Source organism: Xenopus tropicalis, chromosome 3 (genome assembly GCF_000004195.4).
Source record: "Xenopus tropicalis strain Nigerian chromosome 3, UCB_Xtro_10.0, whole genome shotgun sequence".
Classification (NCBI taxonomy): domain Eukaryota; kingdom Metazoa; phylum Chordata; class Amphibia; order Anura; family Pipidae; genus Xenopus; species Xenopus tropicalis.
Genome location: NC_030679.2, coordinates 53,924,439 through 53,996,527, shown reverse-complemented (window position 1 = coordinate 53,996,527; position 72,089 = coordinate 53,924,439). Strand labels below are relative to the sequence as shown.

General features: G+C 43.1%; 1 protein-coding gene and 1 pseudogene across 1 annotated transcript; both read left to right on the top strand.

Moving 5' to 3' along the window:
• Positions 1-21,577: 21,577 nt before the first annotated feature.
• LOC105945693 lies at positions 21,578-36,531 on the top strand (annotated as a pseudogene).
• A 2-nt stretch (positions 36,532-36,533) lies between these two features.
• Positions 36,534-38,764, top strand: LOC101730560 (cleavage stimulation factor subunit 3-like). Its single transcript, XM_031898204.1, has 3 exons — positions 36,534-36,578; positions 37,092-37,152; positions 37,386-38,764. Exons 1-3 carry the CDS (start codon positions 36,534-36,536, stop codon positions 37,607-37,609), a joined length of 330 nt encoding a protein of 109 aa, XP_031754064.1. The 3' UTR covers positions 37,610-38,764.
• The last annotated feature ends 33,325 nt before the right edge of the window (positions 38,765-72,089 follow it).

The window sequence follows — 72,089 nt, the reverse complement described above, 5'->3', positions numbered from 1 at the left end:
ACAGCTGGCAAAAGTCTCAAATGCTCTCCTGTAATATATCTTACAACAGATATTGTTAGGATTATTACTTGCTGTGCTTTATTACATTAAAAAAGCATCTATTGATCAGTGATCAGTTTTTGCTAAAAAATTCGGGAAACTATGGAAAAAGTCTCAACTTTTCGAGAAACTTGTTTGACACGCAACTTTTTTTTAAATAACTGCTCTATTTTTGTTACATGGCAACGCCTTTTTGGATGCGACCGCACCTATTTTGATGCAGTTGCTCCCTTGTTTGATGAGGGGAGCCTATTTTTACACAGCCATGCCCTTTTTTGGGCGACATATCACAGAAGTTTCACAAAACAATTCGCCAATGACAAAAAGAAGACATTTGCTGCAAATCAATGCCTGCTGAAACAAGTTCGCTTATCACTATTTAATAGCTATCTGCCTCAAAGCATGGGCATTTTGTGTTTGATCCCAAACAGGTACAATAGGAACTCTGGGCTGCAAGTAGAGGTTGATGTAACCTGAAACACAGATTATTAAGGGAATGGATGAGAGAGAATTTTTTTTAAGATGTAGTCAAAAATATAAACATAGTTTTAAGTGATTGGGCATCATACATTTGGGGAAAAACAAACTCTTTTTTCTCCTGTTAGTCACCTACTGTATCTTGTGTTATGATTATATCTGTGATTGAAATGAATCAGAGGAAACAGCACCCATAATTTGTCACTATGTTTCATCCTATCTCAATAAACCATTATGACCCTGCACCTTCAGTGTAACACAGTAACATATAATGGCAAGTTGCACAGAGAGAAAATGTTATTTATTGAAGTAAGAGAAGATGGATTATATTTGACTGAAATGACTGATAGAAAGAAATATGAGAAAAGTTTCATTTTTTGAATTACTGGTTTGGCTGTGAGTCAATATGTAGACTGTCATGATTTGAAGGCTAGATGATAAGATGGGATATAACATGTTCTAGGGCATTGCATCTAAGAAAATTATAAAAATTATAGAAAGCAAAATACTGACATTTAAGCTAAACGTTAAGATGCTGTTTAAATGGCTAATATTGTGATATATGAGGGGTCATTTAGGAACACAGTAAGTGCACCTTTACTAAAATGGACACAAATGTTGTGCATATTGACTCCATTTATTACAGGTCTCAAAATTCTGTATAGCTGTGACAATTTCCACTGTGTCCATTTAGTCTGATCTGATAAATGATACAAACATATGCTTACTGATGCTGGGGAACCATGGAGCCTGAAAGTTATTCTTGGTATAAAAGACCATAATAAATATGAGTAAAGTAATGTGATACAAATAAAAGTAATGTAAATAAGGAAGTCTATGGGAGAAAGCGTTCCCATAAAGCAGAGCTTTCTGCATAATAGGGATAATTCTGGATTTCTGGGTAATCACAGTCCACCACTCGCCATTTATTTCTATGGGGCTATTAAAAGTATTGTCTGTTGAAATAAAAAAAAAAAAAGATGGCTAAAAAAGTGAAGGAGACTTTCCAGCAAACTCTATGCCCCAGGTAGCCATTACTCTTAATAAAAACTACATTTCCAAGAAGAGGAAAAGCATGTTGCAAAAGACGTATTATATCTGAAAAATCAATAACCACGAGTTGTCCCTGAAAGCTATTGGATGAATAAGTCTCAAGACAGAAAATTATATGTAAAGAAAAAACCAACAATGAAATGATGCCTAAAAGAGAGCTAAATAGTGAAATCAGCTTTTCTGGCAGGCTGTGAATGCGCTGGATAGACATTAGTCTTAAAAAAACTAGATTTCCAAGAAGTGGAGAAGTAGCCTGAAAAAGATGTAACATTCCTGGAAATAGCCATGAGTTTTCCTCAATAGTAAAGTGTATAAGTAAGGCCAATGGCATATAGAGAATCAACTGGGCTATGTATTAAGGCAAAATAAAGGCAAATTTATATTAAATTAAATTTGAATTGCACTTACATTGCCCAAAAGTAATTATATCAAAAGGAATATATGCCAGTTGTTGACTTAATTGACTCGGGTCTTTTTTCAACCCTATGTAACTGTCTAGTGTGGCTGCTTTAGAAGTGAGCCCTAAGGTGCCTATATAGAGAAAAAAATAGACTTCCCAACTCCCACTGGGAAATTTCAGCTAAGTCTGGTGGAGGGTGCTGTGTGGAAGAGGGAGTACCCCTCTCTTCTGTGATTGGTGCAAGTGAGACTGTGCTGTACATGTGCCAATTGTCAAGGGGAGGGGGAAATCAGAGGTCTGGTGTCTAAGACTGCACTGGAACTAAATACAAGTGCTGCCTTCAAAAAACATTTCTTTAACGAAATTAAGAAAATAATAAGTCATAGTTCACTGCTTATGAGTCATATCATGAATGAAGGGAGACACCCATATGTTTACCATATACTGTATTGTGTTGATAATAGTTAAAGTTACAAATAGTTTCTTTTTTCATACATACACTGCACCTTGTCTCAATACATTTCATACAATTTTTTCATTATTAATTAAAAATAATTAAGTATATTTTCATTACCTACAGTACATTTGTGTATCACTTTTCATATGTACATATATACTCCACGCCTACACTTCTAGTTTTTGCTGTGTAAAACATTTAAGCAATCCTTTCATTTTTTATTATAACAGTTCAACACAGTTTGCCTTTAATTTTGCACTCCATTAAAAATTAGTGCTTATTTCTTCAAAAGGCAAATAAAGAACTTGTCATAGCAACACAATTTCCTACTTTCACCAAGCTGGCCTGATTACTTATTTAAAGTCTAATTGAGGTCTAATGACCCTGGTTCTCTTTTCTATGCCCTGTTTCTTTTTTCATTTTAGCTAGTGTCTCATAATTATTTTACTTTAATGGTGTACAAAAATGTACAATTTCACTTCTAAAGCTTAATTTGGTACCAAGAAACTATCACATTGATCATTTGCAATCGAAAAATTGGATCTACAAAGAATATAATAAAAAATTGTTTCCAAAAGTCCTGGTTGAATCTTTTTCTACAGTTGTCTTATTTTTCACTTGTGCTTATTTATTCAGAATTTTTCCATCTGAACAGAGAAAGTACCCTGTAGTTAAAAAAAGGAACTTATGGACTTTGGAGACAAAGAACTTGTTATAAGGTTGTTATAAGGTTGCTAAAGTTCAGGGATGGCACAGAAAGTTCTATATGTCGGATACTGTACATCATAATCCTTTGTCTGACTTTTTTTGTTCTGTCTGTAAGTAATGACATCAACATGCTGTTATTATCGTTGCACTAAAAGTTATGGAAGATGATTTACAGTGACATTTATTTAATTCATGCTTCACATGATTTTAGAGTTTTTGATGTCTTCTTATCTATCATGGCATATATCAAAATATATCAGCTATATATACATTTGTACAATATTAGCTATGCCATTCGTTTCTCTCTACACTATTGGTTGTAAGATAATTGATCATTAAAATTATAGCCATGCAAGAAACAAATAAGGCAATTTGAAATATGGATTCATTCTTGCATTATAGGCAGGCTTTAAGCACAATTAAATAATTGTCTATGATTTACATCAAATTTTGCCACCAAAGTGTGCCGAATCATATAGTCCTGATACACATAGAACTTTTAATGATTCACAAATGATCTTTGCAACATTTCAGAAAATTTTAGATTAAGTGGGTGCAGAAACGCTATAAAATAATGTTAATAAAGGGAAATAGAAACCAGTATTTCCAGCTTAATTATTTAGGCTTTAGCTCTCTTTAAAATAAAAAAATTAAAAAATGTTGTCAAACCTTATTTGAGGAAAATGTTTCTATAAAAATTTTTTGATTCATAGCTTCACATCTGTCTTGGAAAAAACTTATTGCTATAAAAATATATAAAAAGGCAATTTTGGCAACAAAATATGTTTTGGAAATGTTTATTGCTATATCGCTTTAAAACTTGTTTAGAAACTTTTAGCTATTTCAGATGCATTTGTGAATATGAGATCCATTTCCTGCTTTAAAAGAAAAAAATATAGGGAAAAAAATATTTATTGTGCCTCTCATTAAAATTCCAGGCTCACTCTTTTTTAGTGTGAAATAATTAAAATTATAAAGCCATAAATAAATAATAAAATGTTGGATCCAAGTGTGCAGATCCTTCACCGTGCCAAGGCAGATGGAAAGACCAACGACAAGCTGTAATATGCTTTATTTAGATAAGTCTTTTTTGGCTCATGGGAAGCCTTGTGGTGCAGCAGTCAGTTAGGAATGTGCCAAAAGCTTTGCCAGACTTCCTGAGATAATCAGCAAACATTCTCTAAATTGTGAAGTTATTTACTAGATTTCAACTTTTTAGAAAACAACAGAAAGAAAATACTTCACCGTGGAATTCTTGAGATAATTATGGGTGAAGTGGGCGATGTGTTCATAGTACAGCTGCATCCACGTCCCATCATCTTTGGCTGACAGCATTTTCTACTCTGCCCAACTATTATCTGAAAAAGCCATCGTATATGTTGGTCTCATATATGAACAATAATCTGCAAGTTCAATTAAGACAGGATGATTCAGCACTGAATGAATGGGTATATTGGGGCACTTAATTATGCTATGACTTTCACTAAATGTGAACCAGTAAATAGAGAAAGCAGCAGATCTTTATTATGCAAAAGAAGTACTGGGTATGGAATGGTCCTGAGACTTTTACCTATAAGTTCTTTAAGATGTAGAAGGACATTAAAGGAGAAGGAAAGGCTAATAAAGAGTTCATCTCAAGCTGCAGGCATACCTTCACTTCTCTCAATAGTGCCCTTAAGTCTCCCCATATTTCTCCTTTTCAGATGATCAGAAGCCTCATAGGGAAAAAAAACGCTGCGCTCTGTAAAGAAAATTCCCATAATGCCACGCTCCTGCACCAAGACCATTGTACATGCGCAGTTCGTAAGATCCACATTCCTAAAGGAGGGGAAGGGAGTTCTTAGCATTCTTGAAGGAGGGGAGATTGGAGAGAGCTTCTACTGGCACAGGAATTACAGAGACAAGGGAGGAGACAAGAAACCCTGTTTTGATAGAGAGCACACATTCTGAGTGCTTATGGCTGTATTTACATAGACTTTTCTGATAAAGTTTACTTAGCTTTTACTTTTCCTTCTCCTTTAATAGAATAAAAATCCAGACAGTTAGAGATAAGCTGAAGAGCAAACAGAAGATGTGAAGAGTGACTGCAAAGATTAATCCAGGTTATAAAAGACAATATAGAGAGATATAGAAAGTGTAAAGTTCTTCATCTGCCAGCAAACCTTGGTGAGTCCCTTTAAAGTAAATGGGAAATGATTAGAGCAAATAATGGTCCTTTATGCACCATCACAGGTAGTGATGAGCAAATTTTTTCGGCATGCACGGATTTGCAGCAAATTTCTGCATTTTGCCATTGGCGAATTGTTTTGCAAAACTTCTACAAAATTTCGCCTTAATGCAAGCGGGGGGGTGTCAAAATAGTCATGGTGGCATAAAAAAAAGGTTTCAGCACCTGCATTTCGCTAATTTTTCAGTGCACATTGTGCCTAAAGTTGCTCATAATAGCTTCTAGTGTCTGTTATATACAGTATATACTGTATATGGATGCCAAGGTCTTTCAAGGAAATTTCAACTTGTTTGGAAAAGTCACAATTACACAGAAATTCTGAAACAGAATAGTGAATTGTTGATAATAAACATAATGCACTTTGAATCGAATATATAAGCTTACATGACTAAAAGACTAAATATTATGCTCCCGCTACACATGCATACCCGTATACAGTATTACTAAGGATTACATCAATTTCAGGCACCAATGTGAGCACCTTTTTAACCTTTTTAATGTTCTAGCTACATGGAAGATCACATGAATTAATGAATGGAACGAGTAGAACGACCATTAATACAAATACAGGTATCAGACCCCTTATCCAGAAACCCGTTATCCAGAAAGCTCTGAATTACGGAAAGCATGTCTCCCATAGACTCCATTTTAATCAAATAATTCAGAATTTTAAAACTGATTTCCTTTTTCTCTGTAGTAATAAAACAGTACCTTGTAATTGATTCCAACTAAGATATAAATAATCCTTATTGGATGCAAAACAACCCTATTGGGGTAAATTAATGTTTTATTGATTTTTTAACAGACTTAAGTTATGGAGATCCAAATTACAGAAAGACCCCTTATCCGGAATACCCTTGGTCCCAAGCATTCTGGATAACGGGTCCTATACCTGTACATTTGTTTTTTTAACTTTGTAAAGAAAGAAAGAAAGAACAATTCAATTGAGGTTAAATGCTAAATAATATTTACTTTTTTCCTTTATCAAAGGATACAACAGTGGTTTCCATTTAATAGTTCTGGTACTTAAAGAAAGGGCTGAATTATTGTGGGAATGATTAAATGACTTGTTGAAATTATTTTGATTCCTGGGGTTTTTAGGCTGATCTAACAAAGCAACTGAATCAAAGATTCTGTTAGACACAAAGTTTTTCCTTGGTAAAGAATTTCAATAACAGCATTGACAGCTTGAATCTGTTGAACATAAGAATCTCTCTTGCAAAGCCACATATGGTTTATAAGAAGGAATTTCTTCCTATTTCCCTGCTCTGAAGAAGAGCAATTATAAAGATATTAACTCAGTTAAAGATTGTCCTATGTATTTCTTCACAGATCTTGTGCATGCATGTGGCTCTTTTAATTCCTCTATATCTCAGTCTCGTACTCTTCTAAATTTTGCGTATTTTATAATTCTCCTCTTTTTTTGGGGTGGAATGTAATATAGGTCGCTAACAGAAAAAATGGTTGCAATGGGACTAAAAATTTGAAGAATTTTGGCTTTGCCCAAATGTAAAATACTTTTTGCAAACACTTTGCCTTTCATGGCACAGTAGGATAAAGATTGTGATTTTTTTTAGCTTGTGCCAGTGCACAATATGCCGTATGTGAAAAACGTCTTAATGCAGTCATTATTTTCACGCTAACACTTATGCCATCTTTAAACATGTCTTAAACATTTGCAATGTAATAAATATTTATTAAATCATCAAGAGCAACACCGGGACTTGCATCTCAGCTCTGTCTTTACCACCTGCTTTAGGTCCTTCTGCTCTGAACCCTTGCACCTCTGAATAAAGCACAAGTTACAGGGCAGGAAGGAGGCCTGGGGAAGACTATATGTCTCCCACAGACAGCATTCCATTCAAGAAGCAGTCCACAGGTCATATTTGTAACCTTGTGTCTGCCACACTGATGTCTCATATTAAAGAAACATTTATCTCATGGAGTCTTAAAGGAGACATTTCATATCACCTTCATATTCAGTTATAGGATTCATCTTCATTCAATCTAAGTAATCTTGCAGAAAAAAAACAATTTGAATGCATTTTACCTGCTAAAATCGTTTTTATATCAGAGCTGCAGAGAGATCTTTACTCCTCTGAAGCTAAACTGAAATGAGAGATGGGAGTGTCTCTTCATTCTCCCACAGGAAATTGTCACAGCACTGACTGACAGGCTGAACTCTGCTGTAGCAGGGAAACCCCTCCCACCTCCCTGCCTGTGTATCTGTTACCAGTCTGCACATAGCTGTCCTGTGCTGCTGCCTGATCTTTACAAGTTGCAGGGAGTTGTTGCAGGAGAAAATACCAAAAAAAATCAGTTTAGGTGTCAAAGTACAAGTTGCAGGGAGTTGTTGCAGGAGAAAATGCAAAAAAAATCCAGTTTAGGTGTCAAAGTACAAGTTGCAGGGAGTTGTTGCAGGAGAAAATGCCAAAAAAAAGCCAGTTTAGGTGTCAAAGTACAAGTTGCAGGGAGTTGTTGCAGGAGAAAATGCCAAAAAAAAGCCAGTTGAGGTGTCAAAGTTGCAGGGAGTTGCATGTAAAAAACAAATTTCTTTTCATTAGGTACAGTCTATAGAATAAACAGATTTAACTCCTTTAGTATGAAAAACGTTTTTTTTTTTATTTGGCAAAATATTATTTTTCAATAAAGAGATTCAAGATGCTTACTTAGCAGGATCGAGTCACAGACGCTGCCAGCGAAGTGAACAGCTTTTCAGGAGGGCTGGGCGGGCCGGGAGCAGCACAAGAGAGCAGGACCCCAGCGTGACTGACGTGGGCGGGGAAATGACGCCACCAAAGTCCCCGCCAACGTCTCACGCCCACTCCTCTCTCAGTGGCTGCAGCATTTCAATGGGAAAGAAGCTAGGGCCGGCGGCCCTAGCTGAAGACAGAGACTTTCTTCTGGCCGGAAGCCCTGTGGATGGGAGGGGCTTCAGCGTTTCAGCAAGGATTTAACAGCCTTCTTGAAGAGTAGGTAGAAAATAAACTTTATTGTATTCAATTTTACTGTGTTAGCTGCTTTTTAAGATAAAGTGAAAAATTATTGTATATGTCTCCTTTAAACGGCTGGGCTTTCTGGGTATTTTTACCACTCATCCAAGAAGCTTGTGGTAAGGGTAATACTTTAAGGGTGATCCATTCACCAACCTCCAGTCACAATGGTTCCATTATTCAGATAGGTGCCTGGTTTATCCCACAGTGCAACACATATTAAAGGCTGTTTTTATCAATAGAAACTTGACTTTATGATTTTAGTGTCCGTCAAGAAGGATATTTCTGAAGATATCTGGACTCCACTTGAGGAAGGGTTACTTGACTAATTATATCTGTGACTATATGGCCTATGGACTCTTGAATACTGCTTCTGAAGACACTAGTGTTCTGTCCTCTAGGATTCCTACAATTTTCCAGTTTAAAACCAAAGACAATGGGCTCTTTATCCATTTCAAAGTTAATACAGTGAGGCGTAAAAATACAGGGAAGCTTTTCTTCACACACATACAGTTTTACTGGACCAGAATGCTCTGCTCATGTGCCTGTCACATGAACAACAGATTTTGCAGGAGAGAGATTTGTGCTGGGGATCTTTCTTTCACAGCCATTCATTAAAGGTTACATCAGCTGATCCGCTGTGTAAGTCAAAAGCAGGCCCATATGTGGTCTGTCTTGAAAGGCATTTATTCAGCTGAATTTTTTTTTTACCATATTAATCCTTATAAGAATACATTATTTATTAAAATATAACCTGTGTCTGTTATATGTTTTGTCACATATCGGTGCCTCCATAACAACTGTGCCTGATGAGTAACAAAGCTAAAAAGGCCATATAAAACTGGCCATACACTTAGAGATATATGCTCGCTGGGTAAGGTTGGAAAAATAGGGTTGTCGAATTGTTGGTAGGGGCCAATACTAGGATCTTATTTTGGGCCTGTGTTGGAGCGAAGTTTGTATCAACATGTCTATGTGGTCCTCTCCAAATAAGCCAATATTTGCTTGGGTCATCAAATTAGTAAAATCTTATTCTGACCATATTTCAGGCTTGTATAGATCCAATCTACATGCCAATGTGATCCTGACACAATGGGATTTTTAAACCTACCTGTCTGATCAGCTGCTCTCTTGAGCACTGCATCAAGGAGCCAAATGAGAAAATCATTCCTGCCCGATTTTCGACCAGATATCGATGGTTGAGTCCCGTCTGCGGCAGATAAGCAGGTGAATCATTCTAAAGGACTTATATCGACAGCTTATATCTTCCAGTGTATTAAATGCCGATTTGGCTCCTTTGGTCCAATTCAACAGCTTTTATTTGCCCATGTATGAGACACTGGCGGGCCAACCTGACCGATATCTGGCCAAAAAGCAGTGACTTCACCAAAACGAGCATATCATTCTTTGTATGGCCAGCTTTAACTTAAGGGGCTAGATGCCAACTTATATTGGCCTATGTATGATCATCTTAAGTCAGTTCTGCCACTAGATTTATTGACTTAACCCTGTATGTGCTGGGTGCCATCAAGTAATCTCAGTTTCTTTTTCTGCTGCTTGCATTCTGGTCCTTAAATTGGTAAAGGAGCTGTACTGTCCTTGATTAACATGATCATGTTCAGTAAATGGTACCTGTACTGAACATATTTTTTCGTACTTCAATAACCCTGTTTAACGTATTTCTTACGCTAAACAGGGTTATTGAAGCTAAATGTTTGATCCTTGCAAGCTAGGTAGTTTACCAGTGTACAGATATTTCCTATTGCGCAATGGATTCCTGCTTGTCTGAGCAGTGGTTACCTAGTTTTAAACCTCGCAAGGACCAAACATGGACTATCATCAATTTCCCTGTCTAGCTTTTTTTTCTTGTATAAAACAGGCAAAAGCTCTATTCATTGATTTCATGTTAAGCAAGGAGTATACTGCCCCTTTAAGGTATTTGTTCTAATAAAGGCAAGCAATTACACACATAAAGGCAATTACTCATTGCTGTGCAAGAAGATGCCACCCTAGGTTGCAAAGTATATTTTATGGAGGCAGTGTAATGTAATAAACAAGCATAACAAAACAGACACCGAATTAAGAATATACATTTCTTATAAAATAGATTTAATTGTAGGTGTGTAAAAAAAATATTTGCACATAGATCATCTTTAACACAGCACATATTAGGGTTTTCTGACCAATTGGCCCATGGGCTGTATAGCCATGTACACTTTAATCTTTGTACCTTTTGGTTTTCTTTTTCTTCCAACTACTGCTGGCACTGATAGGCAAGATTTGCTGTTTAGGCAGACTATCTGTTTTCAAAACTGCCGACTGAGGGTTCCATACATATAGCCATGATTGTAGAGTAAAGCTGGTCATACGTACATACATGATTTGTTTGGGTCTTTTTCCAGTAGGTGTATGCTAGCCCAGACATCTGACCGATATCTAAATACCAAAGATAGCGGTTGGTCCATAGGCGGAGGATGACTTTTTTGTTTGGGGAGGCTAAAGATGGCCCATACACAGACTGACCTACAGCTAATGTGACACCTAGGGGCTGATTTACTAACCCACGAATCCGACCCGAATTGGAAAAGTTCCGACTTGAAAACGAACATTTTGCGACTTTTTCGTATGTTTTGCGATTTTTTCGGCATCTTTACGAATTTTTCGTTACCAATACGATTTTTGCGTAACAACGCGAGTTTTTCGTAGCCTTTACGAAAGTTGCGTAAAATCTTGCGCTTTTTCCGTAGCGTTAAAACTTACGCGAAAAGTTGCGCCTTTTTCGTAGCGTTAAAACTTAAAAGGTGCGAAGTTTCGCGTAAGTTTTAACGCTACGAAAAAAGCGCAACTTTTTGCACAAGTTTTAACGCTACGAAAAATCGCAAGATTTTACGCAACTTTCGTAATGGCTACGAAAAACTCGCGTTTTTACGCAAAAATCGTATTGGTAACGAAAAATTCGTAAAAAATACGAAAAAATCGCAAAATACCGATCTTTACGAAAAAAACGCAATCGGACTCATTTCGACCCATTCGTGGGTTAGTAAATGTGCCCCTTAGTGGATTCACTGCTGGTGTAAAAAAATAACCTCCCAACTGACTCCCAGGGATACTGTGCAAAAGTGCGGGTGGGGGGGATTTTTTTAACCCTAAAATGCTTAGGATGTAAAAGCATTCATACGTGCACTTCTGTTAGGGGTTCTCTATACATTTGTGTTCAGTTAGGTTAAAGGGGTAGTTCACCTTTAAATTAACTTTTAATATGATGTAGACACTGATATTCTGAGACAATTTGCAATTAGTCCTCTTTTATTTTTAATGGTTTTTTGGTTATTTAGCTTTTTGTTCAGCAGCTCTCCATTTGGTATTTCAGCAGCTATCTGGTTGCTAGGGTCTTATATACCAGGTAGTGGTTTAAACAAGAGATGGGAATATGATTAGTTAGGGGGCCTGCATGGAAAAATAAAACTGTAGCTGCACAGAGCAATACTTTTTGGTCAGTGACCCTCATTTGAAAGCTGGAAAGAGGCAGAAGCAAAAGGCAAATTATTCAAAAACTATATAAAATTAACTAGGAAGACCAATTGCAAAGTTGCTAGGAATAGGCCAATCTATAACATACTACAAGTTAACTTAAAAGTTAACCTCCCCATTAGATGGGTTTAAGTTAGCTTTATAGAAAGTGAGGCAGCAGGTACTGACATCCCAGGCACATTATATACAGTGAGACACAGTCTTTATATACAAAACCAGCACATTATATGCCATGAGGAGCAGTGGGTACAGATGGCAGATATTCAGGCCCTGGCACTATAACACTGGCACTGATACACAGCATTGGCCCCACTGTAACTTACTATAAATGAAAAAAACAATGACAAAAGTAAAAAAAAAATAGAATGTGCAAAAAACCATAACAAATATATAAAAGCACAATGAGCTTTGTCAGGGGGAAAAATTAACTTACCCTCCATCTGTTAGGGTAGGGGATATTATAAATGTCAGATGACAAAAAACAATTTAATTCCAGCTAGTGGGTCAGCCTTTAGAACATATACAGTATAGTACCTGTGGGATGAAAACTGCAGCAAAGTTCAAAGCTGGTTGATGGGTAAACTTACAGTCTGCAGATTCTTCTTTTTTAAGTCTTCATTTCTGCAGTTTGCAAAATTTCCCGATCCCTGTCTGCATCTGTGTCTTGATTGGTCAATTTTACTGTCTGTCAAGAAAGCTGTGCTCTGATTGGAGAATATACAAGAAGAAAGATCCAAACAGAGGACAGCTGATTAGAGCAGAACCCGGAGCTTGCAGGGACAGGAGAAGATTTGCAGCACAGCGCAGAAACAGAGCCAGGTTTTTTATTTTATATTTTTATTTTTAGGGTGCCAGAGCAGGTTTGGGGAGGCTTAGCCTCCCCTAGCCTTATTGAAAATCCGCCTATGGGTTGGTCCCTCAATCAGGTAGATTTAAAATCATCGGACAGTGAAGTAAAGAGGAGCTTTGACAACTCTTTGCATCGCGTTGTTTTGGTCATTCGGGCCATCCATCTAAATGAGAAGTGCGATAGGCGGCTGTACTGTATGTGTGTGAGTGTGGCCCTTCATACAGTATCAGGGCATTTAGTTTGATATCTTCCAGTGTACATCCACCTTCAATCTTACACTATTTACTTTCAGCCATTCCATAGTGATTTGTGGCAGCTTCTGTATATAGTCTCATTTCCACTTTGAAGTCACACGTTTAATCAAGAAAAGCTCAAATAAGCGATTCAGATCTGGTTTTGTCAGCTGAAACCTGTTTGCATTGGTATTCTTGCTCTGTATAGGATTGTGTTCTTAGGTCCCTTTAGTGAACATCTTCAGATGAACAGAGAAAAATACTTACTGGTGATGGTTCTCATCATGGCAGTCTCTTTCTGATGCCTCGTTACCTTAGTTACGTTGTTTTTGTCAATCTATAATCTATTTGGATATTGCTTGGTTTCTTTTGTCTTAAGCTGGCCATACACACACCAATAATTTTGTACGATATTCGGTGCGTGTATGGAAACTAGGCGAGCCGACCAATATTGCAGAAGGCTGCTGATATCGGTCGACTCGCTAATTGGGTGGGTTAAAAGATTTTGATCGGGCGCCTGAGCAAAATCCTGCCTTCAGGGCTGAATCCGACAGAAGGAGGTAGAAATCCTACTGTTTCTACCTCCATATCTGACCATTCAGCCCTGAATGTCAGTGGAGGGTTGGAACGATGGTGGCATGAAAGATCGAAAATCGCCACATGTGTGGCCAGCTTTACAGCTGTGGAATATATTGGTGCTTTACAAACTCGATAATATTAATACTTGTTTGTATCTGATTGAGAGAAGGGGGTCAGTAATATTTGTGGTGTCCTTGGGAATGGGAGCTGTAGTCCGTTCTATAGATTATATTATGTAATGTAAAAGAAAAATGGGGACATTTTATCACCATTTTTAACTTTTAGAGAAAAATTTAGTTCAGGCGCAACAGCAAATCTCATTTCTTGGGCTGCGATTTTTAGATGTTTATCAGTTTTTCTTGCCTCTTCTTGGCAAGACATCAATTAATATTATATTTCTGTACCATTTCTAAAATTGGGCAACCCTTCACTATCCCTCTCAGCAGTTTCTTTATGTGGGAGTCGGATATTGATTGACAGGTCAAATACCTCACTGGCTAGTGTTCCCTTTGCATAGACAATGTATAAAAGCTAATTGTCATTAGTTGCATGTTGTGAGACAGATTGCTTAGGGGGGCAGTGAAAGTTTATTGCCATGACATGAAATTTCAGATTTCATTTTTATAGCATTTCCCATTATAATGCTTATTGCAGAATGCTGCTGTCTACCAAAAACAAATTATGTAGTGATGTACTTAAGCCATGTTTTAGTTTGGCATTTGGGGAATCCTTGCACTTTTTGCAGGTTTGCAGTTTAGCTGAAATGAATCCAAACCTTTGTGTGCCTTTAAATGTCTGGAAGGCCAGAACATGGCAATTTTTTGATCAGCATGAAAAAAGTTCTTTAGGGATGCAAAATAAGGGCTGTGATTGGCTTTTTGTAGCCCAATGTGGACTGGCAGCCTACAGAAGGCTCGGTTTCACATTAAACATGGTCTTTGTGGCTCCAAAACTTGCATCCAAGTCAGAAATGTAAAATGGGCACCTACTTTGGGGCCACTGGGAGCAACAATAAAGGGGTGGTGAGTAACATATTGCTCCTGAGCCACTGGTTGGGGGTCACTGCTTTAGAAAATGAGCTGTTTGAGCAGGTACAGCTATTGTATAACGGCCTTTAGCCGCAGCGAGCAAATCCAGTTACATGAAGCTGCCGTGCACTCTGTGCCCCATTTTGCTTTATTCCATTAGATATCTGCTGTAAAGCCTTCAGAAGGAAATGAAGCTGTAAAGAAAAGAGAAGCCTTACCCTATTTACCACAGAGCAAAGTGGTTTTTAATAAAGACATGGCATTAAGGAAAACAAATGTAATGTTTTAACATTTTTGAACCATTATGTTAAAATATAATTTGAACTGTTGCCATATTATACCCATGCTTTAAAAAAAATATTAATAGAATAATTGAGTGACAGAATAGAATTTTCATTGGTTTTTACAATTACAGGTATAGGACCCGTTATCCAGAATGCTCGGGACCAAGGGTATTCCGGATAAGGGTTCTTTCCGTAATTTGGATCTTCATACCTTAAATCTACTCAAAAATCAATAAAACATTAATTAAACCCAATAGGGCTGTTCTGCCCCCAATAAGGGGTAATTATATCTTAGTTGGGATCAAGTACAGGTACTGTTTTATTATTACAGAGAAAAGGGAATCATTTAACCATTAAATAAACCCAATAGGGCTGTTCTGACCCCAATAAGGGGTAATTATATCTTAGTTGGGATCAAGTACAGGTACTGTTTTATTATTACAGAGAAAAGGGAATCATTTAACCATTAAATAAACCCAATAGGGCTGTTCTGCCCCAATAAGGGGTAATTATATCTTAGTTGGGATCAAGTACAGGTACTGTTTTATTATTACAGAGAAAAAGGAAATCAGTTTTAAAATTCTTAATTATTTGATTAAAATGGAGTCTATGGGAGATGGGCTTTCAGTAATTCGGAGCCTTCTGGATAATGGGTTTCTGGATAAGGGATCCCATACCTGTATTATTATTTTTTGTCTCTTAAGAATGTAGAAAAAGGAGGGGGCCCTCATCCATGTCATGTCGAAGGTCTCAGCCCGTACAAAATAATGATAAAACATTTCTATTTTATTTTTTTTAAGTGAAATAGCCAGTAGTTCTTTATGAGACTGTCATCATGTTCATGTGGCGAATCCTAGGTAGAGCCTTGTAGGCTGTGGTACTCGGAACTCTGTCATTGTCATTCTAACGGTTCTGTTAAACAGAGAACATGCAAGGCATTGTGGGAATCTCCAGTGGAGGGGAGCTGAGTGCTGCTGTGTTGTTTCAGTGGTACATGTAGTCAGGACAGGCAGTGGGGGAATGTCAAGGGAGACAGTTACAAGTATATATATATAACTAAAATAATCAAACTTTTTAATGCATATGGAAAGTTACTAAAAATTATTTTTTTTGTTGGTGTTGGGTTGGATCTTCTTTTTAAATTTGGGTAGTGAGTCTACTGTCTTTGTACTTCCAAAGCATTTAGAGATTTTATTATGAACAAACCCTCAAACATTATGTTTTCCTCTTGGCCAGTTGCCTGCGTTGCTTATTATAAATATTCCACAAATACTTTTGTAAAGAGAAATGTTGATTATCCAGCTCTCTTTAAAAGCATATTTTGCTAATAACAGATGAGCATATAAGGGTGGGTTTCAACTTTGTCATCCTGGAATGTAACATTAACCCCCATTGGTTCATGAAACTTGCCAGCTGCTCTTGCCAGTCTTTCAGAAGATAACAGCAGGCTTTCCCTAGGGGTCAGTGGACCAGCAAGCTTTGGCATCCCATCATTTACCTGCTTTTGAAGCTGCCCAAAAGCATAAGGATCAACTCATGAAGTTGACCATCAAGCCCAGACTTCAATAACGTACGGAGAAACCATTTGTTTTTGGATCTAGATTGCAGCTTTCAATTTGCATTGGGAATTGAGATAGGGAGATAAGGCGTCAGTGACGTTCCTCCTTCATTAATTTGTCTCCTACAAAATAGAAGACAATTTTTGGATTATTTACAAACATTTCAGAGATATTTTTGATCTTTGTTCTTAGTGAAGATACGGTGTATTGCTTTATTATTGATTCAAAATGATAGTGGGGCATTGTGGAGAGAGAGTGGATGTATCTATTCTGAGCATTACAATGAAGATCAGTTTTATGCACTGGTCAGCTCCTCAGTATTTAGCATCGGCCTTTAAAGGGGCCTCCTTGGCCTTGTCGGTATGGCCATCTTTTGTACTCTTTTGCAGCCTACTCCGAGTACAATTCTCTGTATGTTTCAGTAACTGTAGCCTGTATTGATATGGTTCTGGCATTTTCTGTGTTTATGTTCATTTTGAAATTCCTAACCAGTGAGCTGCAATCATTAGGTGTCCAGTTTTTCGAATGGCAGACTAATTTCTGTGTATCTTCCATTTTTTTTTTTACATTCCTGAGTGGATCTTTTATATAAAAACCTATGTCACTACTTTCATGAAGGTCTAGGTTGTAATGGAAAATCGGGTGCAAGCACCCCCCTCGTGTATATATCATGGATGCTACTGAATGCTGAAGTTTGAGGGCTGATTGGGATTTTCTGGGGAACACAATTTTAGTTGTTAGACCTGTTTTTGACCCGGTGTCCTCTCTTTGACTACTTCCCTACCCGGTAGATATTTGGCGATATTAGTGCAAAACTTCCTTCCCAATTTTTGCCTCTTTTGAAAGTGTTACGTTGGGTACATCCCTAAGATCCCAACCATTTAATAAGCTGTTTGAGTTTTATCTGGATACTGCACAGAGATCAATTTTATAAGAACCCATCTCTCTTAATGAACCTCCATATTCCATTTGATAAATCTCAAAACTTTGAGTCTGAAAAAGTCAAAGTCAGATATATTTGAGCATTTTTTTAATGTGATTTTTGTCAAATCACATAAACACGTTATCCAATATTGGTACTGCTTTTGGTGATCTGCTTTTCTGCTGCACCATCAAACCACAAAGTGAAGTATATTTAGTAATCAATCTAATTATAACTGTATTTTGGAATGAAAATGATCCATTTACTGTATATACTCGAGTATAAGCCTAGTTTTTCAGCACCCAAAATGGGCTGAAAAAGTCACCCTCGGCTTATACTCGAGTCGGGTGCCATGGGTCCCTCTAGACTAGCACCCTCTCTCCTTTGTGTGCAAATTACGGCCCCCCGCAACCAGACCCCCCAGTGCCCTGGCCTAGGCTCCCACTAGGAATACTTATTTCCCCTTACATCTCCTCCGGGACCGGGTCTGCTGCCAGTTTGCCAATGTGCAATGAGCGTGGGGTAGTACTCATATTGTTTTTGTTGACCCTCTTCTCCGCTTACGGAGCTAGGTAATCCCTGGTCTAATCACTGGGACTGTAAATTGATGGTGCCGACTCTACAGTCCAAATTAAAGATAAGAATCCACGGAGAGAGTTACTCGCGATAGATCTCTGCTCTGAAAAGGGTTTCCATTGGCAGCAATAGAAGTCGTTGGTGGAAAGCCCTACACATCGCTTCAGTTTCCGAAGTTGCGCAAAGTTGCCTGCAGGAGGGTGAGCAACTTGCTCTGTGGGTTCTTACCCTTAAATTAACTTTTAGTATGTTATAAAATGCCCTATTCCCAGCAACTTTGCAGTTGGTTTCCATTAGTTCAGCCCTGAATGTCAGTGGAGGGAACAAACAAAATTGATACGTGTACGTGGTTTGTGTACTATAGATGAATGATTTGTGTGATTAGAGACCTGATGGTAAAAGAACAATACAATCCAGAAACACTTACTCCCCTCAGGGAGAACAGCGGCAGTAATGTTAGTATATTAGTATACAGGGACACTGGTACGTATTACAACTATATCAAACCTTATAAAAATGGCTGCATAAATTCTACTTATAGGAAGATCTATTAATCTATGTAAGAAAATGGTCTGCGTGTAACTTAATCAGGGCAACTAATATAGCAAGGAACTGTACTAAAGGGTTGTGTACCAAAGAAATGCATTGTTTTCTGCCATTTTTTACATTTTCAGGAGCACACTAACTACTGTGAGTACAATGTCTTTGTCAGATACCATTCAAATTGTCTATTGTGGTAAATATAAAATGCTATTGATGTGTTTAAAACATTAGTTTTGGGATTATTGTGTCCTTAATATAATAAACTTGAACATTGAATGGACTCCATGTTTATTGCTTATGCCTGTTTTTAATCAAGTGTATTGGTTCCATGTAGATATAAATATATTATAAATTTTAAAAGCAATAGCTGCAGTTTTTTTTCCAGTTGTCTTTTATTATTAAAGTTACCCTTTACAGTTCAGCTTCAGTATGTTATAGATCACTGTATTCTAAGCAGTTTTGAAGCTGGTCTTCATTTCTTATTTATCTGCCTTTCTCTTTGACCTTTCATTACCAACACATTTAAAATGCTATCTATGGAGAGTGATCCCAGAAAACAAGACTTTAATAAATTAGATTTCTGGTAATTTTTTTTTTCATTTTTGTTTTGTTTTATTTAGGCCCTGTCTAATTATTTTTCCCTTATAAAAGAACTAAACCCTAAAAATGAATGTGGCTAGAAATGCTATCTTTTATTTATTTTGAACTTCACTTTCAGCATATCTATACTAGCAATGATCCGGGCCTTTATAGTTGTCACAGGAGCTCCCCATCTTGGATTTTTTAAGGAGTGTCACTGGCACTGCACATGCTCAGTGGGCTCTGGCCAGTTATTGCGAAGCTAAGCTTAGGGGTCATTGCAAATTATCAAGCAGAAAATGAGATTGGCCTGTAATAAAAGATGAAGCTACAGGGCTGATTATTCAGTTCTGATGCAGACTGCAGTGGTTTGAGCTGCCATGTAATGTGAACCTAAGTGAAATACTTATCAGCCTTATATGGTGCCATTTATATTATATAAATGGTGAGTGGGCCCCTAAGCTCAGTTAAGTGCCAGCAGCCCAGAGCATGTGCAGTGAATTAGCAGAAAGAAGATGGGGGGCTACTGGGGGCCATCTTAGGGGGCACTGATCTTCCCTGCTAAAGAGTTGTGGGGGCCTTGGACTGGAACAGAAGCCCCAAACAGAATGTGCAGCATTTCTGCCCTATTTCTTAGTTAAGGTTTAGTTCTCCTTTAGGGCCAATGGCCCATTGTTTGATCTGTACCCTTCCTCTCCCTGAATGCCCAGGATTAGCCCATCATTGCACACACAGCGCAGATGTCTGCATGGAAACATTAAACTATGAATTTTCATGACAAAATGTGCTGTAGGGCTGATCCTGTGCATGTTGGCACACACGCATTCAGGGAGACCAAGGCAAGGGACCACCTTTCCCCCCCGCTGGTCACCAGTGCGTCATTAGCCAAAAACCACTCACAATGTAATCTGTTGTTTCAAAGGCAAATTTTAGAAATGGTCAACAACATTTTTTTAAAAGTCCTCTGAGAAAACAACTAGACCAACCGCAGCCCATGTACATAATAGCAAAAGCGGAAGCTGGACCTTTAACTGATCATTTCCATTTCCCTTGTATATCCGTGGCAATATTACTGGTGCTCCCAGTTTGCAGTGCTGCACGGCTTGCTCTGGGACTGCCTTTCTGAGCTCCCTGTAAAAATGCACAGAATTGTTCAAGAGCTTGGTCATGTATTTGTCAATATTTTGCAGTCATATCTTGCATGGAGAATCTTTCAGAAGTATTTTTATCTGAAATCAATTAAAATAGTATAATATGTCCTCATTCCCCTATTCCTACTCACTATTGCATATCTCTACCCATTATTAGAGTAATGGGAACAGGGATCCTTATTGTTTGGAACCCCTACAGTCATTTGTATGGTTCTTCTGGCCCTGTAAAGCAATGTTTCTCTCCTCTCTAATTACAATCTGTCTCTCTGACAAGTAATGTAAAGGCAGTGCTGCTCAGAACCATCACGAAACATGAGACTGGCTATAGGGGGGTGTTAAATTCACCTTTAAAGGGCTTGTTCAACATTGAGTTTAGTTTTAGGATGATGTAGAGAGTAATATTCTGAGACCGTTTGCGATTGGTCTTCATTTTTTATTTTAGTTTTTTTTATTATTTCGCTTTTTGTTCAGAATCTCTCTAGTGTGAAATTTCAGCAGCTATCAGGTTGCTAGGGTTCCAGGTACTTTAGCAACCAGATATTGGTTGAGAGAGAGAGAGGACTATGAATAGAAGAGGAACGGAATAGTAAGATAAGTAATGAAAAGATCAATCACAGATCAAGTTTGTTTTGTCTTCTGGGGTCAGTGACCTCCATTTCATAGCTGGAAAGAATCAGAAGAAGACGGCAAATAATTCATAAACAATGAAAAATAAATAATGAAGTCAAATTAAAAATTGTTTAGAACTGAACATTCTATGACTTATAAAAAGTTAATTTAAAGGTGAACCCCCTTTAAAGGAACAGTTCAGTGTGAAAATGAAACTGGATAAAATAGACTGTCCAAAATGAAAAAAAAAAACATTTCTAATTCCTACATTAGGCAAAAATGTAATCTATTAAGGCTGGAATGGACAGATGTCTAACATAATGACCAGAACACTAACTAAGAGGTTAGAAAGCTGAAAGCAGGAAGTAGTCAGTGACTTTAGGGGGGACCACATGGGACATTATTGTTCAGTTAGTTTGTGAGCCCGCAGGTCAAATGCAAACTAACAGCAGTTTTGTCCCATATGCCCCCCCGCAAGTCACTGATTGGTCACTAAATATCGGCTTAGAGGGTTGTAAAGGAGGAAGTAGTGTTCTGGCTATTATGTTAGACATCTGCCTGCTCCAGTCCTTATAGATTACATTTTAGCCTAACTATGTATATTAGAAATAGGTGGTGAGAGGCAGCTAAAGGCATTTAGATGGCAACTATTATTCCTTTGTGTGTTGGTCAAACAGCACATTTAGCATCAGGCTAAGGCTTTCAGCACCATTTTTGATAACCAAGGATTTGGAGCAGGGGTGGCCAGACTCGGTCGCGATCGACCGGACTGACGCGGAATGCGGAAGTGTGGCGTGAATGCGTACGTAGGCGATGCAGCGTATGTAAGCATTCACGCAGAAATCCACTGGGGATCGACTGGTGGACCGCGATCGACGTATTGGCCACCCCTTATTTGGAGCAATCATATAATACTCCGTTATATTATCCCTACTGCAGATCCTGATGCACAAAAACTGCAGAATTAACTAGGATGCATCGAATCTACAACTGATTTAGCCCAATGCGGAAACGAATCAGAACTCTTATTTGTATAGTTACATTTGAGTAGAGTTAAACTGCTGCGCAGAATCCTTTGGGAACAGATATATACCGGTTTAATTTGTCTGGCGTATAAAGGCACCTCAATGTAATGGTTCAGATTTGGTTTGGACAAACAGCTGCGTCCGAATCCTGCAAAAAGTTCTCTAATTCAGCTCAGTCCTGAAATTTGTATTTGATTTGGTGGAACCCTGGGGAAAAATAACATTTTATTAAAAGCATGTTTAAGTTGGCCTTGTATGAAAAACTTTGAGTTGAAGAAGGGCATCCTTAACCAATTTTCTGTTCAATTTCACTACAGGTAAAAGCTAAAAATGATGACAAAGTTGAAAAGGTGAGTGTCCAGAGAACCTACTGCCTCGTACATGTATTTATACAATAATACGGTCCATCCAGTAAAACTGCCCATAAACAGGTGTGTGAGGTACAGCCTTCCCCCTGCATGGCCAGATGGGCTACTGTTTGTCTGATATCTTCAGCTGCTCCACTGTAATAAACAGTGTATATACATGCACATAATATGTCTGGGGAGCTCATACATGTGAAGAAAGGATTCACCATGAAATGCTACAGGTATGGGACCTGTTATCCAGAATGCTCGGGGCCTGGGGTTTTCCAGATAAGGGATATTTCCGTAATTTAGATCTCCATACCTAAATCTGCTAAAAAATAATTTAACCATTAAATAAACCCAAAAGGATTATTTTGCCTCCAATAAGGATTAATTAAATCTTAGTTGGGATCAAGTACAGGTACTGTTTTATTATTACAGAGAAAAGGGAATCATTTAACCATTAAATAAACCCAATAGGGCTGTTCTGCCCCCAATAAGGGGTAATTATATCTTAGTTTGGATCAAGTACAGGTACTGTTTTATTATTACAGAGAAAAGGGAATCATTTAACCATTAAATAAACCCAATAGGGCTGTTCTGCCCCAATAAGGGGTAATTATATCTTAGTTGGGATCAAGTACAAGTACTGTTTTATTATTACAGAATAAAAATAATCATTTTTAAAAAAGTGAATTATTTCCTTAAAATAGAGTCTGTGGGAGATGGCCTTTCTGTAATTTGGAACTTTCTGGATAACAGGTTTATAGTATATTTTAAGTATATTTAAAAAAAAAAAAAAAGAAATGTTAAATCCATAGAAAAGGAAACATACAGTGGAGGAAATAATTATTTGACCCCTCGCTGATTTTGTAAGTTTGTCCAATGACAAAGAAATGAAAAGTCTCAGAACAGTATCATTTCAATGGTAGGTTTATTTTAACAGTGGCAGATAGCACATCAAAAGGAAAATTGAAAAAATAACTTTAAATAAAAGATAGCAACTGATTTGCATTTCATTGAGTGAAATAAGTTTTTGAACCCTCTAACAAAAAAAGACTTAATACTTAGTGGAAAAACCCTTGTTTGCAAGCACAGAGGTCAAACGTTTCTTGTAATTGATGACCAAGTTTGCGCACATTTTAGGAGGAATGTTGGTCCACTCCTCTTTGCAGATCATCTCTAAATCCCTAAGGTTTCGAGGCTGTCTCTGTGCAACTCTGAGCTTGAGCTCCCTCCATAGGTTTTCTATTGGATTAAGGTCCGGAGACTGACTAGGCCACTCCATGACCTTAATGTGCTTCTTCTTGAGCCACTCCTTTGTTGCCTTTGCTGTATGTTTTGGGTCATTGTCGTGCTGGAACACCCATCCACGACCCATTTTCAGTTTCCTGGCAGAGGGAAGGAGGTTGTCGTTCAGGATTTCACGATACATGGCTCCGTCCATTTTCCCGTTAATGCGAATAAGTTGTCCTGTGCCCTTAGCAGAAAAACACCCCCAAAGCAAAATGTTTACACCCCCATGCTTGACGGTGGGGACGGTGTTTTGGGGGTCATAGGCAGCATTTTTCATCCTCCAAACACAGCGAGTTGAGTTAATGCCAAAGAGCTCTATTTTGGTCTCATCAGACCACAGCACCTTCTCCCAGTCACTCACAGAATCATTCAGGTGTTCATTGGCAAACTTCAGATGGGCCTGCACATGTGCCTTCTTGAGCAGGGGGACCTTGCGAGCCCTGCAGGATTTTTATCCATTGCGGTGTAATGTGTTTCCAATGGTTTTCTTGGTGACTGTGGTCCCTGCTAATTTGAGGTCATTAACTAACTCCCCCGTGTAGTTCTAGGATGCTTTCACCTTTCTCAGAATCATTGACACCCCACGAGGTGAGATCTTGCGTGGAGCCCCAGAGCGAGGTCGATTGATGGTCATTTTGTGCTCCTTCCATTTTCGAACAATCGCACCAACAGTTGTCACCTTCTCTCCCAGCTTCTTGCTAATGGTTTTGTAGCCCATTCCAGCCTTGTGCAGGTCTACAATTTTGTCTCTGACATCCTTGGACAGCTCTTTGGTCTTTCCCATGTTGGAGAGTTTGGAGTCTGCTTGATTGATTGATTCTGTGGACAGGTGTCTTTTATACAGGTGACTAGTTAAGACAGGTGTCCTTAATGAGGTTGACTAATTGAGTAGAAGTGTCTAACCACTCTGTGGGAGCCAGAACTCTTAATGGTTGGTAGGGGTTCAAAAACTTATTTCACTCAATGAAATGCAAATCAGTTGCTATCTTTTATTTAAAGTTATTTTTTCGATTTTCCTTTTGATGTGCTATCTGCCACTGTTAAAATAAACCTACCATTGAAATGATACTGTTCTGAGACTTTTCATTTCTTTGTCATTGGACAAACTTACAAAATCAGTGAGGGGTCAAATAATTATTTCCTCCACTGTACGTAGCATCTAGGGAACATATGGTTCCCATTAATATTTTTGTTCTGCGGCTTTCCAGTTTGGAATGTAAGGGTCTCATTTAAAGGGGCAGTATACACCTATGTACAACTATTTTCTTCATAAGCAAAAGGAATAGTGCTAAAAATTCATTCTAAATTCATTCATTCTAATTTACTTTAATTAAATTTTTTTAATTCATTCATTCATTCATTCTAATTTAATTACATTTTTTTTTAGTAAAATGTATTTTGCTTTCACTCTTCCTAACTTAATATTAATTAGTTCAGTTAGTTTAACTCAGATACCGAACCTGGTCTCTTAACCCTTAGTTGTGACTGTTTTGTCTTACAACTAAACAGTAGTCCATTATGCAGAGGGATTATCTTCCTTGCAAGGACAAGGCATGGAGTGGCTCCTTTTTTATTGTCTAGAAATAACAATGCATAGGCTTTACACAATTAATACAATAGGTATAAAGTATGTTCAGCACAAGGCCTTTTCATTGCCCTTATTTCAAAAAAGGAGTAAGCTGCCCATGTAAGAATTCCCTCTGACTATCAATGTTTATTTTAGTGATTCCCCGACTATCCGCTTGTGATCAACGTGGTGTTAAATTGTGAATAGCATCTTGTTGCTCATCAGAGCCCAAGTTGTTACGCTTAACAAATATATGGCCAAAGGTATGTGGGCACATCTTCCCAACATCTCATTCTGAAACCAATAGGTCTTAATATCAAGTTGGTCCTTGCTTTGCTGCTCTGTTGCTCCCCTGTTCTTATTAAAAGGAAGGCTTTTCAATAGATGCTCCATCATTGTTGGTAGGGTTTGCTTCTATCCATACTTAAGAGGCTTGGTGCTGATGTTGGGATCAGGCCTGAATAGGGATTCCAGTTAAGTTCAGAGGTGTTCAGTGGGTTGAGTTCAGGGCTCTGTGTCAAGTTCTTTCACTCCTGTCTTAGCAAACCCCTCTGTACGGGCCTGACTCTGTGCCTGGGGGCATTATAGTGCTAAAATAGAAATAGGACCTTCCCCAAACTGTTGCTACAAAGTAGGAAGCACAAAGGAATGTCATTGTATGAGGCAGGGGTATGTGAGTTAGCAATGATGGCTGTGACTTAATTAGCCAATTCCAGTAATTAGAAGGCGTGTCAGGATGGTTTTGGCCATGTAGAGTAGTAGGTTCACCTTATGAACCTTATGTTTCGGTACTACAAGAACTAAAGGGTATATATTTCTCCAAAATGTTAGCCAACAGAACCCCCTCTTTGGGTGGGGGAAAAAATTCTGCCACTGACTTTTGACTGGAGCCTCAGCCGTTGTGCCCCAAACTTGTTGTTCAGCAGGTTAGGAGACCATTTGGGGCACAACTCCTCGGAACTTAAGTTGCTCATTTTATCTGTGGGTCCAACATTTTATTGAACCCTGGACTTGGGAAAGATTTTGTAAAAAGTAATGAAAAGGTTTGTTGTACCCTATATACACCATATGGGCAAAATTATTCATGCATTCTGATTACTGGAATTTAAAGGTTCTACACCCAAAAACAATTTTTTTTTCATGATGAAAATAGAATATTTAAGCTGCTTAGAATTATATTACTAAAACTGACACAGGTGCTGCTACATTATCCAGTGTAATTCTTAAAGGAACAGTAACACCAAAAAATAAAAGAGCTTTAAAGTAATAAACATATAATGCACTGTTGCCCTGCACTGGTAAAACTGGTGTGTTTGCTACAGTAACACTACTATAATTTATATAATAAGCTGCTGTGTAGCCCCGGGGGCAGCCATTCAGGCTGGAAAAAAGGAGAAAAGGCACAGGTTTGCTTAGCAGATAACAGACAAGTTCTGTAGAATACAATAGTGTTTTATCTGTTATCTGCTATGTGCCTGTGCCTTTTCTCCTTTGAATGGCTGCCTCCATGGCTACACAGCAGCTTAATATATAAATTATAGTAGACTTTCTGAAGTAAACACACAACTTTTACCAGTGCAGGGCAGCAGCACATTATATTTTAGTTACTTTTATACACTTTCATTTTTTGGTGTTACTGTTCCTTTAACAACTCCATGCTTCCTACATTGGTCCCATTTCAGCAGGAAGATAACCCATCGTGTAAAACAAGACTCATACAGAATGGGTTTGCTGAGATGGGAGTGGAAGAATTTTTATGTTCTATACCAGTGTTTTTCAACCTTTTTTGGGCAAAGGCACACTTGTTTCATGAAAAAAATCACGAGGCACACCACCATTAGAAAATGTTAAAAAATTTAACTCTGTGCCCAGCAGCAGTGCCCCCCTAGTACATTGGTGCCCAGCAGCAGTGCCCCCCTAGTACATTGGTGCCCAGCAGCAGTGCCCCCCTAGTACATTGGTGCCAAGAGCAGTGCCCCCCTAGTACATTGGTGCCCTGCCTACGGCACACCAGGCAACATCTCCTCACATAGTAACTAAGACTAAGGGGTATAGTTATCATGCTGTGTAAAAAGTGGAGTGAAGCATTACCAGTAATGTTGCCCAGGGCATTCAATCAGTAATCAGATTTCAATAGTAGCAAAGCATCTATTGGCTGCTATGAGCAACATCACCAGTAATGTCTTACTCCACTTTTTACACATTGTAATAAATATACCCCTTAGTATCTTACTAAGTATATTTATAAAAAATTTGGCCCGCGACTTAGCCTGTGTTTTAGATTTCGGCCCCCTTATGTGATTGAGTTTGACACCCCTGTTCTATACAGAAATCCCAAATTGGCTCAGATGTGAGCCAGGCCTGATCCCTAACATTAGTGCCAATTTTCTTAGGTATGAATGGAGGCAAATCCTATTTTACAATGGAAAGTCTTCCCAGAAGAGTAGAGGCTGTTTAAGCAACAAAGAGAGGTCCAACTGTGTAGTAATACAGAGCAGAAAGCAGATTCATTCTAAGTTTTTCATTATTTCAATTTCTTATCAGAACCTGCCCTACTCATCTTTCAATTGGTCATTAAGACATTATCTAGGCTGCTAAGGTCCAAGGTGCCCTGACTTTAAATTCCAAAGCGAGAGCTGCAGAAAAATATACATTTACAGAAATGCCTGCATTAACAAAGATACTGTATTTTCACGTTACGTTATTGTCAGTGGGAAAAGAATATTGCTAGACAAAGTGCAGCTGGCAGGGAAGGGTTAATTCTAAGGGCAAGCAGTTTCAACAATAAAAACAAAAAATCCCAAATATAGCTTTACTTAGCTCAGTTTGAGCTGTTGCAAAATATTCCATTATCTGTATATGGTTTATAGGCATTGGTGTCTAATAATATCCCTATTTAATGGGGGGATTATTCACTAACATATTTTAAATTTAGGTTTGCTACCCATAATATTAGGGTACTTGCAAGCTACAATAATATTATACCAAAGCCTTACTATATGGTGTGGGCTAATCTCTGTTTCCTACTGGTTATCTCGCATCCAGCAACATTTATTCTAATGACTAGAGCTCCAGTGCTGTTAGCTTGAGGGACTTTCCCCGTGTGTGCATTGGACCAGAGGCAAGCTATCATTGGAAAAAGAAATCACCTATGTGCTTCAAAGTAAAACCGAGCATTTAGAGATTAGCATGGCACTGTATGTGTAGCCCATTGGCACCCTAATATCTGCATACTAGGCAACCAGCTGCTTGAAATGGGATTGTCTGGCTGCCTCTCTACCCCCAATGTGTCTGTGCCAGGGGAGTGACCCCGTTTGAATCTGTAACTATATATGCTGTGTATCCCAAGTGAGCACGTGCTGCCCCAAATGATGTACGTTTTGCTGCAATTTCATAATCACCAGCTCAAACCAGAGATTCCAAATACCCACTACTTCTATAACACACACATCAAACTTTTAAGGGTCTAAAGTTTTCTCCTCCAATTCTGTCCACAGCTGTTCCAGAGGTGCCTCATGAAAGTCTTGCACATAGATCTGTGGAAATGCTATGTGTCCTATGTGCGGGAAACCAAACGGAAACTGCCAAGCTACAAGTAAGTAATAGGCTGCAAAAATACTACGGTTTTCTTTCCTCCTGCCATGGGCTATATTTGCAACACCGACACCAAACAAATACAAGTCTTAGTTTTGTTTGGTTAGTTTAGCTTTGCTTCTGTACTGTAGCCCTCATTCTTGTTTTAGTACTGTCATAGTAATGTGCTTATCTGGTGTCTAAGTCTTTTCGCTATGGGGACCCTGGAGATACCACCAAGTCCAGGGAAGATTTCAGCCGTCTGTGGCAGCCGGGTAACATACTGAATCAACTGGAATTCAATGGCAATGAGCCACCTGAAAATGTAAATGTGCCCCTTTTTGGTTATCAGAAAATCACCATATTCCACCATAATCGGTTACTAATTTGTCATTCCGGCCAAGCACCGTGCGTGGCTACTGTAAATTGCAACTATAGCCTGTCTGTAAATAGGGTTTACATTATTCTGTTTCTCTGTAAATGTTTAGTAAAATATTGACACCTGTTATTCTGCAGAGGGAATGAGATATGTATCTTTATATTGCAAAGCAACCAGCTAAATCTCATACACAGGCTCCAATGAAACAGTGGCCTCTGGTGGAAAAAGTCATCTGCCCTCCATTTTAGAGACCTGAAACTCCCTTCACTAATACAGGGCTGACTGCGTTAGACAGTGCTGTATTAGTAATGCGTGGGGTGCATAGGCATTCCTCCTTCTGTCTTGTACATTTTGCCTCATTCAGAAGCATAAGGTACAGAGCAGCAGGAGGTGTGACCTGCGTTGGAGCTAGTGGCGCCTTCTGGCCCTGCGCTCGTCACTGAGCTCTGGATTTTTCATCTGGCACTCAATGCAGAGTGTGACGCGAAGGGGGACACCTGGCACTACTTTGTGCTCTTGCATTTGTGCCCCCAGGGGTCATGAATGACTTTTTCAGAACCTTTTTGTGTTCAGAACACCCTACATGTGTCGCACCGTGACTTGATGCATGTCACTTCCAACTGACATAAGGGAGGAGCTCTGCAATTGCCTTGCTCCCCTAATTATGGCAAGAACATTCACTGGTGACATTTTTTGGGCAAAAGGTAGAGGATGACCTGCATAGTTTCCATCTGATGCCAGTGGGTGATGTTAGTGCTTCAAAACAGCCAACATGGCTCTTTTTTTACTTGGGGACAGTGAGCACAGTTGTTTTCCTCACTGGCACAGAAACAGTTAAAAGACACTCAAATACAAACTTTGCCCTACTTCATCTGTCCGTCATTTGCCAGGACTGTATTAATGACAACCTCTTTTTCACCCAGGATAGCCAGCCATTAAAGAGAGGGAGAGGTTCCATATTGTGCCTCAGAGGCTATGAATCTTGCCCCTTTGTATACCAATGCTAATAATTTTTATTCTGCTTTTTCTTCTAGGGAGAAAATGGCACAGGCGTATGACTTTGCGCTTGATAAAATTGGCATGGAAATCATGTCCTATCAGGTAACTCCTTGTTCTTTCCTCAAGTCATTGCCTTACGGTTAGGACTGTGCCTAGGCTAATGTTGCCGTTCTTCTCTCTGCAGATATGGGTCGACTACATCAATTTCCTGAAAGCTCCATGTTCCAGACAGCAACATTAGGAACACAGTAAGTTCTGGTATCTTGGAGCAATGGCTGCGTTAAACCAAAATACCTAAATAGCATCACACAGCTATAGTTTAGCAAGCACACACTTGTTTAATTGCAGCTGCTGAGTAGCAGAGATTCAAATTTAGGCTACAGCCTCATGGGTCTGATTCTCAGCCTGAGGATAAACCACACAAAGGTAAAACGTATAAAGCCTCTAGGCTGCAATTATTTTTTGAATATTCCTGGGTGAAGACACCCAGAATGTATTCACTTCCTAAATCAGCACCATATGCTTGCGCTTGGGCCAGTGCAGTGGTTTCGGGTGCAGACGCATGAAAAGCCTGTTTGTAGTGTAGCCTTTGGCTATGTAGAATTAAAATGCAATTGTTGCTGCTCAAGCTCACCACTGCTACCAATGGGAGAGAGTGCTGCATGTGCCTAGGCTTTCCATTCTCCCTCAAAATGTCAAATTGGAAAAAAGTGGACAGCAACACTGTCTTCCAATAAAGATAAAATTTTTTGTTCTGCTAGAAAACAAAGCCTGGTCTGCTCTCTACCTTTTTCCCAATTTCACAGGCCAAGAAACCATGTGTCTGCTTCAGTGTGCAGAATGGTGATCTGCACCCAGAGACGCTGTGCTGGCCAAGTAGTCAGAACCACCTTTCCGAATTTCCACTGGGAAACACGAAAGGGGAAATTAATGGATTTTTAAAGTATATACAACAAAAAAGAAGCAGAAAGCTAATGGGGAAAAATCCCATTATTTGTGGTGTACTACTTTAAAACATTACTTTTGAAGAAAATAATGCCAGCTGATAACAAAATGCCCCAAATTCCTTGCCACTGCCTGCCCATCCAAATGCCAGTCTGCAAACACCATGAGCTGCTTGATATGCAAAATGCCAGGCTAAGTACAGAGCTGCCAGCTTAGTTTTTCCCAAATAATCTCCTAAATATAAAACTGACAACAGAATGTTTGACTTACTGTCACTAAATAATAAAGGCTAAAACAAAGAATATGTTTCCTAGCTTTATACCTATAAAACAATATGCTTGAATGTCTCTATATCGTCTTTATTTTTGGCATATAGTGAAGCTGTGGGATCTTATGCTGAGAACCAAAGAATTACAGCCGTCCGCAGAGTTTACCAGCGAGGCTGTGTCAACCCCATGATTAACATCGAACAGCTTTGGAGGGATTACAACAAGTATGAAGAGGTAAATTGCATAATTTAAAGCTCTACGCCCAGAATCGGGACATATATAGTAAGAGAGTAACAAAAGCCCTTTTTTTGTATGAGTGCAATCAAAACGAGGGAGCAGTCCACTAAGAAGCCTTTGTATATTGAACTGACCCTTAACTAATAGCCTAATAACTGGCTGCAGCTGGGGAACGGGAGGGATTTATATAGAGGGCTTCTCTGCTGATTTGTCTTACCTTTGTAGGGCAAAGAAGAAAATAGTGACTACCTTCATTCTTAGATTTTGCTTTGTTAAATGCAAGAAATAACAAATAAAATGAGATATTTCTTAATTAATACAAAAGGCAAAACAATGTCAGCACATTCACAGCAAGCCGATTCATTGCACTAGTGTCGAAAAGGGGAGTACACTGCCTCTTAAAGGCATTAAAAATGGAAATGGAAATAACTCTCTAAATATTCTTTAGGGTATCAACATCCATTTGGCAAAGAAAATGATTGAAGACAGAAGTAGAGATTACATGAATGCAAGAAGAGTTGCAAAGGTAATCCCAGCTGTTTCAGTGGATGGGCGGTTTATTTTATTTTATTCTGAACAAGTTTGAATTTACTGAGCTTTGTGCTCTGTGTGTCTTACAGGCTAGGAGACATGATATATATATATTTAATTATTGGTCTACAATCACTGCTGTATGTTCCATTCAGTTCCGTTATTGCTAGCAAGTGATAACTGATTTGTTAGGCCACAAATGTGTTGTTATTGCAGTATAAAAAAAACACTGGTATGGAATCTGTTATCTAGAATGCTGGGGACTTGGGGTTTTCCTGTTAACAGGTCTTTACATAAGTTGGATCTCCATACCTGCTTAAATTCTTTTTCAGCTTTTTCTTTATTACTTAGTAAAAGGAAATCATTTTTAAACATTAGAATGATTTGCTTATAATGGAGTCTATGAGAGATAGCCTTCCCATAATTCGGAACTTTATGGATAAAAAAAATCCCATACCTGTATTACACATTACCCTAACAATGGCTTCACTGTCTTTCAAGACTTAGCAGTCAAGGCAATACTAGTAGAATTGGCTTATCTCTTGTGTGACTGTATAAATGTATTTTGATTAAGGAATATGAAACAGTGATGAAAGGTCTGGATCGCAATGCTCCTTCCGTGCCTCCTCAAAACACACCCCAGGAAGCACAGCAGGTGGAAATGTGGAAAAAATATATACAGTGGGAGAAGAGTAACCCTCTGCGAACAGAGGACCAGACCCTAATAACAAAAAGAGGTAAAGTAACTTACAGCAGTGACTGGTTTGTAGCACTTTCCCACCCACCCACCCACCAATATATTGTTATATAAGCTACGTTTGTATTTATTTTGCAGTTATGTTTGCATATGAGCAGTGTTTGTTGGTACTGGGACATCATCCGCACATCTGGTATGAAGCCGGACAATACCTTGAACAATCTAGCAAGCTGCTTGCTGAAAAAGGGGTATGTGATTGGTTGGACTCAAGCTTATAGTACTCTTTACTGTCCTTATTCTCCTTTTAGTTAACTGAATTCATTTACATGGTACTGATGATACTAATGTATGACAGATATCTTCATTCCGCTGGGAAGTACTGGTCTAAGTTGGCCACTCACAGGCTAGTGAGCGTTTCATTTGACCAAGCATTTGAATTTCCAAACAACACTGATTCCAAACAACACTTATTCATCCTTTGGTTCCAAATATTGGATATGAAAGTAGGGATGGGTGGCATGGCCCTATCAGTTGGGTCTGACGCAGCTCCATACACCTGTTGATGGGAAGAACTAGCAAAAGAATCTACTGTCTGACAGACTGACTTATTTATAATAGGATCATTTTGTCAACACTACCTTACAAAGGCCCATATATAATGCAATGATGTAACGTTAAAGCTGAAATCAAACCCAATGTCAGGTCGTACAGCTGTGTGTGTGGCCAGCTTCACATGGGTCAGTTCAACTCTATCAGTCTGCGCTTCTCTTGATGGCTCCAGTTTTAAGGTTTTACATTTCTTCCTATCACAGGACATGAACAACGCTAAACTGTTCAGCGATGAAGCTGCCAATATCTATGAGCGGGCAATCAGTACACTTCTAAAGAAAAACATGTTGCTGTATTTTGCCTACGCAGACTACGAAGAGGTCAGTATCTGTATTGGAGATTTACATGAACAGAAAGGACACGTTCTCTTGCAAAGAATAACATGGTTTTTAATAAATAGTTAAGGTTTATATAAAGTTGCTGGACATTAGGAATATTAGTGCTTTAAATAAAAAGTTTTTTGATTTTACCTCCACTTCTCATGAACAATTGCTATCCACTAATGATTTGACCGGAGTGCCTGCCTTTTTTCTATTTTTGAGACGTATCCATGTTGGCTCCCTTTGGCTGAGGGTCTGGGGCATGAGCACCTGGACCAACCTATATTATAGGTGAGATCCTCTCTTATGAGCAAATGTACTATTATTATTGTATTTATTGTTTATATGACTAACCTAAATGTTTGTAGCCTTAGGTGACAAAATATATTTTACTGGCCCCTTTAAAAGTTCTGGAGCTACTGCCTGTAAGTTTGTATGTGACAGGTTAGTGCTGGGTGGTATACCGGTTTAACCGGTATACCGGTTTTTAAAAAAAAAAAACGATATGGTTTTTAAACATACCGCTACACCGGTATGCGCGCCTCCTGCTATTTTTCTTCAATTATATCCGGGTTGCGCTCGTGCGCATGTGACGTCAGCGCGCATGTGACGTCAGCGCGCATGCGACGTCGCTAGGACGCATCGCTGGAGGAACCACAAGTTGGGTAAGTTCTGCTGGGGGGTTGTGGTTGGAGTTGTGGGGGGGGGGTGTTGGGGTTGTGGGGGGGGGTTGGGGGGGTTGTGGGGGGTTGTGTTGGGGTTGGGGGGGGTCGGGGTTGTGGTTGGGGTTGTGGGGGGGTTGGAGTTGTGTGGGGGGGTTGGAGTTGTGGGAGGGGGGTTGGAGTTGTGGGAGGGGGGTGTTGGGGTTGTGGGGGGGTGTTGGGGTTGTGGGGGGGGTGTTGGGGTTGTGGTTGGGGGGGTTGGGGTTGTGGGGGGCACCAATATTTATTATTTATTTTTTATTTATATACCGTCAAATACCGTGATACCGATATAATTTTGAAAAATACCGTGATATAAATTTTTGGTCATACCGCCCAGCTCTATGACAGGTCACATTTACTTACCTAAATGTGTGAAATAGTATGTTATATGTATATGTTTAGTAATTTAGGTGTGGTTTTATAATAAGTTAAATAATATTAAACGAATCCTAAATATTTTTTTTCAGTGGACAATAACACAAGAGTATTATTTGAACGAGTTTTAACATCAGGAAGTTTGCCTCCCGAAAAATCAGGGTGAGTCTGAATATAAACTTCGTATATGGAAGGCCAGTCATAGAAACTGCAGTGAGAGTCTCAAGTCACGAACCTTCCCCTGCGCAGCCTTAAGCCTTTTGCTCTACACTGTCATGTAACACAGACTGCAGGGTTTATTTTATGATCCCTTTCCCAGTGCAGCATAAAAGCTTTACACAGTGGAGCCCTAAGCAGGCCTGTACCCTCAGCTATATCATGGGAAACATCATATATTTATATGGTAGAATTCCAATAAAACTCTATTCAGTTCATACACTGCCCCTGTGCAAGTTTTGCTTCTCTTGCAACAGTATTGCCATTCCCCTGCTCAGATTAAATCCTGCCTGCTCATGGCTCAGGCTTCATCCCCGTGCAAGTGTACAAGGACAACACAGGGGAAGAGGAAAGTGAAGAGGGATGGGAAGAACAGCAAAAGCGAAGCTGCATAATGCTGCTGTTATATGCTGAATGTGAACTGTATACAATGTCTGTCAAACTGGAATGTTCACTTTGTCTCGGAATAATGAATTGTTTCTCCTTGTTTTTTCCCCCCTTGATTTCTGCAGTGAGATTTGGGCACGCTTCCTGGCCTTTGAAAGTAACATTGGAGATTTAGCTAGTATACTGAAAGTGGAAAAAAGGAGATACACAGCATTCAAGGAGGAGTATGAAGGGAAGGAGACAGCACTTCTTGTGGATAGATACAAATTTATGGACTTGTACCCCTGCTCCACAAGTGAACTGAAAGCTTTGGGATACAAGGTATGTTGTGATCAGGGTTTGTACCTGCATATAGCTATCCCGCCTTTACTCTATTATGGGAATTATGTTAGATTCATATATTAACGTGGTGCTTGGGCTTATCTTTGGTCTCTAGTATATGTGCCGGCAGCTGCCGTCCTCTACCGCTCCCATGCCTTTATACCAAGCAGAGACACATTTATTTCTTTCACTCCCTTCACTTTTGCTTCTCTTTTTCAAGATTCTCAGGCAACAGCAAACTGCTGCTTGATTAAATAATAAAGGAACAGATATGGCTGATTGCTATTGGTGGTTTGCAGTATTGTCAATTAGCACAAGAAAATTTGTCTGCCTCACTCCTAACTTATTGACAGTAATGTCTCATTCTTATTTCTAGGATGTATCGAGAGCCAAACTGGCAGCACTAATCCCAGACCCTGTGATAGCTCCATCCATAGCCCCTTCGCTGAAGGATGATGTTGACCGAAAACCAGAGTATCCCAAACACGTCCCAGATGATCACTTTCCAGACGGGACATTTAGCTCGTAAGCCTTTTTAAAGCTAATTGACTCATATTCATTTAACTAGGAAAACCTTATGAGGACTTTTATTTGCTGATTCTAACTAGTTGCTTCTTTGTCTACTAATCCATTCCTGGGGGTGCCATGCCTCCATGCGCACCATGTTATCTGCCTGGGAGTCCTGCACATTGGCCCGCTGCCATTGGTCAATTTAGTAATCGCTCTCCCTTTCCTTTTTATAGGGCTGATAGAATTGGATTGTAGAACAGCCGCGTGTATTAACTGCTAAAAACAATGTTTTTCTGTTCTGTAGCACCTGGACTCCATCCTGTTCCTGGCAGAGTATTCCCAGTCCCTCCAGCTGCAGTGATCTTAATGAAGCTGCTTCCTCCCCCCATTTGCTTCCAGGTTAGTGTGTAATTTTGCTTTTTTTGGCAATGTGGGGTTCTTACCTTTGCTTTGATACTGTAGCCAGGAACAATGTGAGAGGAGGAGAGGGCCGCAATGCGAAAAGGCTGCAAAGGATACGTTGTTTTGTTTATGTTGATGGCCCCATCACTACTGGGACCAGGGCTTCCATCAGCAATCACACAGCCCCATTCTAAGTTAGTAGGACTCGTCCCCAACAAGGGGGCCCCAACTATCAATCTATTGGTCACCTGCGGCCCTTGGACCCTGCCAGCAAGAATAATGTGGCCCTAGTTAAAATAAAGTGACCTGCAGAAGGAAGCATGGTCACACCTCCTGATCCATCCCAGTCGCCCATTATACAAAACCCTCCCTTCCCTTATACTGTGCCCTCCCTTCCCCTGCACTGCAAGTTCTACCCGGCCTTCCCCTGTCCCACTGGCTTTCTAAAACACAGGGTCTGCTTCCCCTATAGTTCCGCCACTGACTGTCCCAGTTTATTATAAAATGTGATACTTCTGGGCAGCCAATAAACTGTTAGTCCTTAAAAAATAATTAATAAAATTCCATTTTATTTCTTTTCAAAGGGACCATTCGTACAGGTTGATGAGATTATGGAAATCTTGCGGAGGTGCAAGCTGCCGGACAGTAAGTGCTTTGTTGGTGCACCTATAAACCGAAGCTCCAGAAACACATACGCATTTACCTGCAGCTCTTTCAGCTCGGTTCTGCTTTTGCTCTTGTCTTGCTAAGGAGGATGGGAGTTAGATTTCCAGGGCTGCAATGGGTTATGGGTATTGTAGTTGAACAACATCTGGGTGGCTGCAGATTGCCCTTGGCTGAATGAGCCTCTTTCAATGTATGTGTATCTGTCTTTGCAGCAGTGGAAGAGGCGGTGAGGATCATTACAGGAAGCCAGGCAGAGATGAACATGGAGGGGAACGGACCAGTTGAAGTCAACACACTACTAAATAAATCTGTGAAAAGACCCAATGAGGATTCCGACGATGAAGAAGAGAAGGGGTCTGTGGCCATCTTTCCTTTCTCAGTGATTCCTTGTGGCTGGGCGGTGCACATTGCTTGTAGATTGCAACGTAGAAGCTAAAAGCTGAACATTTACACTACTGAGCCCAGGGCCAGAGGGATGATCCAGAGAAAGGAAAAAGATGGTGCTCACTAGAATACAACTCTGGCTCTGAGGTAACGGATAATAATTACTGGGGGTACCTAACTAGTCAGCAAGCCAAGTGATTCAGTCTTTCCTTGTCCTTAAAGTGGCCATACATGGGCTGACCCATACTGGATGGAACAGGTGGATATCATACAAGGTATGGCCAGATTTATATTGTTCTTTATTTGCCATACATGCCCAGAGGGTCAGGTAAAATTAGCCAAAATGCCTCACCAGATGTGGGCATACATGGCAAGCTTAAGGCCCCATGCACAACGCTGGTTTTTGTTCATTATTGCAATCATTCGCACTGTCCTTACCAAGCTGCCGCATTTCAGTGGGTACATGGGTACATGAACAGCATGCAGTCGATGTCCAGGCAACCAATCAAGCCTCATTTTATAAAAGGGGTTTTTACTGTAATATTTAGCTAAACATTTGCATTTTTAGACCAATCATTCTGAGCACTGTTGGGTGGGATTATGGATAAAAAGTGCTGAGTTTCAGTCTTACATCTCTTTACCCCCAACTTACACATCCGCCACCTTACCAATGAGATTGTGCTATACCATAGCATCGTACAACTATTTAGTAGCGCATTGTTACAAAGGAGAGACCATATAACGTCCATAGTGATTCTACAGGGTGCTGAGCTTGGTTTGCCTGCAGACCTGATTGGTTTATCCCGGAACAGGCTCCATTGCCTTTCCAACCAATGACACTTTCGCATTCTAAAACACAGGAGAACTTTTCAGCAGCACCAAAGCGCATGTGCTAGGGCAAAGTTATAGTGAATGGTGGGTTCCTAACAAATGGCCCCCCACCCACTAACAGCCTCCAGTCTCTACATTAAAACTTATGGCGTGACTGCTAATGATGAAAAGCCAATGCAGATCAAGGGCATGTCCCCCCCCCCCCATGCAGTTAAATCACCTGTTTGCCTGTTGGGACCTGCCATTTCTCTGCCCCAACAATAATACTCATGGCAATGGCGTGTTTATCAGCTGCTTTCATCCAGGGCAATAGTCTTCTGCTGACAGTGCCATGTTAAGGCTGATGCCACACGTGGCGTAGGGCTGATTTTTTCGGCAAGCGGAAAAACGCTTGCCGAAAATTCAGCCTTACGCCTGCTACTTGTGCCTGCACCCGAATGAATGGAATACACTCGGGCGCAGGCACATGTAGCCGATTTACGCATGAAAACGCAAGACTTTGCATTCTCTCGCGTTTTCATGCGTATATCGGCTACATGTGCCTGCGCCCGAGCGTATTCCATTCAGGTATCTCTCCTCACCCATTTCTCTGCCCCCTGATTCCACCATCTCTTTTTAATTACCCTTTTCTCTTGCCCCACAGGTCTCCTTCCTCTCTAAACTTTCCCGGCAATACTATAAAAATGCAAAACACCATTCAAATATGTTTTAAAATATTTATTTATAGTTTAGATATGATGTATTTAAGTTATGCATATTTAGGTTGGAAAGGACTCATTTATTTTAAGTTTTAGTGTAGATGGAAGGTTCCTATTTAGTAGTTGATACAGAGGAAGGCAGAAAAAAACAATCTGAAGTCGGAGCCAATTTGCCTCAGAGGGGGAAAAATTCCTTCCTGACTCCCAAAGGGCAATCGAACAAGTCCCTGTATCAACTTCTACTAAGGGTTTATGTCAGTGTTGCTGTATTTTTACCTTGCTAAATGGCTTTGTTAAAGCTATCTAATGTTTCGGCAGAATTTTTAGTGGATTGTGAAGGGAGGAGCCTCTGTAGGGGGCTGTGAGGGGGTGTTGGAGCTGTGCTTGTCTGAAATGTAGATGTTGGAGGCTAAAGGCCCCCATACACGGGCCGATAGAGCTAATCGGCCCGTGTATGGGCAGAAACGTGCGGCCTGGCCGACCGATATCTGGCCTGAAATTGGCCAGATATCGATCAGCCAGGTTAGAAAATCCGGTCGGATCGGGGACCGCATCAGCTCGTTGATGCGGTCCAGGAACCGACTGCCCATGGCTGCAAATGTAATCCGATCGTTTGGCCCCAGGGCCAAACGTTCTGATTATTTTTTTTACAGCAACTTCCTACCCGATATCACCCACCCGTAGGTGGGGATATCGGGTAAAGATCCGGCGATCGCCAAGCGAGCGGATCTTATAGTATATGGGAACCTTAAGACTGACGGTGGTGGATGCACTGTTTGAGCTGAGGTTGGTGGAACTGCAAATACTGTATGATGTATTAGTATGGTGGTCTGTTGGTAGAGGAGCAGCAGAAAAAGAAAGAGGGGCTGGTGGTGGAGCCAAAGAAAGAAAAGGAGAATGAGAGCTACAAAGTGAGGTGCCGCTGCTGGAATTGTGCTCTCTAAAAGCAGGAATCCAACTGGTGGAGCTGCAGATATTAAAATTGGGCTGGAGAAAAAGTGCCACTGGTGGAACTATGGCTGAAGGGGAGATAGAGATGATGGGTGGAGGTTGTGTATAGAGTGTTACATACACTGCTGGTGGTGTAGCTGTAATTGGGAGAGGAGACGCCACTGGTGGAGTAACAGGTATCTGAGAATTAGATACTCCTGGGGCTTCCGATGGAGGTGCAGCCACTGCGGCTGCAGCGCCCGCCCTGTCCGAGGAGCACACCCTTGGTCAGCCGACCATCAGGAGGCTGGAAAATAGAATAAAAGGGGGATTTTATTGATAACATAATATTCCCCGGGGTACAAAACCTGCAGCCCCTACAGCAGTAGCAGTGAGTGGGGCACAGTTTTACCCTCTTTTCTACTCACCTTATAAATATCAGAGAGGGGTCTTGATCCTGCCTCTCGCTGTGGGAAAAGAGAAAGATTCTGTTACATTCTATACTCTGTACATCCAGACCCTTCATTCAAATGTAACCGTAGCGGCTCCCTTTCCTTCCTCCAGGGGGCGCAGGATGGCATTGCGCCCCGGTCTTCTTGCTCTTAAAAGAGCAGTTGGGTATAAAAAAGAGATATCAGCAGACGTCTATGGAAGATGTTATTTCCTAAGAAGCGTCAAAAGTGAGTTGGAAACTCGCTGAATATCTCACAAAAAAAAAATCACAAAAATTCTCGCCAGAGTCGCTCAGAATCGCTCACAATTTTCACTTTATGGGGAGAAGGAAAAAAGAGATTGTGAGCTCATATGTGCCGGCCCTCTCTGCTACACACATCAGGATACACTGCCTTATATAAGTACTCACACCCTCGACCAGTTCTCCCATTTTACAAACAGACCCTAAAGGATCTGACAGGGAAGCAGGGAGCCGTAGCAACAGCTGGGGGGCCACAGGTTGGGGAACTGACACTGTTATACTCCAATGCGCTCCTGTCATGCCTGGCATTATACATGGCACCCAGCTGTAAGGAGCGGCTGATGGGGCAGATGTGCCATCTTGTACTGACCTCCTACCTGCCTAATATATATATATAGGAGCAAAATAACTGTGGGCAAATCTCTGGGCAGAGCAGAACTTCTAGGAAACAAATGGCCGGGCCTATAAACTGATGCCGGATAGTGAGGGGACCTGCTGATCTGTTCCCATCTAAATCTCACCCGTCTGTAAAATAATATCTGATCATTTGCCCCTTTAAATCCCCCCCAGCTTTTATGGGTTCCCATTAGAATGGGCATAGATAAAGCAGGGCCTTTGGGTAGTGGTATATGCCAGTTGTGATTGGTGGGGGCCCTCCTGTTAGAGAGCATGGCTACATAACATGAAGCGCTCAGCTGTTACTAGAACTCCCACAATCCCTTGCTCCAGCCCATGTGATGCCATCATTACTAGCAAGAGATACTGAGAGTCTGAGTGTTAAACAGAATGTACCAATACATGGGCCGGGGGGTATCAATCTGCACATAGGGGGAGTAGCAATAATGGCAGCTCTCAAATAGAGGGGATCCCATAGAAAGCGAGGGGAGGATTACAGGCACTTATTTGGGTTTCATGAAATATGTATGTATGTATAACATGTAGGCCAATGACAGTTATAGGACAACAGGCTGCAGGTCTGATAGGGGATGCTGGGTCATGTAGTTCAGTGACAGTTATAGGTCTAAAGGCTGCAGGTCTGATAGGGGATGCTGGGACATGTAGGTCAATGACAGTTATAGGACTACAAGATTTAGGTCTGATAGGGGATGCTGGGACATGTAGGTCAATGACAGTTATAGGACTACAAGATTTAGGTCTGATAGGGGATGCTGGGACATGTAGGTCAATGACAGTTATAGGACTACAAGATTTAGGTCTGATAGGGGATGCTGGGACATGTAGGCCAATGACAGTTATAGGACTACAGGCTGCAGGTCTGATAGGGGATGCTGGGACATGTAGGCCAATGACAGTTATAGGACTACAGGCTGCAGGGGATGCTTCCAGTCACACAGTAAACAGTAAACAAACAAGCTCCCACCTTGTAAAACTCGACACCCCATAAAATATCAAGGGGGATAAAAGTGGATGGAGAGGCTCAGGGGGTGTAGGGACCCGCGGGTAGGGCTGGTATTTTACAGTAAAACATGTTGTTTGATGCCAATGTTATTAATAGGGAAAAACATAAACATATAGGAAGGCCCTACCTGTGGGTAGCTCAGCTCAACTATCAATTGGCTTGTTGCTTCCAGCTGCCATAGACACTGTGACAGGGACATTTAATAGATTTGTAGCCAGTAATTAAAAAGGACAGCAATGTTTTGCCATTTCTAGGCGCCATCATTGCTGGGACATTATGAGGTTAAGTGACTCTGTCCAGGGTCACAAGGTAAGGGGCCCAGTGGGGCCGGAGGTGCCTTACAATTGCTGGGGTATGAGTCAGATTCCCCCGTCCCAGGGGCTCTGCTCAATTTGCAGAGCTCCCAGGCAGGAATCGAACTCAAGCTGGCCCATACAATCATACGCTGGGTATGAGTCCCAGATTCCCCCGTCCCAGGAGCTCTGCTCAATTTGCACAGCTCCCAGGCAGGAATCGAACTCAAGGCCCATCGGTGTAAAGCAGTCTCCCTACCGCTGAGCCATCCTTCCTCCTCCCACTTGTACCATGTTTTTTCGTAATCTTGTCTTTTACATATTGGCGGTTGGTGTACCCTAACCGACTGACTGAAACACTCAGGGTTACAGCCTGCTGCTTGCCCCAAGCCCTATATAACTAGGGGGGCTGTCTTTTAAAGGGCATTCGGGAATGGGGTGCTATGACCGTTCTGAGGGGTGGGCGGTTAATTGCCCCAGCAGGGGGCAATTAACCACCGTTTGTCGTAGACCCATGAATGAGGTGTCAAATCGTGTGGCTTATTCGGGAATGGGGTGCTATGACTTTTCTGAGGGGTGGGCGGTTAATTGCCCCTGCTGGGGGCAATTAACCACCGTTTGTCGTAGACCCATGAATGAGGTGTCAAACCGTGTGGCTTATTCGGGAATGGGGTGCTATGACTTTTCTGAGGGGTGGGCGGTTAATTGCCCCTGCTGGGGGCAATTAACCACCGTTTGTCGTAGACCCATGAATGAGGTGTCAAACTGTGCGGCTTATTCGGGAATGGAGTGCTATGACCTTTCTGAGGGGTGGGCGGTTAATTGCCCCAGCAGGGGGCAATTAACCACCATTTGTCATAGACCCATGAATTTGGTGTCAAACCATGTGGCTTGGGAATGGGGTGCCGTGACTTATTTGAGGGGTGGGTGGTTAATTGCCCCAGCAGGGGGCAATTAACCACTGTTTGTCGTAGATCCATGAATGAGGTGTCAAACTGTGCGGCTTATTCGGGAATGGAGTGCTATGACCTTTCTGAGGGGTGGGCGGTTAATTGCCCCAGCAGGGGCAATTAACCACCGTTTGTCGTAGACCCATGAATGAGGTGTCAAACTGTGTGGCTTATTCGGGAATGGGGTGCTATGACTTTTCTGAGGGGTGGGCGGTTAATTGCCCCAGCAGGGGGCAATTAACCACCGTTTGTCGTAGACCCATGAATGAGGTTTCAAACCGTGCGGCCTATTTGGGAATGGGGTGCTATGACTTATTTGAGGGGTGGGTGGTTAATTGCCCCAGCAGGGGGCAATTAACCACCGTTTGTTGTAGACCCATGAATGAGGTGTCAAATCATGCGGCTTATTCGGGAATGGGGTGCTATGACGTTTCTGAAGGGTGGGCAGTTAATTGCCCCAGCAGGGGGCAATTAACCACCGTTTGTCGTAGACCCATGAATGAGGTGTCAAACTGAGCAGCTTATTCGGGAATGGAGTGCTATGACTTTTCTGAGGGGTGGGCGGTTAATTGCCCCAGCAGGGGCAATTAACCACCGTTTGTCGTAGACCCATGAATGAGGTGTCAAACCGTGTGGCTTATTCGGGAATGGGGTGCTATGACTTTTCTGAGGGGTGGGCAGTTAATTGCCCCAGCAGGGGGGCAATTAACCACCATTTGTCGTAGACCCATGAATGAGGTGTCAAATCATGTGGCTTATTCGGGAATGGGGTGCTATGACTTTTCTGAGGGGTGGGCGGTTAATTGCCCCAGCAGGGGGCAATTAACCACCGTTTGTCGTAGACCCATGAATGAGGTGTCAAATCGTGCATCTTATTCGGGAATGGGGTGCTATGACTTTTCTGAGGGGTGGGCAGTTAATTGCCCCAGCAGGGGGCAATTAACCACCGTTTGTCGTAGACCCATGAATGAGGTGTCAAACTGTATGGCTTATTCGGGAATGGGGTGCTATGACTTTTCTGAGGGGTGAGCCGTTAATTGCCCCAGTGGGGGGCAATTAACCACCGTTTGTCGTAGACCCATGAATGAGGTGTCAAATCGTGCGGCCTATTTGGGAATGGGGTGCAATGACTTATTTGAGGGGTGGGTGGTTAATTGCCCCAGCAGGGGGCAATTAACCACCGTTTGTTGTAGACCCATGAATGAGGTGTCAAATCGTGCACCTTATTCGGGAATGGAGTGCTATGACTTTTCTGAGGGGTGGGCGGTTAATTGCCCCAGCAGGGGCAATTAACCACCGTTTGTCGTAGACCCATGAATGAGGTTTCAAACCGTGCGGCTTATTTGGGAATGAGGTTGCTATGACTTTTCTGAGGGGTGGGTGGTTAATTGCCCCAGCAGGGGGCAATTATCCGCCCAAAGACTTAACATTGAGACCAACTTTGAGTCCCGCACTGTTTGTCGTAGACCCATGAATGAGGTGTCAAACCGTGCGGCTTATTCGGGAATGGGGTGCTATGACTTTTCTTAGGGTTGGGCAGTTAATTGCCCCAGCAGGGGGCAATTAACCACCGTTTGTCGTAGATCCATGAATGAGGTGTCAAACCATTGCGGCTTATTCGGGAATGGGGTTCTATGACTTTTCTGAGGGTTGGGCGGTTAATTGCCCCAGCAGGGGCAATTGTGACAGAGAACTGAAGGAAACATTGTAAGATCGGGGCACAAGTTTTGCCACGGCAAGCGCCACTCACATTTTCTTCAGGAAATGTACCTCTCTAGTAATTATTATTCTTCCGTACAAAAGTTCGGCGCGTAACTAGTCCCACACCGTTTGTCGTAGACCCATGAGTGAGGTGTCAAATCGTGCGGCCTGTTCGGGGATGGGGTGCTATGACTCTTCTAAGGGGCCCGCAGGGGGCAATTAACCAGTCAAAAATCCCATTGACTTAACATTGAGGCCAACTTTGACGGATTGTAGCGCAGAGAGGGAATTTTTTAGAAACGTGAAATTTACCACATTTGAAGAGGTTTGCAACCTGTGTCAGAAGATACCCTGCACAAGGGTATAAGTTTTACCCCCGGGGCAAGAGAGATACCCAAATATGCCCCATTGACTTGTAATGGGGATTTTGGCGAATAACTAGTTTGTCGTAGACCCATGAATGAGGTTTCAAACCGTATTCGGGAATGGGGTGCTTTGACTTTTCTGAGGGGTGAGCGGTTAATTGCCCCCGAATAAACACAACCAAAAAGTCCCATAGACTTAACATTGAGACCAACTTTGATGGATTGTAGCAGAGAGAGCGAATTTTGTAGAAAGGTCAAATATATGAAAATATGATGATTGTTGGATGCCCAAAAGTGGGCGGAGCTGTGAACAGCCAATCAGATTTTACCTATTGATTTGGCGGAAATTCAACCTGCTGTCATTCTCACAATAATAACACCAGGGTCCCCAAACTTTTTACACTTGGTCACTAGGGGACCGCAGTTTTAGATTTTAAAAGTGGGCAGAGCCACCATTAGCCAATCAAATTTCACCTATTGATTTTTATTGGTTTGATGCCAGAGTTCCCAAACTTTGCACTGTCAGTCACTGGGTGACTGGGTGAGTGGGAGGGGCCAACAACAACGAATCAAATTTTACCCATTGACTTTTATGGGAAAATTTAAACTGATGCCAATCTTACAGCTTTGAGGCGACACTCCCCAAACTTGAATCACACAGTCAGGGGCTCAGCCTGAATGAAAATATGATGATTGTTGGATGCCCAAAATTGGGCAGAGCTGTGTACAGCCAATCAGATTTTACCTATGGACTTGTGAAAATCCAACCTGCTGCCATTCTCACAGTAATAACCCCAGGGTCCCCAAACTTTGCAGGGTTATGCCCCAGGTAACTGTGGTTCAAGGTAAGAAAAAGTGGGCGGAGCCACCAACAGCCAATCAGAGTTTACCTATTGACTTTCAATGGGGAAATAAAACCTGCTGCCAAACTTTTCACAGTTGGTCACTAGTGGACTGCAGTTCTAGTTTTTAAAAGTGGGCGGAGCCACCAACAACCAATCAGATTTCACCCATTGATTTTTATTGGTTTGTTGCCAGGGTTCCCAAACTTTGCATAGTCAGACACTGGGTGACTACGCATTTAAGGTTTTTTGTATTTTTGTAAGTGGGTGGAGCCACCAACAGCCAATCAGATTTTACCTATTGACTTTAAATGGAGAAATTCAGCCTGCTGCCATTCTCACAGTAATAACACCTGGGTCCCCAAACTTTTCACAGTTGGCCACTAGAGGACTGCAGTTTTAGTTTTGGAAAAGTGGGTGGAGCCACCAACAGCCAATCAGACTTCACCTATTGATTTTTTTTATGGGGATTTTGGCGAATAGCTAGTTTGTTGTAGACCCATGAATGAGGTGTAAAACCGTGCGGCTTATTCGGGAATGGGGTGCTATGACTTTTCTGAGGGGTGGGCGGTTAATTGCCCCCGCAGGGGCAATGTTGATTTTAATGTTTTAGCAACACTGAAGTGTGAAACATTGTGAAGTGTGAAACATTGTAATATTATGGCACTAGTTTTGCCACGGCAAGCACCACTCACATTTTCTTCAGGAAATGTACCTCTCTAGTTTCTGCCATTATTTCCCTTAATGCCCCCCCCCCCCCAGTGTATCAGTGCTCCACCCACCTCTGATCCCAGAAATAAAAATGAGAAATCAGTGCAAGTGCCAGAGTGAGCGTTGGTGGCAGGGAAATGGCGGCTGAGACCTGTCCCTTAAATTAGGCTGTTTAAAAAGAGAAAGATACATTAGATAACGGCCCAATGATGGAGCCACAGTAGGTATAATAAATATAAAAATATCACAAAAGGTTCCCAGCGATGAGTTCTCCCCCTCGGCTGAAGATTCCCATCATTCCCGACCCCTGACTTGCCGAGCGGTAACATAAAAGTTCAGGCACCATTGGATACCCCTGTTTGAGTCACTGGGATATTAGAGTTACAATAATGAGAAATAAACCAATTTAGAATTATGGTTGTGTTTATGATTTATTTTCCTATTAAACAGACCAACTGCATTAAGCTCACACTGTGCAACACACTCACATCTGACATATTAGTAGAAATTGCCATATTGCTGCCACATCTGAGTGTTCATTCACAGGAGCATTAATTACTCTGCTTTCCTGGTGTCAATGAAAAATGGAAGAGGCAAGTGGTATGGCAGCTCCACCCAGCAAAGGGAGAGGGTAACATGGGGGCAGGTATGAGGCCAATGCAGGATAAAGGTGTTTTTGGTAGAGGTTCAAAAGGATTTTATTCTAAAAGGTTCATTAAAGGCCTTCCCAAATTACAGGGCACTTACATAAACCTTTATATACAGTAATTGTCACTTGAAAGCCAGGAAGTTTCTGTTGATGTTCCAGGTTTCTCCACTGTTAGAGCAATAAAAGTCTAGAACCCGGCTAACAAAAGAGCTGGTGGTATGCAATTTGTGATGCATTAGGGAGGCTCAGAGTGGCTTAGATGCCTTTAAAGCGGCTGAAAAGTGAAAAATTAACACATTCTTTAACTTTTCATTATAAACTCATATATATCCAGTGTGCCAGCAACAGTGATGTCTCCAAACGGTTGCATATTAATTGGATAGATTGCAGTTTTCTGCACAATTAAGAAAGTGTAAAAATATTTAAGATAATAAATGATTAAAGTCATTTTCTATGAAAAATATGTTATTATTGCCCACTTTGCCTCTTTCAATGAAAAGCCCTTATATACAAGCAATGGGGAGCTCAGAGGGTTCTATCATGTTTAGTGAAGAGCCAATGTGGCCAAAAATGAGAAAAATTGTCAAAAGGCGACAATTTCACACGTCAGAAATCCCTGACAAAGCTGCTCTTAAAGGGGCTGTCGTGTCCTGAAGAATCAGAACTTGGGGAGCCAGTCACAGTGTCGCAGCCGCTCTCTGGTTCATCATCGGATATGCTGTAACAGTGACAGGAGCAGCCTGCTGTTAGGCCTGGGGTGCCAGAGGGAAACCAATGATGCCGTGCTGCTATACACAGTGCTGGAATAGTCACTAATACACAGAAATGATTGGCATAAAATGGTGTTCATAATCGGCTAATCTATCTCTTCAGGCTTTGGGTTGGGCCTGTAGTCCTGCCGGGGCCACAGGAAGTAGGTTAGAGGTGCCCCCCAGTTGTTATTCCCCGCTCAGTTCACTCACTCAGGAATATTCTGGAGGTTGGTTTTGACTTCTTCCAGTTCAGAGGGGATTGATGTTTGGCAGAAGCGCTGTTGGGCTCAGGTTGGGGTGACTGAGGATCTGTAGTAATCTCATGGCTGTCTCTCCAGGTGCCACAATTTTGGGAGGGCTGCCTAGCGAATGTTTCTTGCTTGGATGCCATGTCACATCTTGGCTTTGAATTCTGTTGCTCCCATCGTGCAGTCGGTGTGTTATGGAGTCAGGAGTAAATGTAGCAATAAGGTCCGGCTCGTAAAGCTGATAACCACGAATCGGTACACAGAGCTCTCATGGATGTGTCCACTTAGCTTGCAGGGAAATGTGCTGCAGGTAAGTGCTAAGGTACAGTGCTAAGTACCCATGACAGGTGCATTGTCGAGCCTGCAACCCTTACCCCTTCCCCTAGTTAAACCCACACCTCTAACCCTTCCTTGCAAACAACGCACATAGACACAGTAGCTGGGAGAGAAGGCCGCAGTTATTTATTTATTAACATAAAACTTAACATCAATTAACATTTTGTAACAGTAACAAAACCGTTTGTATAACAAACATTTACAGTAACCAACAATCCTTACTCGCCTCCAAGGGACTGACCCTGAGCCCAAATGTAACGCCTGGTTCCTGCCTCCTTTTTCCCCAGCCCTAAACCAAGGCTAACTGCCTTCCGGTCAGGACCCCAGGCCTACCGGGCTACACTCTCCTTGTCAAGTACCCCCCTTAAACTTCCCCCTGGGGGCACAGAGTAAGGTACCCTCCGCCAACTGCGACAATAACAACCTTCTTTCTCAGGGAGGGAGGGTGGGACGCTGCGAGCTGCTGACTCTCCCTCCGTCTGGATCCTACTGAGGTAAGATGGCGTCCGTTGTTAGACCCTCCTCTTTGCCCGGGAATCTTCCTGATCACCCATTGGCTCGCCATCTGAAACAGTAAAAAAGGGGAGGGGGGAAAGGGGGGTGGGCTGCCCTCCTTACCCTGTCATGCCCTGCTTCCCTATGCTATGCTTCGGGTCATTGGGCCCCATGACAGGTGCATTGTCGAGCCTGCAACCCTTACCCCTTCCCCTAGTTAAACCCACACCTCTAACCCTTCCTTGCAAACAACGCACATAGACACAGTAGCTGGGAGAGAAGGCCGCAGTTATTTATTTATTAACATAAAACTTAACATCAATTAACATTTTGTAACAGTAACAAAACCGTTTGTATAACAAACATTTACAGTAACCAACAATCCTTACTCGCCTCCAAGGGACTGACCCTGAGCCCAAATGTAACGCCTGGTTCCTGCCTCCTTTTTCCCCAGCCCTAAACCAAGGCTAACTGCCTTCCGGTCAGGACCCCAGGCCTACCGGGCTACACTCTCCTTGTCAAGTACCCCCCTTAAACTTCCCCCTGGGGGCACAGAGTAAGGTACCCTCCGCCACAGGCATGACTGCTTGACTCCTCAAGCACGCCATGACCCGCCAACCAGAATCCCTAGGGCCCTCTCAATTCCCTCACTAAGTGCCAAGTTGAACAAGTCGGTCCCCACTTCCGACAAGTGGACCCCATCCTTCCAGTAATAACCAGGCAATCTCCCCTCCAGGACCTTATGCCTCACCACCACCCCTTGGAACTTTCTTACATAAGCAGCCAACAATTTGTTTACCTTGCCCCTGCTTCTCTCGATCCTCTGCCTATCTCTGGCATGCCTCCATTCTAACCGCGGCACCATCTCTGACCAGACAATAACTATATCTGGAAACATTTGCCGTATCTTATCCAGATCATTTTTCATAGCCACCACCAACTCCTTCTGCGGAACTAACCCCATATCATTCCCTCCGGCATGTATTACCAAAATGTCCGGGCGCCTCCCGGCTTTCACCTTTTGAAGCAGGGTGGACCAAACCCCGCTCCACCGCATACCTCGAACACCAAACCAGTGCACTCCCACCTTGCCTTCAGGAAAGCCCAGCTGCATCCCAGGTTTTTTAACTGCAGCTCTCCTTCCGGCTCGATAGATGAAGGAATGACCAATCAGCCAAACTGTGATCCTGCCACCTGTTCAAGGAAAACCAAACGTAAACACAAACACTATAGCATATGGTACATGGTATTCCCCATATACCAACCAACATCAAAGGGTTTTTTTTTTTTTTTTTTTTTTTTTTAAATTTAACTTTACCACCCATCAAACCAGCAGAGCTGGCCGTACGTAGCTCTTGAACCGTCTGGACTCCCACCTGCCAATTTTCATCACCGTATCATCACCCAACCCCAACCGCGCTGCTTCAGTTGCTGCACCTATGCGGAATGAGTGGGTGCCAAAGTCAGCCGGCTGCACTCCTATCTCCTGCAAACCCCTCCGCAGAACACTAATAAACTGAAAGCGTGTCAGTGGGCTCCCATCCCCATGGATGAACAAAAACTCCCCCAGCTTGGGCCGCATCCCCAGGTATCTCATCATGCACCCCACTGGACATACCACACTGCCATCCAATCGATACAAGGCGATGTCCACACCTTTTCCCCACACATCCGTTTTGGACCTTCGAAGCCGGATCCGCACTTCAGACTCCAGAACCATCACGTCCTCCGTCCTGAGACCCCCTGGTGCCTTTTTGCTGCCACTTACCAACTCACCCACCCGGAATGCCCCAAAGAAGGCTAATACAAAAACTGCCTGGAACAGCAAAACCTCAAACTCAGATTTACAACACTGAGGCAGTGCTGTCTGTAATTTCCGCAGTAGCTCAAAGGAAATAGGACGTCTAGTGTCCCTTGATACCTTCCCCTTTTTGAGGCCCCGTAAAGCCTGCCTGATAATAAATTCTTTTGTCAGGTCCTCCATCCCATCCAGTTTAAAGAAAAAGGCCAAACCCGCCATCCGCTTTTCGATCACTGCCACCGACTTACCCCCCTCGGCTAGCCACACTACATACCATATCAATGCGTCCCTCCGGTCTGTGTTGTTCATGAAACCCCCCAGCCCAAAGCTCCAACTGCTTCCACTCCTCCCATACTTTACTGTAGGCCGCCCAAGTTGTTTTGGCCACTGACTTCTCCACCAGCTCCATTAACTTCCGTTCCCCAGCTGCCATAGATGATGCGGGAAAGGGCAGCCCTCCTTCTCTGCCTCTGGCGCCACCTGCCGAAACCGCTCCCATTGAGAGCGAGAAAGCGCATCAGCTATGACATTTTTTACTCCCTCCACATGCCGTGCCCTGCACCGGATGTTCAGCCTAAAGCAGCGCAGTACCAGGACTCGCAGCAGTCGCAGCACTGGTGGGGACGAGGCAGACCAGTTGTTAATCCCTTGTACAACGCTCATATTGTCTGAAATAAAAACTATGCTTCTGTTCTGCAGCTCCTTCTCCCACACAAACATGGCTACCACTATCGGGAATAGCTCCAAAAACGCCAGGTTCTTAACCAAGCCAGACTTCTCCCACTCCGGGGGCCACTTTTCCGCACACCATTGACCTGCCAGATACGCGCCAAAACCTACGCTACCTGCCGCATCTGTGAAGAGCTGAATCTCCTGTGCCGTTGCTTCTGGCGCCTGGAACAGGACCACGCCGTTAAAATCGCGCAAGAACACCTCCCACACCCTCAAATCAGCCCTCACCTCGTGGCCCAACCGCACGTGGTGATGCGGTGCAGTAGCACCCGCTGTTGCAAGAGCCAATCTTCTACTAAACACCCTACCTGCTGGGATGACCCGGCACGCAAAATTTAACTTGCCAAGGAGAGACTGCACTTGCCGTAAGGTGGGTTTTTTAGTCTGTTTCATCCTCCTGACCTCTTCCCTCAAATCCGTGACCTTGTTAACTGGTAGTCGGCATTGCCCCTTCACTGAGTCCACCTCCAAACCTAAGAACTGAATTGTGGTCGCAGGGCCCTCCGTCTTATCTGCCGCCAGGGGAACCCCAAAATCATCAGCAACCTCCCGCAGGGTATCAAGAATGTGGAAACAAATGTCTGAAGCGGCTGGCCCTACGCAAAGGAAGTCATCTAGATAATGGACCACCGAGCTGTACCCTGCCTTCCTCCTGACCACCCATTCCAGAAAAGTGCTAAAAGCCTCGAAATAGGCGCAGGAAATTGAACATCCCATAGGTAGGCATAGATCCACGAAAAATGCTCCCTCAAACCATAAACCCAACAGGTGATGACAATCAGGGTGGATAGGCAGCAAGCGGAAAGCCGATTCGATATCAGCCTTCGCCATTAGCGCCCCCTGTCCCGCTTTTTTGACTACAGCCACTGCTTGGTCAAAAGAGGTATATGACACTGAGCACAGCTCCTTATCTATGTCATCGTTGACCGATCCACCCTTGGGATATGACAAGTGGTGGATCAGTCTGAACTTGCCGGGTTCCTTCTTTGGGACCACCCCCAAAGGCGAAACCCTCAAGTTCCCCATGGGAGGGAAATCGAAGGGGCCCGCCACTCGGCCCAGTTCAATTTCCTTATCCAATTTCTGCTGTACCACCTCTGGGTATTGGACCGCCGACTTTAAATTGCGTAGAACCAGCTCCCCCCCCCTTTCTTTAAACGGAATCCTAAACCCCTCCCTAAAACCCGTCTCAATCAGAGCTGCCTCCTTCCGCCTAACGTAACGGTCTAGCCACGGCTGCATCGCGTTTACCCTCACTGGCGTCCTCCCCCTTGGAAGTCTCCCCTGGCTTGCCTGGCCCCTTTCCCTTCCTGAAGCAACGAAGGTATGAATGTGCCCCCCCACATCCGGAGCATTCATGCTTGTACTTGCACGAAGAGCCCCACTTGCATTGGCTATCGTTGAATAGCCAGCAGTATCCGAGCTTGGCGGGGGCCGAGGTGCCACTCTGTTGTGGCCCCCCGGCCCCCCTCTGAAAGGGGTTCACCTTTTGTGCCATCATGAGTTTGAGCCAGAGGGTGATGTCCATCTGGTCCCACCTCATTGACGTGTTGGCCGCTAGCCGCTGACGAAACTGTTCGTCGTAACGCCACCACGCCAGCCCCCCATAAACCTTGAATGCTTCCCAGATCCCGTCCACATAACAAAACAATGACGAGCATCTATCGGGGTGTTTCTCCCCAGTAATGCTTGCCAGGATACAGAAGGCCCTGAGCCAATTACCAAAGGTCTTTGGCAGCTTCCTGTACCTCTTTTTCTTTTCCTCCTCCTCTTTTTTGCTATCCTTCTTCTCGTCCTCTTTTAACTCAATAGTCTCATCTAGGGGGAGGAGGGAAAACAGTTCCACATACTCCCCCTTCCATATTTTTTCCTTTACTTCCTGCTTAACATGTACACCTAAGGGACCCGCAAATGCTACGTAGGAATTTTGTCTGGCTGCCTCCGCTATGCCACTTACCAGGGCCTCCCTCTCCTTGTCCCTTTCTGACTTACCCTCAGTGTCCCCCCCTGACCCGGGGGTCACGCTTGCTGTGCTCGCTGAACCCGTCACCACCGCGGCCGGCTGCGGTGTTGGGTCAGCACCTGTTGCTACTGCCCCACCTACCCACACCTGGGATGGCCCCTTCGCTGCGCCATGCCCTTGGCCCTCCCAACCTGCCAGGAACTGTTTTAGCCCTGCCAGCAATCCTGCCATACCTGCTACCTGGTCTGCCCCTTGTGATGGATCCCCTTGTGGCTCACCTCCTGGTCCCCTGGCTGTAGAAGCCTCTGGGGCCGTCACCACACTGGCGAGGCGGTTCAAAGTGCCTTGTTCCCGTCCTGCTTCGTCTCTGGCCATGCGACGCCGCTCCCTCCGATCCATGCTTGGTGAACGGCTCCTGGTGACCCGCCGCTCTTCTGGTGTGATGTACCTGGCTCGCGACCGGCTTCGGCCTGAACCGCCCGAGTTGCACCTGTGCGACACACAAGAGCAGGAGTGCTCCCTTCTCCGGTACTCATCCCTCCTCCTGGAGGGGCTCCTACTGCTTTCCCCCCTTTCCCTCCTGCGCCTGGCTGATCCCCCAGCCGTGCCAGTCCTCCAGCTCTCCCGGGTACGTGACCGACTCCTGGCCTGTGATCCCCATCTCCTACCCCTCCAGGGGTGCCTGCTGCCTGATCGGCTTCTCCTGGTTTCCCTGGGCCTGGACCTGCTGTCCCTCTGCCTGCTCCCCTCAACCGATGTCTGGTTGGTGCCAGGATCCAAACATGGGGTCCTGGCAGCGCCCTCTGGGCCCACCCTGTACCCTGATGCCTGGTCTGGTCCCTGGGCCGTGGTTCCCTCCACCCCCTGACCACCAGTCAAAGCTGTGGCCCTGGACATTGCCCCTGCAGCCCTCTCCTGCCTGCCACTGGGGTCCTGGCTGCTGGCCGGCCCTGTGCCCTTATCTGGGGCTTCATTGGAAGGGCCTGCTGTATGTCCTGGAGTCCCTCTGTGGCCTGCCCCTCCACTTTCTGGGTCTGTATCCTCCCTGCTCCCTGTACTGGCACCTGGCCCCACCGCTCTATCTGGGGCCGTGTTAGCTCCTCCCCCTGCGACCTGCTGTGTGCCTCTGCCTGCCCGCCCGCTCCTTTGCTGACCGGCTGCTGTGTTGGGGCATCCCCCTGTCTCCCTTGCTGCTGGGCCCCCGCTCCCTCTTTCCTGCTGTTCGGCTCCGCCCCCTCTCGGACGCTCGGCTCCGCCCCCTCTCGGCCGCTCGGCTCCGCCCCCTCTCGGCCGCTCGGCTCCGCCCCCTCTCGGACGCTCGGCTCCGCCCCCTCTTGGGCGCTCGGCTCCGCCCCCTCTCGCCCCTGGTACTGGCCTGCTGGCTCCTGGCGCCGGGTCCCCCTGCTGCATCCTCACTCCTCTCCTGGTGCTGCCTGCTCTGCCATCGCTGGTCCCCTCCTGTGAAGTCCCTCTGCGCCGTCTGGTCTTGTCGGCTGGTTCCCCTGCAGGCCCTGGGCTCAACCGATCTGGTGGGCGGGTCCTCCTCCTGGGTCTGGCCTGCCTTCCGGACTCCCCACCGGTGAAGAGATCCTTCAGCTGGTCCTGGATCCAGGCAGGTCCCTGCTGTCTCGCTGCCTCCCGGAAGTCCTTCACCAGCTGGTCCAAACTCGCTGTTTCCATGGTCCCACGCTGCGAGCTGCTGACTCTCCCTCCGTCTGGATCCTACTGAGGTAAGATGGCGTCCGTTGTTAGACCCTCCTCTTTGCCCGGGAATCTTCCTGATCACCCATTGGCTCGCCATCTGAAACAGTAAAAAAGGGGAGGGGGGAAAGGGGGGTGGGCTGCCCTCCTTACCCTGTCATGCCCTGCTTCCCTATGCTATGCTTCGGGTCATTGGGCCCCAGGAACTAAAAGTGTCCCCACTTCCTTTACTTGTCATCCCCTATCAGACCTGCAGCCTGTAGTCATGTAACTGTCACTGGCCTACATGACCCAGCATCCCCTATCAGACCTGCAGCCTGTAGTCCTATAACTGCGATTGGCCTACATGTCCCAGCATCCCCTATCAGACCTGCAGCCTGTAGTCCTATAACTGCGATTGGCCTACATGTCCCAGCATCCCCTATCAGACCTGCAGCCTGTAGTCCTATAACTGTCGTTGGCCTACATGTCCCAGCATCCCCTATCAGACCTGCAGCCTGTAGTCCTATAACTGTCACTGACCTACATCTCCCAGCATCCCCTATCAGACCTGCAGCCTGTAGTCCTATAACTGTCACTGACCTACATGTCCCAGCATCCCCTATCAGACCTGCAGCCTGTAGTCCTATAACTGTCGTTGGCCTACATGTCCCAGCATCCCCTATCAGACCTGCAGCCTGTAGTCCTATAACTGTCGTTGGCCTACATGTCCCAGCATCCCCTATCAGACCATCAGCCTGTAGTCCTGTAACTGTCACTGACCTACATGTCCCAGCATCCCCTATCAGACCATCAGCCTGTAGTCCTGTAACTGTCACTGACCTACATGTCCCAGCATCCCCTATCAGACCTGTAGTCCTATAACTGTCATTGGCCTACATGTCCCAGCATCCCCTATCAGACCATCAGCCTGTAGTCCTGTAACTGTCACTGACCTACATGTCCCAGCATCCCCTATCAGACCTGCAGCCTGTAGTCCTATAACTGTCATTGGCTTACATGTCCCAACATTCCCTATCAGACCATCAGCCTGTAGTCCTATAACTGTCACTGACCTACATGTCCCAACATGCCCTATCAGACCATCAGCCTGTAGTCCTATAACTGTCACTGACCTACATGTCCCAACATGCCCTATCAGACCATCAGCCTGTAGTCCTATAACTGTCACTGACCTACATGTCCCAACATCCCCTATCAGACCATCAGCCTGTAGTCCTATAACTGTCACTGACCTACATGTCCCAGCATCCCCTATCAGACCTGCAGCCTGTAGTCCTATAACTGTCATTGGCCTACATGTCCCAGCATCCCCTATCAGACCTGCAGCCTGTAGTCCTATAACTGTCATTGGCCTACATGTCCCAGCATCCCCTATCAGAACTGCAGCCTGTAGTCCTATAACTGTCACTGTCCTACATGTCCCAGCATCCCCTATCAGACCTGCAGCCTGTAGTCCTATAACTGTCATTGGCCTACATGTCCCAGCATCCCCTATCAGACCTGCAGCCCTATAACTGTCACTGGCCTACATGTCCCAGCATCCCCTATCGGACCTGCAGCCTGTAGTCCTGTAGCGGTCACTGACCTACATGTCCCAGAATCCCCTATTAGACCTGCAGCCTGTAGTCCTATAACTGTCACTGACCTACATGTCCCAGCATCCCCTATCAGACCTGCAGCCTGTAGTCCTATAACTGTCGTTGGCCTACATGTCCCAGCATCCCCTATCAGACCTGCAGCCTGTAGTCCTATAACTGTCACTGACCTACATGTCCCAGCATCCCCTATCAGACCTGCAGCCTGTAGTCCTATAACTGCGATTGGCCTACATGTCCCAGCATCCCCTATCAGACCTGCAGCCTGTAGTCCTATAACTGCGATTGGCCTACATGTCCCAGCATCCCCTATCAGACCTGCAGCCTGTAGTCCTATAACTGTCGTTGGCCTACATGTCCCAGCATCCCCTATCAGACCTGCAGCCTGTAGTCCTATAACTGTCACTGACCTACATCTCCCAGCATCCCCTATCAGACCTGCAGCCTGTAGTCCTATAACTGTCACTGACCTACATGTCCCAGCATCCCCTATCAGACCTGCAGCCTGTAGTCCTATAACTGTCACTGTCCTACATGTCCCAGCATCCCCTATCAGACCTGCAGCCTGTAGTCCTATAACTGTCACTGACCTACATGTCCCAGCATCCCCTATCAGACCTGCAGCCTGTAGTCCTATAACTGTCACTGACCTACATGTCCCAGCATCCCCTATCAGACCTGCAGCCTGTAGTCCTATAACTGTTGTTGGCCTACATGTCCCAGCATCCCCTATCAGACCTGCAGCCTGTAGTCCTATAACTGTCACTGACCTACATGTCCCAGCATCCCCTATCAGACCTGCAGCCTGTAGTCCTATAACTGTCGTTGGCCTACATGTCCCAGCATCCCCTATCAGACCTGCAGCCTGTAGTCCTATAACTGTCGTTGGCCTACATGTCCCAGCATCCCCTATCAGACCATCAGCCTGTAGTCCTGTAACTGTCACTGACCTACATGTCCCAGCATCCCCTATCAGACCATCAGCCTGTAGTCCTGTAACTGTCACTGACCTACATGTCCCAGCATCCCCTATCAGACCTGCAGCCTGTAGTCCTATAACTGTCATTGGCCTACATGTCCCAGCATCCCCTATCAGACCATCAGCCTGTAGTCCTGTAACTGTCACTGACCTACATGTCCCAGCATCCCCTATCAGACCTGCAGCCTGTAGTCCTATAACTGTCATTGGCCTACATGTCCCAGCATCCCCTATCAGACCATCAGCCTGTAGTCCTGTAACTGTCACTGACCTACATGTCCCAGCATCCCCTATCAGACCTGCAGCCTGTAGTCCTATAACTGTCATTGGCCTACATGTCCCAGCATCCCCTATCAGACCTGCAGCCTGTAGTCCTATAACTGTCATTGGCCTACATGTCCCAGCATCCCCTATCAGACCATCAGCCTGTAGTCCTATAACTGTCATTGGCCTACATGTCCCAGCATCCCCTATCAGACCTGCAGCCTGTAGTCCTATAACTGTCACTGACCTACATGTCCCAGCATCCCCTATCAGACCTGCAGCCTGTAGTCCTATAACTGTCATTGGCCTACATGTCCCAGCATCCCCTATCAGACCTGCAGCCTGTAGTCCTATAACTGTCATTGGCCTACATGTCCCAGCATCCCCTATCAGACCTGCAGCCTGTAGTCCTATAACTGTCACTGTCCTACATGTCCCAGCATCCCCTATCAGACCTGCAGCCTGTAGTCCTATAACTGTCATTGGCCTACATGTCCCAGCATCCCCTATCGGACCTGCAGCCCTATAACTGTCACTGGCCTACATGTCCCAGCATCCCCTATCGGACCTGCAGCCTGTAGTCCTGTAGCGGTCACTGACCTACATGTCCCAGAATCCCCTATTAGACCGGCAGCCTGTAGTCCTATAACTGTCACTGACCTACATGTCCCAGCATCCCCTATCAGACCTGCAGCCTGTAGTCCTATAACTGTCACTGACCTACATGTCCCAGAATCCCCTATTAGACCTGCAGCCTGTAGTCCTATAACTGTCACTGACCTACATGTCCCAGCATCCCCTATCAGACCTTCCACCTGTAGTCCTATAACTATAACTGACCTACATGTCCCAGCATCCCCTATCAGACCTTCCGCCTGTAGTCCTATAACTATAACTGACCTACATGTCCCAGAATCCCCTATCAGTCCTTCAGCCTGTAGTCCTATAACTGTCCTTGTCCTACATGTCCCAGCATCCCCTATGCTGGGGCAATTAACCGCCCACCTCTCAGAAAAGTCATAGCACCCCATTCCCGAATAAGCCGCACGATTTGACACCTCATTAATGGGTCTATGACAAACGGTGGTTAATTTCCCCCTGCTGGGGGCAGTTTTTGCCCAAGTGCTGATTTATTATACAGACATTAACCCATCGCTGCCTGTGCAGGAATACAGATCCGCCATTTCAACTGCCATTTGTATCTGTAACATGAAACCCATTCCCAGCTGGGGCTGGTCACGTGACTGGCATTGTTATTCCAACCCTATGTAACTATATGTATGTAACCCACATTCCCAGTCAGTTGCACATGTGATGTCACAATGGTTTGAACCTCACAAAGGTTGGAGTAAATGTAATTAGTGTTTGTTGTGAGTGATGTCGTTGTGATGTCACAATGGGCACAGTCAAAGTGTCCAAGCAGCGGCCAAACTGGCTCATTCTTGATCAGGCGACTGAGGTAGGTGGAGCTCTAGGGATGTTTGTGCCAACGTTAGCAGGAATAAGAGATAATAATAACTAATCAGTTTAATACTGGCGCTGTGGGGGCTTTAGTGTAGTTTTTTTCACAATGGCACAAAAATTTGGCAACAATTTGTCAAAAATATTGACGCACGCGTGAAAAGAGATGTTGAGCGTCGTGTTTCTGTGCGTCTTTTTTCATGTTTTGAAGATTTTTCGCTGTTTCACTTTTTTTGACAGTTTCACTCATATTTTACTCACTAATTACTGTAACTAAAGTGATATTTCTTTTTGTCTCCATAGAGAGAAATTGAGAGAATGTTTCGGCGTTTAATTTCGTGGCTCCCTTGTGTGCCAAGGGTAAGAACTTTATTCTTTTTACTCTAATATCACTCATTTAGTGCTATTCATAGCCTTGCTATATACAGGTATAGGAGCCATTATCCAGAATGCTCGGGACCTGGGGCTTTCTGGATAAGGAGTTTTTCCGTAATTTGGATCTCCATACCTTGTCTACTAAAAAATTATTTAAACATTATTTAAACCCAATAGGGCTGTTCTGCCCCCAATAAGGGGTAATTATATCTTAGTTGGGATCAAGTACAGGTACTGTTTTATTATTACAGAGAAAAGGGAATCATTTAACCATTAAATAAACCCAATAGGGCTGTTCTGCCCCAATAAGGGGTAATTATATCTTAGTTGGGATCAAGTACAGGTACTGTTTTATTATTACAGAGAAAAGGGAATCATTTAACCATTAAATAAACCCAATAGGGCTGTTCTGCCCCCAATTAGGGGTAATTATATCTTAGTTGGGATCAAGTACAGGTACTGTTTCTTTCTGGATAACGGGTTTCCGGATAAGGGATCCTATACCTATATATATATATATGCATTTTTTTGTACTAGCACCCAGGTTTTGCAAATGGTGTGCACCCTATGGACTATTTTATATATATATATATATATATATATATATATATATGGGGGAATGGGGTCAGTAGTGAATATACCAGTAAATTCTCAGCGTTATTAATGCCCTTTGACAAAGTCACATATAAATCTATAGGTCAGTAAATATATATATATCTTTGTCAAAGGCCCTTAATAACGCTGAGAATTTACTGGTATATTCACTACTGACCCCATTTCCCCATATATATACATATATATATATATATATATATATATATATATATATATATATATAATTCACTTAATTCAGGGACACGTCTAATAAATACATGTTGCAGGGCAGCACTGATTGGAGTGTCCCTGAATTTCCAAGTGATCTGCTCGCCCTATTGTATTGTTGAATTCATTCTACTTTGCCTATTTGCTCATTTCTTTTTATAATAAAACCTTTTTTTTATTCTTCACTAGAAACGACGGAATAAACCGAGAGAATCTCTTGCGGTAAGCAGAGAATAACTGATTCACTCAATATAAAAATCACATTACTATTTGTCCTATTCGAGCCATTGCATTTACAATTTGTTTGCCTTTTTCTAATTTATTTTGTAATAAAACGTGTTTTTATTCTTCCTAGATTGAAAGCGATGAAGTCGGCGCGGTCGTCGTGGTAAGCAGAGAGGAACTGGTTAACACAATATAATGATCACTCTTTGCTCACTATTTGTGCTTTTTCAGCCATTTCATTTACTTTTATTTTTTGCTATTTTTGCTCGTTTATTCTTGTAATAAAACATGATTTTATCCTTCCTAGAACCACCAAGACGAACCCACCGGCGACATCATTGTGGTAAGCAGCAATTTGTAAAAAATACAACTTTCCTGGTTATTTGTGTTATTGAAACCTTATTATTTACTGACCTATAGATTTATATGTGACTTTGTCACAGGCCCTTAATAACGCTGAGAATTTACTGGTATATTCACTACTGACCCCATTCCCCCATCATTTCTACTTTCTCACTTTTAACTCTAAATTTAAACTACAAAATACTACAAAATACTACTACAGCCCCTTCCCCTTTGAATTCATATCAGAATAATAAATTATTGTACAGGTGAAGGACCCGTTATCCAGAATGCTCGGGACCAATGGTATTCCAGATGAGGGGTCTTTCCGTAATCTGGATCTCCATACTTTAAGTCTACTAAAATATCAATAAAACGTTAATTTAACCCAATAGGACTCCTCTGCCCCCAATAAGGGGTAATTATATCTTAGTTGGGATCAAGTACAGGTACTGTTTTATTATTACAGAGAAAAGGGTATAAGTATTAAAATTCTGAATTATTTGATTAAAATTAAGTCTATGGAAGACGTGCTTTCTGTAATGCTGAGCTTTCTTGATAACGGGTTTCTGGATAACGGATCCCACACCTGTACAGACTGCATTTATTTATACACATGAATGATATCTTCTCAAAAGCACTTTTTTCCCAGTACTAAACATATCTTTAGTCATTTTGTGCCTTATATAGATTCTTGATAGATGATAGGCCGTTAATTCTATAAAATAACATCACTTTTGTTTATCCCATTCCCAGGCTCTTCCGGAGACCACCATCTGCCTGGTAATCAGAAAAGGACCCCATACATTATTACTATTCGCTCCCCCTTTTTTATTTACTAATGTTCTTATTTTGTTTGTTTTCATCGCACCTTTTTTAGCCCTAAAAATAGAATATTTTACTAATTACACCATTTGTTTGTAATTTACCAAGTGTAAAAACACTAATACAAAATGGCGCTGTCTAAAAGCTGTCAGTGGGAGCCGCGCCGGCCAATCGTAACAATCTGTATTGGATTTTTGGCTCGAGAGGTTTTTGTATTGATTTGTATTGAATATTGTATATTGAATATTCTTGTGCAAATGAGGTTTTCGCACTCTTATTTGCATTCGTTCTGCGGTTTTATTCCTTCGTGTTTTTTACATTGGAATCTTTTAATAAATAAGAAATTTGTGAGATTTTTGTGGGAGAATTTTGATAAATCTGCCGGTAACTCGGCCCAGTAACATGGTTCCCTGATCCCCTTCCATATCGGCCTCTGTGCATCCCATGTTTGTATCCCCGCGCCACTTTTCCCAGTGAATCTGATCTATTTTCCTCTCTTAATCAGGTTCCGTCGGTTGGTTGTGGCGACACCACCTGCCCAGAGCCGCCGACCCCTGGTACCGACATCTGCCAGGTAAGTAGTAAAGGAACTATTTTATTTTCTGAGTTAATTAATGATAATGAGCTACAGAACTATAGTAAGTTGATCCCATAACTAATCGTATCGCTCTTCATCAGGAGGAGCCAGAGCAGGTTGCTGAGCCTGGCGAGGAGATTGAGGTAAGCATAAGGCTAATAGAGAGGGATAAACGCAAATCAAAGTCCCTTATCAGCCAATCGGCTTATTTACAACAGAAATCATACAACCTCGCTCATCTTTTTCATTTCCCTTTCTTACCCAGGAGCGCCCAGAAACACCCGGGGCTCAGACTCGCCAGGTAAGAAGAAATAATTGTTTCTGCTCTCTTACACTTTAGCAGTAGGGATGTAGCGAACCTCAAAAAAAAAGTTTGCGAGCGCGTTCGCGAACTTACGCCAAAAAGCGTGAATATTCGCAAACTTTGCGAACCCCATAGACTTCAATGGGAAGGCAAACTTTAAAACCTAGAAAAAGCATTTCTGGCCAGAAAACTGATTTTAAAGTTGTTTAAAGGGTGCCACGACCTGGACAGTGGCATGCCGGAGGGGGATCAAGGGCAAAAATTTCTCTGAAAAATACTTTGTTGACACAGCGTTGCGTAAAACCGCAAAGGCAGCTGGCAGACCTAGCTGAAATACGCGACGTTTTTTGCTATTTCGCACTATTAGCACCGTGGAAACGGGATTTGCTTACACCAGTACTAGGCTGAAAAACACCATGTGTGGCTTGTTCGGTGGTTTTAGGCCGAGAAAAAACGCAGAGAAAAAACGCAGCAGAAAAAAAAACGCGGCGAACCCAAATTGCGAACATACGCAAAAAGTTTGTGAACTTCCGAACTTGCGAACACCCGATGTTCGCCGGCGAACAGTTCGCTACATCTCTATTTAGCAGCCATATTAATGTCATTCCCACTGTGTCCCTTTGTGATATTTATACCCTGTCTCAAAATCCTCATTACTACATTGAATTGATCAGATCTGGGTCTTTTCTATTTCTTAACTAGGAGGAACCAGCTGACAATCCCTCCGACATTAACACCTGTCAGGTAAGTAAAAGGGAAGGGAGACATATTGTGAAAATGGCGCTACTCAGTATTATATTATTTTCCTTTATACAAGTTTTATCTCAGAATGATTTATGGGACTAAATTAATACAATATTAATCTTTTTTTCCCCAAATCTAGGAGGGAGCAGGCGACGCTCTGCCTCAGGTAAGCAGCAATGGGCACAATAGGTTACGTTTATATGTTGTGTTGCGCTGCAATAAGGAGTTTAACTGAACTGAGTTTAATCCCCTTTTTCTGTATTCCCATTAGGACTATCAGGAGCCTGAAAAGAGCCTTGATGACGTAAGCAGAAAAAGAAACCTTTTACAAACTTTGCATTCATTTGCCCTGTGAAATATTCATTTGTGATTTTCTCTCTCTTTTAACCAGGATGACTCCTCATCCTCCCACCATTCCTGTCACTGTGAGGTAAGCAGGAAATAATCAATGAACGGATGAAAGTGCAATGAAAGAAATGTTAAAGATTTGTTTTATCATATTCTGTACTGATCTGAGTTTTCTTATCTTAACCAGGAGAATCGAAGGTGCATGCCTCAGTTGGAGCCAAACAAACTCTTTGGGGTAAGCAGCAAAGACAATTATATTACAATTTCCATCCCGGCATCAGATCGCCCTACAGAACATTCACTTTAGCATCTTCTCTAGGGAACTGAGTTAATGTAGTTCTGTGGGGCTGAATTAATGGGAATAGTTTTATAGGTTGGGTTAGATTGCAACACGCAGACTGTAGTCTAAAGATTGTAACTGACTTTATTTTTAATCCCCTTTTCCTGTCTTTTCAACAGCCAACATCATCGGAGGACTCCAGTGACAGCGTAAGCAGAAAAAGAAACCTTTTACAAACTTTGCATTCATTTGCCCTGTGAAATATTCATTTGTGATTTTCTCTCTCTTTTAACCAGGATGACTCCTCATCCTCCCACCATTCCTGTCACTGTGAGGTAAGCAGGAAATAATCAATGAACGGATGAAAGTGCAATGAAAGAAATGTTAAAGATTTGTTTTATCATATTCTGTATTGATCGGAGTTGATTTCATAAAATAATGTTTTCTTACCTTAACCAGGAGAACCGAAGGGACATGCCCCCATTCGAGCCCTACTTTGATTCTGGGGAGTCAGAGGAGAGCAGTGACAGTGTAAGCAGAAAAAGAAAACTGTTACAAACTTTGCATTCATTTGCCCTGTGAAATATTCATTTTTCATCTTCTCTCTTTTATAACCAGGATGAACAACGGAGCGAGGAGGGAGCCCCCTCAGAGTTGATCTGGATGAGCTCTCTGGACTCATTGTTCTTTGTAACCAGACCCAGAGAGTAGCGGCAATACCATCAGCCCCCTGAGGTAGGGATAATATTACCTACTTTATTGTACCCATTATATATATTACTGGCTCATTTGTTGGGGAATTTGTTAGTTTTTCTACATTTAATAAACTCATATATCAAATGCTCTTCTTATTTATTAATAAGGAAAACTCTTTCAGATAAAAAAAACTCGAATACCTCGAATTTACTAATTTGTAAAAAATATGGCACGACTTTGCCCAGGGCAACTCCCATTTACTTCTATATAAACTCACTCGCATTTAGATGGTGAAGTTTTACATTGGCGTTTTCAGGTTTTTTGCACTTAAATAACAGACATTTGAGCTTTCGAATCATAATTCCAATTTGAGGTTCTTCAAGCGCAAAAAATCTTAAATCGTGAAAAAAAATCAAACTCGAACTATTTATAAATTCCCCATATATGTGAGAACCCGACTAAAATGTTACCTAAGATAATGGTACCCCAACAATGAATTATTCCTTGTCCTTTATATATTTATTTCAACATTTTACCTAATACACTGAATTCATATGATAAATCCTTTTTGTCTTCCTCAGGTGGAGCAAGAACATCTGCCGAGCTGTAACACCTGCTCTATCTAGTAGAATTAGGTCTGAAGCAACTGGACTTTTCCCAGTTCATCTTGGAAACGTTTCCCCAACTCATCCGAGCGGCTTCTTCAGTTCAGATGGCAGGTAGGGAATTCCCCGGCACTTGAACCCTTGAGGGTAGTACACTCACAGACATCCAATCACGGTGGTTCTGTTGAACGTGTTCAGTTAGGGGTTGGCTGAAACTGACAGGGGTAAGAAGGTGAGATCCAGTCACAGTGGTACCATGATTCTTATTGATGAGGTAGTTAATCCTTCAAAGTACATGCCTGGAAGTGTAAACTGCTGTGAAAGCGCCGGGGTAAGGGTGTCAAAGCGCCATTGTATGTTGATGACAGAGTGAGGAAACGGCTGAAACAAGGCACCACCCTCCACAGCAGAACAAGGCTGAATCCAGAACAAGTTTGTTCCTTACTGGGCCTGTGTCTCAATACCTACTTCAAGCACAATGGAGTTTTCTATGGACAAAAACATGGTGGTGTTATGAGTTTGCCTGTGTCTCCAGTTGTAGTGATGTAGCAAACATCACCAAAAATGTTCGCGAACCCGTTCGCGGACTTTCGGCAAAACTTTGCGAACCCCATAGACTTCAATGGGAAGGCGAACTTTAAAACCTAGAAAAGCCATTTCTGGGCAGAAAACGGATTTTAAAGTTGTTTAAAGGGTGCCACGACCTGGACAGTGGCATGCAGGAGGGGGATCAAGGGCAAAAATTTCTCTGAAAAATACTTTGTAAAAAAACGCCCAAAAAAACCGAAAAAAAAAACGCCAAAAAATTACGCCAAAAAAACCCGCAAGCTATTCCTATGTATACGCAAAGGTGAAAAAACGCGGCGGAAAAAAACGAGGCAAAAAAATGTGGCAGGCTGAATCCAGAACAAATTTGTTCCTTACTGGGCCTGTGTCTCAATACCTACTTCAAGCACAATGGAGTTTTCTATGGACAAAAACATGGTGGTGTTATGAGTTTGCCTGTGTCTGCAGTTGTAGGGATGTAGCGAACATCGCCAAAAATGTTCGCGAACCCGTTCGCGGACTTTCGGCAAAACTCGCGAATATTCGCGAACTTTGCGAACCCCATAGACTTCAATGGGAAGGCGAACTTTAAAACCTAGAAAAGCCATTTCTGGGCAGAAAACGGATTTTAAAGTTGTTTAAAGGGTGCCACGACCTGGACAGTGGCATGCAGGAGGGGGATCAAGGGCAAAAATTTCTCTGAAAAATACTTTGTAAAAAAAACGCCAAAAAAACACGCAAAAAAAAACGTCAAAAAAACCGCAAGCTATTCCTATGTATATGCAAAGGCGAAAAACCGAAGCGAAAAAACGTGGTGGAAAAAACCGAGGCAAAAAAACGTGGCGCAAAAAAAACAGCGGCGAACCCAAAATGGCGAACATCACCAAAAGTTTGCGAATTTGCAAACACCCGATGTTCGCGCGAATTAGTTCGCCGGCGAACAGGTCGCTACATCTCTAACCAGTTGTAGTGAACTGTTACATGAAAGAAGTGGAAAAGAAAGCCCTGGGCACCTTCAAGGGAACTGAAAGAGCAGTACTTGCTGTTTGATTCCCACCGCCCTTTGGAACATAAACTTGGCGTTATTAGGACTTGGCACCATTGGGCTGAAACTGTGGCACCCAATGCAGAGGCTGAAGAGAAGGAATACAAACCTCTAAAAGGAGCTCTGAGAACTTATGGAAACTAAATGAGAGACAGGTTGCGATGAGCAAGTTTTTTCGGCAGGCATGGATTCACAGCCATTGGCTCATCAATAAAGACAAGCAAAGAGACCAGGCCAACACACACCGAATAAGTTTAATGGAATCGTCGTGATTGGACGTCTGTGACTGTTCTGCTCCAGTCGTACTTTGAAGGATTAAAACCCGCATCAATGGGAATCATGGTACCACTGTGACTGGATCTCACCTTCTTACCCCTGTCAGTTTCAGCCAACCCCTAACTGGATACGTTCAATGGAACCATTGCGGTTGGATGTCTGTGACTGTTCTACCCTCAAGGGTTTAAGTGCCGGGGAATTCCCTACCTGCCATCTGAACTGAAGAAGCCACTCGGATGAGTTGGGGAAACGTTTCCAAGATAGACTCGGAAAAGTACAGTTGTTTTACACTTAATTCTGCTACAAGGCAGCCATCGGGGGGTGGGGTAGGGGCACAGGGGCCCATTTATCATCCTCGGGCCCCACAATAACATCTGGTCCCCGATGGCTAGCCTCTTCTGCAGCAAAGGAAAGAAATATGGAATTCAGAAAACACTTGCAAGCGTTTGTAAGTGCATCTGATGCTAAATCAAATAGAGCTTTGGAGGATACTCCGTTTGTTTTTACTCCTATACTACTACTGTACTGTAAGTAGCCTGCAGAGCGCAGGGCCTTTTATATTTATTAAACAGTTTTACACTATATTTGCCTCATTTTCCATTCTATATACATCGCTGAATTGGATCTCACTTCAATCAAAAGCCCAGCTGGGTGTGGTTTATATGCTCTTTTGATACGTTGTTCTGGTGAGCAGTTTGAACATATATATAGCTGGGGTCACATATATTGTGGTGTTCATCCAAAAGCACTCACCATATTTATTATTGTGTTCAGTATATTACTTTTTTGCACTATATATTTTATTTTTTATTTTCATGCGCTTCTATCAACATTCTGCACATAAATCAAATAGATGTTGCCCTTCAAACAGAGGACTGACAAAAATATTAAATCTTTTCTCTTTTTGTAAAGAGGCACATTTATACAATAAACGTTCCATTGTTGTGTGACATTGAGCGGCTCTGTTTGTTTATTAGAGAGACAGGGAAAGGTTGGGGGAACAGGGAGGGGGGACTGGAGTTTTGCTTTGCTGAGACACCCGAGAAACTATGGGGGGGCATTTACTAACCGGTGTTTTTGGAAACTCACATAAACTCCTGAAAGTTATTTGATTAAAAAAACAATCAATGATTTATTAAGAATCCTTAGTATTAATATCTAAAGAATAGCAGCAGTTTAAATGTAAACCAATGAAAGTCTGCAGTCTAGTGTCCAACTGTGAAAGGTTTGGGGACCCTGGGGTTAATACTGTGAGAATGGCAGCAGGTTGGATTTCCCCATTGAAAGTCATTAGGTAAAACCTGATTGGTTGTTCACAGCTCTGCCCACTTTTGGACATCCAACAATCATTATATTTTCATTCAGACGGACCCCATGACTATGTGATTCAAGTTTGTAGCTTCAAAGCTGTAAGTGTGGCAGCAGTTTAAAAATCTTCCCTGTCAGAGTCAATGGGATAATTGGGGGGTTCGGAGAGGCTCCCCAAGAAGACGGGGGCGGGATCCCTTAGAAACACACAAACAACCTGCTCTGCTATAGGGCGAAGAAGTGTGGGGAGTTTGGGTGTTGTACCCCTAAAACTGTAGGAGGAGTAGCGTTTAGAAAATAGGGGGCGCTAAGAATAGGAATCCGTGGAAGTGGGACAGTATTTGGGGGTTCCCAACCCAACACAATAAAAGGTACAGGAGACAGGAGTTGGGGGACTGAGTTTATTATTGGCCCAAACATGGAATTAAATGAGGATATTGGGAAATGGAACTCATCGGGCTGATATTATTGCTATGGGCCTTTGTATTCAGTTTCCCGGCCGACCCCCCCATCTCAGAACTTCCCTCCTTCCAGCAGGGGGAGTAACGTTATACAGTCAGTAGGGGGGATTCCTGCTGGATCAAACCAAAGCAATACTGGCGGGAGGGGAGAAGGGCAAGTTTAAACAACATTCAGGGGCAGGGATACCCCCCAGCCGCCTTCTCGTGGTATCTTCTGGTTCTGCCTTATCTCCTTCATCCCTTCAGGCAGCTGGAACTAAATAAGCGGGGGGGGGGGGGGGCATGGTTACAATTAGCCAGATAATTCCAACTTACATACTGGCAGGGTTCAGCTTGCCCTAGTGCCCCGTTGGACATTTGATTTGTAATGGAGAAAATGGCAGTTATATCTTACCCTTTACACACAGCACAGACACTGAGCCTCACCAGCCTGACACTCAACAGAAGTAAATCACACGATGAACACCTTCCATTGCCATAAACACCCCCTTTTTCCTTTCAAAGTTGCAGAGTTTTTTTAACTTTTTTCCTTTCAAATGCCAGAGGGGCTGCTGTAAGGTGCCATAGACAGTCACTATTTATTGGGCCTGGGGGGTCTGTTTGGGCCTCTGTGTGCTTGAAATGCCAGGGGCTATTCTGAGTCTGGGCCTGGGTATTTATACAGTAGGCAGCCTGGTAGCCTTCCAAGGGCAGTGCCCTATAGTATCTCTCTATACAGGCTATGGGCACAGTTAGGGGGCTGTTCTTTCTGAAATAGACACACTGCCATGGTGTTACTGTATCTCCCCCTATATACAGGCTATGAGCAAACACAGAGGGCTGTTCCTGCTGGCTAATGCTTAGTACCAAGGAATACCCATGCTGGTATAGTGTTATGGCATCTCTTTGTACAGGCCACACAAACTCCTCATATTAGAATTGATATTAAATTTGGCCCAGTCTGGTGCTACTGGTGCCATGTGCCATGGATGTGACAGTCAAAGTGATATTAAAGGGGCAGTTAGGAGAGTCAGGAACTCACCCAGACTGGCATTATAGCTTTGCAACAGCGCAGAGTTACATACAGGTGTATGTGAGTGGGAATTGCCAGCATCAACATCAGTAACACAAGTGAGACAGCATCAGGTTGTTCTTTGGGGCAGGGATGTGTATGAACCTCTATGGTGCTATAGTCTCCCATGAACCTCTGCGCTCCAATAGTCTCCCATGAACCTCTGCGCTCCTATAGTCTCCCATGAACCTCTGCGCTCCTATAGACTCCCATGACCCTTTATGCTCCTACAGACTCCCATGACCCTTTACGCTCCTATAGACTCCCATGACCCTTTACGCTCCTATAGACTCCCATGACCCTTTACGCTCCTATAGATTCACATCTGTTCTAATATTTGCATTCCGCTACCCTATTGCGCCCGGCTATGCACTTGCACTATTCCGCCACTAGGTGTCTCCCTTCCCCAGACGTTCGGTGTCCTCACATTTTCCTGCCTGCGACGTGATCCCTTTCTCAATGAAAAGCCGTCTATAAAGCACCTTTCTGTTGAGTGGAGAAAAGTTTTCAAGAACACTCAGAAAGTCCAGTTGCTTTAGACTTATTTCAGATAATATATATCAGTGCTGTCCAACTTCTGTTGTACCGAGGGCCAGAATTTTTCCGACCTACGTGGTGGAGGGCCGATAATGGAAGCCAGTTTTGACCACTCCCCTTTTTGAAACCGCACCCACTTGAAACCACACCCATGTTATCACATGACCATACCCATATTAATGGTTGTAGTACAGCAAAAACCTGCCATACTCTGCCTGCCCTACCCTGCCTGTGTGCCATACTCTGCCTGCCCTACCCTGCCTTTGTGTGTGCCATACTCTGCCTTCCCTGCCCTGCCTGTGCATGCCATACTCTGCCTGCGTGCCATACTTTCACTGTGTGTGCCATTCTTGGCTGGTTTGTGCCATACTTGGCCTGTGTGTGCCATACTCTGCCTGCCCTACCCTGCCTGTGTGTGCCATACTCTGCCTTCCCTACCCTGCCTGTGTGCCATACTCTGCCTTCCCTACCCTGCCTGTGTGTGCCATACTCTGCCTTTCCTACCCTGCCTGTGTGTGCCATACCTTCACTGTGTGTGCCATTCTTGGCTGGTTTGTGCCAAACTTGGCCTGTGTGTGCCATACTCTGCTTGCCCTACTCTGCCTGTGTGTGCCATACTCTGCCTTCCCTACCCTGCCTGCGTGTGCCATACTTTCACTGTGTGTGCCATTCTTGGCTGGTTTGTGCCAAACTTGGCCTGTGTGTGCCATACTCTGCCTGCCCTACCCTGCCTGTGTGTGCCATACTCTGC

Bases quoted from the DNA above. Each gene is read 5' to 3' on its own strand.
- LOC101730560 (XM_031898204.1), top strand. From the start codon at position 36,534: ATGTGGGGTTCTTACCTTTGCTTTGATACTGTAGCCAGGAACAAT. The intron at 36,579-37,091 runs GTGAGAGGAGGA...TTCTTTTCAAAG, and splicing joins ATACTGTAGCCAGGAACAAT to GGACCATTCGTACAGGTTGA. The intron at 37,153-37,385 runs GTAAGTGCTTTG...CTGTCTTTGCAG, and splicing joins GAGGTGCAAGCTGCCGGACA to CAGTGGAAGAGGCGGTGAGG.